The 72089-nt window shown below is 36.4% G+C and overlaps 3 protein-coding genes across 3 annotated transcripts; 2 read left to right on the forward strand and 1 right to left on the reverse strand.

Moving 5' to 3' along the window:
- The first annotated feature begins 15155 nt into the window (after positions 1-15155).
- On the forward strand, positions 15156-27723 carry klhl20 (kelch-like family member 20). Its single transcript, XM_067362113.1, has 12 exons — positions 15156-15293; positions 16506-16872; positions 17020-17226; positions 19805-19963; positions 20738-20832; positions 22204-22319; positions 22437-22620; positions 22754-22897; positions 22989-23122; positions 25992-26200; positions 26275-26381; positions 26559-27723. The coding sequence occupies exons 1-12, from the start codon at positions 15199-15201 to the stop codon at positions 26641-26643; spliced, it is 1902 nt and encodes a 633-aa protein (XP_067218214.1). The 5' UTR covers positions 15156-15198; the 3' UTR covers positions 26644-27723.
- Positions 27724-28717: 994 nt separating this feature from the next.
- On the reverse strand, positions 28718-32768 carry cenpl (centromere protein L). Its single transcript, XM_067363546.1, has 5 exons — positions 32711-32768; positions 32243-32405; positions 31904-32155; positions 29654-30205; positions 28718-29551 (listed from the first exon to the last, which is right to left on the reverse strand). Exons 1-5 carry the CDS (start codon positions 32725-32727, stop codon positions 29477-29479), a joined length of 1059 nt encoding a protein of 352 aa, XP_067219647.1. The 5' UTR covers positions 32728-32768; the 3' UTR covers positions 28718-29476.
- Positions 32769-33007: 239 nt separating this feature from the next.
- dars2 (aspartyl-tRNA synthetase 2, mitochondrial) lies at positions 33008-58452 on the forward strand. The gene is made up of 17 exons (XM_067362635.1): positions 33008-33498; positions 33578-33677; positions 34916-34982; positions 35081-35182; positions 35283-35378; positions 36533-36656; positions 36751-36797; positions 38392-38498; positions 42084-42153; positions 42485-42664; positions 44706-44813; positions 45453-45515; positions 49095-49247; positions 52048-52266; positions 54590-54700; positions 55166-55241; positions 56500-58452. Exons 1-17 carry the CDS (start codon positions 33321-33323, stop codon positions 56691-56693), a joined length of 1995 nt encoding a protein of 664 aa, XP_067218736.1. The 5' UTR covers positions 33008-33320; the 3' UTR covers positions 56694-58452.
- The last annotated feature ends 13637 nt before the right edge of the window (positions 58453-72089 follow it).

Raw genomic sequence — 72089 nt, forward strand, 5'->3', positions numbered from 1 at the left:
GGTAAGCAAGCAAGAACAATAGCGAAAAATGGCAGATGGAGCAATAATAACTGACATGATCCATGATAACATGATATTTTTAGTGATGTTTGTAAATTGTCTTTCTAAATGTTTCGTTAGCATGTTGCTAATGTACTGTTAAATGTGGTTAAAGTTACCATCGCTTATTACTGAATTCACGGAGACAAGAGCCGTCGCTATTTTCATTATTAAACACTTGCAGACTGTATAATTCATAAACACAACTTCATTCTTTATAAATCTCTCCAACAGTGTGTAATGTTAGCTTTAGCCACGGAGCACCTTCAAACTCATTCAGAATCAAATGTAAACATCCAAATAAATACTATACTCACATGATCTGAAGCATGCATGCAGCATGAATAATGAAAACTTTGTAAAGATCCATTTTGAGGGTTATATTAGCTGTGTGAACTTTATTTATGCTGGTTAAGGCAGTCAAGAGCTCGGGGGCGATTTAAAGGGGCAGCGCAGCCTGAATCGGTGCATATATAATTATGGCTCAAAATAGGCTGTTAAAAAAAAAAAAAAAAAAAAAAAATCAATGGGGTATTTTGAGCTGAAACTTCACAGACACATTCAGGGGACACCTTAGACTTTACATCTTGTTAAAACTGGTTCTAGGGCACCTTTAAGGTGAACACGGCATACTTCTCTCTGGTGACATATGCCGGACTTTCTCCAATAATTTAGTCCACATAACCCCGCCCCCGAAAGCTCGCAATCATCTGCCTCTACTTTTGAATTCGATGACCACATCTCACAAGACTATCAACAACCAATGCATACAAAGTCCCCACCCTACACTTTTTCTTTCTTTCTTGATAATCTGTTACATTCATTTGTAGGCTACGTCACAATACAGAAGAAAAAATACTTCCATTTCATTGCAACTTTAAGACCCCCATCTTATTGTCAATTACCGGTCATTTACATTTATATTTTTCAGACTTTTGGTTACACTTTAGATTAGGGTCCAATTCTAACTATTAAAGGGATAGTTCACCCAAAATGAAAATGATTCCATGATTTACTCACCCTCAAGCCATACTAGGTGTATATGACTTTCTTCTTTCAGACGAACACAATCACTTGCTCCTCTTAAGCTTTATAACGCTTGTAAAGGGGTTGCCACATTTTGAAGCAAAGAAAAAAAAATTCATCCATCCATCAGAAAAGTAATCCTGGCTCCAGGGGGTTGATAAAGGCCTTCTGAAGCGAAGCGATGGGTTTTTCTAAGAAAAATATCCATATTTAAAACCAGGGGTTAAATTGGGATTTGTTATGTGGGGGGCTCTGTGGTTTTAGGCTTTCGAGGAGTGCACATGTGTATGCAAAGCCTACAAAATCTTATCAACTGTCAAACTGTAAAAAATAAGTCGACAGAGCCCTCTAAAATGCAGATCAAAATCATTCTAGATGCTGGCAGTGTGCAAAGCTACATCTGATAACAATAAAATCTTTCTGTAGGCCTAAAGGAGAGCATATCAATACAAAATACACTGTTCGACATTAAGCATTGTCATATGCTTGTCCTTTGGACAAGTAAATTGGTCACTTGTCCGAGCAAAAAAGTTGATTATCTGGAATTATTATTATTTTTTTTTTGGTGTAAATATAATTTATTCTCAACAGTGTTCCATCAGCTTTTGCATATTTACATCTGCATATTTGTGATATTTATCCCAAGGGCATTTTTTCCCCTAATCTTATTACATGCTTCATCTTTTATTTCATTTTTTTTTTTTTTTTTTTTTTTTTTTACATTTGATCAATAAATTCAATAAGAAAAAGGAAGCAGGACTGTTACAAATCAAATTAAATAATTTACACTGAAAAATTACCACTGCATTAAATAATGTTATAATATTCTTTAAATATTTTTTAATATACAAATAAGAAATAGAAATAGAAAATTTAAACATGAAACTGAACTGCCAGTAGGTGGCGGCAAGTGACTGTCCTAGTCATTCATCAAACGATTTGTTCAAACGGCTGATTCATTGGGCCATTGAATCTTTGACTAAACCGATTCGTTCAAAACGCTGAATCATTCAGTAATAAAACGCAGCTGAGTGGCGCTGTGAGAGATGTGCTATGGTTCTGCTGTGATCTCTTTTTGGAACTATTTCCGCTGCTGAAATAGAACAAAAACAGTCAGTAATGTGTCTAAAATGTAAGTGACTTTATAAACTTGTATTGAATTTACTTAATTAACTTATTATTGAATGTATAAAAGTAGTGTCATATTTTTAATTGTGATTCCAATAACGCAGAAAACAGCACTCTTGTCGTGTGATGTTACGTAAACTGTAGGCTATCATATGTTATGAATATAAAAAACCTCCACATTTTTAATTTTTACAGCAGCATGTTTTCTTTGTGCTGCACTCATTTGTTTCTATTTCTCCTCGAGAGGCAGCGCGAGCCTCAACAGCGCAACCTTGTTACTGTCAACACATTATATATTATTATTATTATCACCCATAATCATGCTTGCGTTTTGGTGATTCCCCAGCTATTTTTGTTATTGATGTTTTAATCAGGACAAGTAAAACTCTTTCTCTTGCCTCTTCAAAATTAATTAAGCGTTAATGTCGAACCCTGATAAGCCTATGTGCCGGGGCTCAGTTTAACCCCTGTTTAAAACTTGATTAATTATAATAACTAGCTTCCGACAGACGGCCATACGCATCGATTTGCAGTGAAAGAGTAACCCCTGACCCAACGCATGACATAATGATGAATGCTGAAGCGCAGATTATAAGTCTAAAACGATCATTTTTAAAGAGAAATTTCGTTATAAGAAAAGAGGAGCTTGAGTTTGTTGCCCAGCCCTATATGTTTGAACCATGAGAGGCATCTTACAATACTCATACATCCTCCATCATACATTGCGTCACGGTTGTGGCGCAAGTCGACTTGCGTAGTAGGCCTATGCATACGGTTATCCACCGGAAGCTAGTTATTTGAATTTGTAAAGTTTTAAATATGGATATTTTTCTTACAAAAATGCATCGCTTTGCTTCAAAAGGCCTTTATTAACCCACTGGAGCCATATGGATTATTTTTAATAATGGATGGATGATTTTTTTTGTGTTTGTCTGAGAGAAGATAGTCATATAAACCTAGGAGTAAATCATAGGATAATTTTCATTTTTGGGTGAACTATCCCTTTAACTATCTTTTAACAATGACATTTGCCTCAATTAACTCCTAATTACTGCTTATTAATAGTTATTAAGGTAGTTGTTAAGCATAGGCATTGGGTAGGATTAAGGAATATAGAATATGGTCATGCAGAATAAGGTGTTATAAGTAAAGCACAAAATTAATTAATCTTATTTTATAAGAAACATACTTTATAAGCACATACTTTATAATAAACAGCCAAGGTCCTAGTAATATGCATGCTAATAAGCAACTCGTTAATAGTGAAAATTGGACCCTAAACTAAAGTGTTGCCAGACTTTTTTATCCAAAACAAGCTACAGTGCATTCAAAGTTTACATTTTCTCAACTAATGCATTCAATCAAATGATGCATCACCAAGCTCTACTGTTTGAGCTGTAGGAAAAGCTATTTATCTATTCCAAATAACTTTGTATTATTTAATCAAAATGTAACTTGCTCTTCCGTTTTATTAAACTTGCATTCCTCTGAAATGACCTTCCAATGACATTATCCTACACTCAGGGCATGCAGATTATTAGATAATGTTAATGAATAGCCACATGGCTGATGTTTTCCATTAGCATTCAGTTTTAGCTCCATTCTCATAGCTGCCACTTTTCACAATCCAATCAATTCCAATGTCCCAACGAACATTATTTTTCAATCTGTCAAATTAATATTGATAACATATCAGTTATTATTCTTGATAAATCTATTGATTATTTTCTGATTAATCCTTTGGTTAACAATATACCAATAAAGAATCACTGTAACTTTATTTTGGAATAAAGTCTAATTTTCACAGTGTAGACATCTTTGATTATGTTTATCGGCCCTACTTCAAAATGCTTCACATCATGGAAGTAAAATGAGCTGCGAATGGGTCAGTTTTATGCAAAATTCCAAAAGCAATGCAGAACTTAAAAAATTATATTTGAATTCATACTTCAATAAAGAACTCTTTATTATACATATACCTGAGCAAACATTAGATTCAGGGTCTATTTTTATGCGAGTTCTCCTTTAGTGTAAACGCACAGGGTGATGTTTGAAAAGCATCTCAGGATGACGCACATCTTAAAATAATCATACCCAAACTGTAGTAAAGCCACCCAAGCAATGTTTTCATGTTTTCACTGTGGTCGTGCACCTTTGTGTTTATTATTGAGTTCAGGTGCAGTAAGATGTCCCCGGAAGACTTTTTGAGATGGAACCATTTAGGTTTCTGTTGAAATAAATGTTTACAGCATTCCAAACATTTTGTGTGAGACAGTATGTGTGGTCCTGTCGGCACCTAGTGAGAGGTGATGTCTTGTAAAGGTGTGTTTCTGTGCGCCTGCTTGTTTTACCTGTGTGTGGTTACGCATATGTATTCGGGTGAGAGAGAGAGAGAGAGAGAGAGAGAGAGAGAGAGAACTATGTCTGAGTCTATGTGTGTGGGAGGATGTCTGCACATGTGAGTCTCATAACTATTTAACCAAAGTTTACACACACACACACACACACACACACACACACACACACACACACACACACACACACACACACACACACACACACGCACACACACATGCAATTAAAAAATGGGGGGACAAAACATCTGTTTTAGCACTTACTGTACAATTGTGCACTTTAGATATTTTAAATACTCTGTTTTACAAGAAAGAAAGAAAAAAAAGACTGCTTTTCACTGAGAACCTTGTTATGTTCATTTTAGGAAGAATATATTTTCAATGTCTATTCATTCATACAAACAGATAGCACATGTGCTTGCATGTATGGAAAAGTAAGAAGGTTCCATTGAGACTGTAAAAGCAACACCATAAAATGTGTGGAAGCAATTGTGTGAATTAGGAGACTTTTATTATATAAAAAAGAGGAGAAATTGCCAATTTCCAATGATGCATCTTGTACAACTTTGCTTCTGTAGCAATTTTCTTTTTGCACAGCGCCACTTTGTGGTCAGTTCGCATATTGCGTTAGAAGCAGACAGGTTGTGATTTCCACCAGGCTGTGTCCAGGTTCAAGGGTCTGCTTGCACAGGGTCCGAGGGGCCTTGGGACTGAGGAGGGCCCAAAGAAGGGGGTCCGGGGATGAGAATTCCTGCCTGCTATGGCTGGTAGCAGCTTCCGCTCATTCTGGGAAATCGGTTGAACTGGAGCCATCCTGTGAGTCCCCACGCGGAAATAAATCATTCTTAACTAGCCCCCTCACACACCATACTGCGGCACAGAATCAGGCATGTGTTTCAGCCCTGTTGGTGTGTGTGAATGTGCACATATGTTCTGGGTCTACATGTGTAGCAGTGTCTGTGAGTGTAGGTGTGTGTACGCAGCTGGATCTGTCTTTTATTCCACTCCCTGGAATAATGGTCCTCTCCTACGCATGGGGTGCTTTATGCTGTGTCTGAATGAAGAGTCTGTACAAACGATAGCCTACTGTATGTCTGACAACTTCTACCCCATATAGTCTTTTTCCATCTGTCTTGGGCTTAAAAGAAGGTAGTGCAATACACTTATAAATAACACATGCATGACAGTGGTGAGGACACTTTTAGTAGCTTTCATAAGCATGCAGTCATTTGGAAAGTTCCTCCTTCTCTCAGTCAATGGGAAGCACACATATATGGAAACCTGTAGGGTCTTACATGACTGTTAGATTGTAAGATTTTAGAGTAAATGTACTTGACTGATTTTGACATAATAATAGTAGCATTCTGATTTAGCTTAAAGGGATTGTTCACCCAAAAATGAAAACTATTTACTTTGTTTATTTACTTGCTCTCATCTCTTTCCAAACCAAGATATTTTGAAAGAAGGCAGGAACCAAATATTTTTGGTTACCATTGACTTTCATTGTATGCACAAAACAGTTTGACTTTTTTTAAAGTGTTAGTTCACCCAAAAATGAAAATTTTGTCATTAATTACTCACCCTCATGTCGTTCCACACCCGTAAGACCTTCGTTCATCTTCAGAACACAAATTAAGATATTTTTGATAAAATCCGATGGCTCAGTGAGGCCTGCATTGACAACAAGACAATTAACACTTTCAGATGCCCAGAAAAGACATATTTACAGTTCATGTGACTACAGTGGTTCAACCTTAATGTTATGAAGCGGTGAGAATACTTTTTGTGTGCCAAAAAAACAAAATAATGACTTTATTCAACAAAATGAAGATGGGCGATTTCAAAACACTGCTTCATGAAGCTTTACGAATCTTTCGTTTCGAATCAGTGGTTCGGAGCGTGAATCAAACTGCCAAAGTCACGTGAACCATTGAAATTTCGAAACGTTTTGAAACACTTATGTCGTAACGAAGCCTCGTTTACTGAAATCATGTGACTTTGGCAGTTTGATACGCTCTCCGAACCACTGATTCGAAACAAAAGATTCGTAAAGCTTCATGAAGCAGTGTTTTGAAATCGCCCATCACTAGATATTGTTGAATAAAGTTGTTTTTGCCGCACAAAAAGTATTCTTGTCGCTTGTAAAACACTTCAGCTGGTTAAACTCAAAAATCAAAAATAGACAAGACAACGCATTACTTTAAGTTAAAATTTAAACTTAAAGTAATGCATTGTCTTGACTATTTGTGAGTTGAAACAAAGATTATCTTCAAGTTGAGTTAACTCACATTTTTAAGGCAGCAGGTGAACTTACATTTCTAAGTTTAACCTGCTGAAAATGTTGAACCACTGTAGTCACATGAACTGTTTTAAATATGTCTTTAGTAGCTTTCTGGACATCTGAAAGTGTTAATTATCTTGCTGTCAATGCAGGCCTCTCTGAGCCATCGGATTTTATCAAAAATATCTTAATTTGTGTTCCGAAGATTAATGAAGGTCTTACGGGTGTGGAATGACATGAGGGTGAGTAATTAATGACAGAATTTTCACTTTTGGGTGAACTAACCCTTTAAAACATCTGTTCCACAGAAGATTTGGTTTGGATCGTCATAAGGTTGATAAGGAATGATGACAGAATTTTAATTTTTGAATTTTAACTTTTTACCTCAATATGATCTTATTACCTGATTAAACAAAAACATCATGTCATAATCAAACATTTTTGATAAAATGTGTAATTTTTGTGTTTATAGTGTCACCACTAAATTGAAATATTTTCAAAAAGGTTTCCTTAGTTGTCTCTGCTTGGATCTGTGAAATCTCTGTCTGGACTGTCTGTCCATCTCGGCCTCGCTCTGTTTGTCTCAGTTTCTCTCGCTCTCTTTCTTGAATGGACGCATGGGAATGAGACAAGAGCAGGGTGCAGTGGGTTTGCTTGGCAGCTGGCATGCCAACAGCACTCCCATCACCTCGTTGACTTAATGCCAGTGGGAGTGACACAAAGACCACCCTAATTCAGTGCACCATCCCCTGTGCTCATCAACCCAGTGGATTACAGTAGCAAACGAATGAAACTGAAACAATGATTGACTCTCTCTCTCTCTCTCTCTCTCTCTCTCTCTATATATATATATATATATATATATATATATGGAAAACAGTTCAATTGTAATAATATACTGTTTTTACCATATTTTTTAATTTAATAAATGCAGCTTTGGTATAAAGCACTTCTTTCAAACACATTAAAAAATCTCAACAACTCCAAACTTTTAAACAGTTGTGTATAAACACGCATATAATATAATTTAAAGACTTGTATTATTTTACTAACCCCAAGACTTTTATTTTAATATTTGCTTAGCTGAGAAATGCCAAGTTTTAGGCAATATAAACACCAGAGTGAGTCTGTAAAATATATTATTTGCTTTAACTGACCACATTTACAATTCACAAATCGTCCCCAAGAGAACGATATGAGGTATCATACAGTATATATGCATGTTATTGTCCACCTAGGACTGCGTTTATATTTTTGGACAAGTTAAATATACTTTTTGTGGGTTACTAAATGGTTCCTGAAAATTCAACGAATCATGTCCAGTTTCCTTTTTCAAACTGGAGCAACAGATAGAGCTTTCTGATTATGCTCAGACTCAGGGCTGTCATTAGTGGAAATGGTCAACCAATCAATGGCTCAGATGCGGTCAGTTCAAGAAGGTGGATTTGCTCGGATTGAGTGAAGCGGTCGGGACTTTCCAGACCTGACTGTGCTTCACTGACGCTGTTCTCTCTGCCTGACCATATCTTTGGCTTATTAAAAGTAAATGTATTCAGAATTAAAGGCAAGTTATTCAGCATGGTTGTTGACATAAGGCCATAGTAAACTGTGTGTTATAAAATATGTTAACAGTTATTGTTTATTTATATAAATATACACTACCATTCTACTAAGTCTGGGGTCAGTACAATTTTTTTTTTGAAAGAAGACTGTCAAAAGTGACAGTCAAAAATCAACACAACTGCTACATAAAGACATTTAAAAAGTTACAAAAGAGTTCACTTTCAAAGAATTCTGAAAACAAAACACACTTTCCATAAAAATATTAAACAGCACAACTGTTTTCAACACTGATAATAATAAGAAATGTTTATTTAGCACCCAATCAGCATATTAAAATGATTTCTGAAGGATTGTGTGGCACTGAAGACTGGAGTAATGATGCTGAAAATTTAGCTTTGCATCACAGGAATACACATACATACATACATACATGGATATACTCTCATATATCTCTCTTTGTCTCCATATATATATAATATACATTATTTATATGGAGACAAAGAGAGAGAGCTTTAAAGCTTGAAGATCCTCTGGCATTCAGCATAATTACCCTGGTCACATCAGTTCACATCATTACTCCATTCAGCGCTGTGACTCCTGATTAATGATTGCCCTCTGGTGGGAGACTCAGGAGATGCCTCCAGAAGCTCCACTCATATGGTGCCTTGACAAGAAATAATAATCCCTTCTCTCTGTTATTATGATCTACAGTAAATCCATGGGTTTTCAACCAGGATCCAGGGAAATGCACAGAGGCATACTAAAGAAATATTAATATAAAACACATTTTATGGCATTTTAACTATTTGAATGAACATTATCTATTGATATAGTAGTCGTAATGTAATATAATGTAATTATTTATTGATTTAATTGTTTTCTTTTTATTGATATACTTCATATTTATTGAAACTATTTATTCATTTAACATTCATTGTTTTTTACATCTCCTCTGTCTCTGAAGCCAGCAGGAGTGAAGTGCTCACTTCAGCCTTTTTTGATTGACTCCACCAAAATATTAAACTTTTAAGTAAATAATGGATAAATAATTCATACAGGCCTGTACACACACTTTCATTTGTAAGTTTGGGGTCTGTACATTTTTTTTTAAATGTTATTGTATTTTTTTTATCAAATAAACGCACCAGGGCTGTGATTATTTTATCAAAAATACAGTAATACAGTAATATTATAAATTACAATTTATAATAACTTTTTCCCCCCTATTTTAATATATTTTAAAATGTAATTTAATCCTGTGATCAAAGCTGAATTTTCAGCATCATGACTCCAGTCTTCAGTGTCACATGATCCTTCAGAAATCATTCTAATATGATGATTTGCTGCTCAAGAAACATTTCTTATTATCAGTGTTCACTGTAAAAAGTAATACTCTCTATCTACTCAACAGATTACAAGCAATATTATTAATTAAATTCAACATATAAGAATGGAATCAAAATAATTCATTATAAGTCAACCATTTAAAAAGTGTAAAATTAGCAAACAACATTACAAAAACCCCAAACTGACATAAAAGCAAAGAGTCAAACTGCCCAACTAAATGAAACACTGATCACCATAATGGCGACCAAACATTTTCAATAAAATCAACATCAACATCCTAACTTCTGTTTATTCGTGTGTTTCTCTTTTCTTCAGTGATTCTGCTTCTTATCATCAGGTGTCTTCAATGTTGGCAATAAAAAAAGCGTTCTTAATTCGTCTTTGACGTCTATCTGTTATTCAGGTATTTTTGTTTAAATGTTACTCCTTTTTAACGGTTGACATTTAAGGAATTAATTTGATTAATTTTAACTCAATTCCATTTGTTGAATTTAATTAATAATATTGCTTGTAATCTGTTGCCAATCTTTTATGGAGTAGATAGAGCGTATTACTTTTTACAATGTTGAAAACAGTTTGTGCTGTTTAATATTTTGTGGAAATATTTTCAGGATTCTTCAAAAGGACAGCATTTATTTGAAGTAGACATCTTTTGTAACATTATAAATGTCTTTATCATCACTTTTGATAAATGTAATGCTTCCTTCATAAATAAAAGAAAAAAAGAAGATATTTTCTTTGATATCTTGAATGTGCCACTTATTGTAACATAGTTAGGGCCATAGTATATAGTGGAACAACCTGGTAAGACCAAGTCCTTTGCCTAATTATAACTTAGCTCTTACGTCCCCTCCAGTCCTCTCCTCAAGAGTGGGCCCTCCAGGTCCAGTGGCCCCTCCCCCCCACCCAAACCTCCGCTGCCCCACCTCCTCCTCGCTCACCCTCATGCTCTTTTCTCCTGGTTGCCTGGGCAATGCCTAACAAAGCCATCATTTCACCAATTTCCACAGAAACAGGTGCTGGCACAATGGCCGCTTCCTTCTGCACTGAAAGAGAAGGTTAGTGAGGTTCATGGGAACTCGGGCGGACAATCTCAGGGCTGTCCAAGTGTCGTCCTTAGGCTCTGACATAAAAGAAGGCTAATTTGTTGTCGCTGTTTTCCCAGGAGGGGGGGAAAGGAGGGTGGGGGGGGACACATTTTTGGAGAAACAGACCTTGTGATATCAATCTCGGAGTAGCCGAGAGCTCTTTTTCTGATGTGCCTGACGTCCAGTGTTTTGCCTATGTAGAGTGACACATGTTTTATGTGTGTGGTTGTAAGACAAAAAAAGCCAGGACAAAAGCAGAAGCGATGTCATTGCAATGGGATGTTTCACTGGCTATTTGATGCTGGTTTTCACCTATGCCTGGTCCCTTCTGCCTTCCTCACTCCTCAGAACTGAAATCTAGGGGTTGGGTGCTGGCAGCACTACAAAGTAAGTCTGGATATTTAGGGAAGGGGAGGTTCCCTTTTGCATGGTCCTAAATGATGTTTGTAGTGACTATTTCACAACTATATGAGACAATGTTTGAAATGCTTCTCTTTGTATTTTTTTTTAGCAGTTCCTTCAGGTAAAAATTAGAATGTTAAACCTCTTTTGCAATATGAATATTCAAATAAATCATATAATTTATTATATTATAAAAATTATATTATAATAATGTGTGTATTATAAAACTCTCTTATGACTATAATAATGGCCTATGAAATTCAGACATAACTTAGTAACTTCTCTTCTGTTCATTTATGGTATTTGCGGAGTTCAGGCTGATTAATCAGTGTCTATTGAGAAGGTCTTGTTTACCTCTATTAGTGGTGTTGTTTCCCCCCACATCAGGCTCCAAAGCACTGCCTCCTATGGTTCAACTTGGGGGCCACCAATGCACAAAGTAAAACACTCTACAAAAGAGTATAATAAAACATGCCACTGAACAGAAACAGGGGAGAGAAAGAGAGAGACGGCAGGAGAGAGAAGTGAAGGGAGGGGAGAGGGGAGAGGGGAGAGGGGAGAAGCCGAACGAGGCGAGTGAAAAAGAGAGAGAGACACTTGTAAACCTGTCTGAAAGCATTCCAACAAACAGTGGAAGAATGTAAGCTTATTTGAGTCTCGCCTAGAATGTCTGTCAGTAAACTACACACCTTAAAGACAGGCAAACATACAAAACTGTAAAACATTTTCAGCTGGTTAAACTTAGAAATGAAAGTTCACCTCAACGAAACATAAGTTAACTCAACTTGAAGATAATCTTTGTTTCAACTCACAAATAGTCAGGACAATGCATTAGTTTAAGTTTAATTTTTAACTTAAAATAATGCATTGCCTTGACCATTTGTGAGTTAAAAACAAAGGTTATTTTCAAGTTGAATTAACTCACATTTTTAAGGCAGCAGGCAGCATTTCTAAGGTTAACCAGCTGAAAATGTTTTACTTTGCGCAAAGAGATATCATGCAAGTTGAAAAATAATCTTGTAATAATGCCATAACACAGCTTAAAAATGTTTCAGAATTAAATATTACAGTTATCATTTAATATATATATATGAATGTCCATTGATTTTGCAATTTTGTATTGACGTTAAAGGTGCCATCGAATGTTTTTTTACAAGATGTAATATAAGTCCTAGGTGTCCCCTGAATGTGTCTGTGAAGTTTCAGCTCAAAATACCCCAAAGATTTTTTTAAATAATTTTTTTTAACTGCCTATTTTGGGGCATAGTTAGAAATGCGCGATTCAGGTTGCGGTCCCTTTAAATCACGCACTCTCCGCCCCCGGAGCTCGCGCTTGCCTTAAACAGTGCATAAACAAAGTTTACACAGCTAATATAACCCTCAAAATGGATCTTTACAAAGTGTTCATCATTCATACTGCATGCATGCGTTGGATTATGTGAGTATTGTATTTATTTGGATGTTTACATTTGATTCTGAATGAATTTGAGGCTGTGATCCGTGGCTAACGGCTAATGCTACGCTGTTGGAGAGATTTATAAAGAATGAAGTTGTGCTTATGAATCATACAGACTGCAAGTGTTTAATAATGTAAATAACAATGGCTCTTGTCTCCGTGAATACAGTAATAAACGATGGTAACTTTAACCACATTTAACAGTACAATAGCAACATGCTAACAAAACATTTAGAAAGACAATTTACAAATATCACTAAAAATATCATGTAATCATGGATAATGTCAGTTATTATTGCTCCATCTGCCATTTTTCACTGTTTTCCTTGCTTGCTTACCTAGTCTGATGATTCAGCTGTGGACACCCAGACATTAATACTGGCTGCCCTTGTGTAATACCTCGATCATGGGCTGGCATATGCAAATATTGGGGGTGTACACCCTGACTGTTACGTAACAGTCAATGTTATATTGAGATTCGCCTGTTCTTCGGAGGTCTTTTAAAAAAATGAGATTTATATAAGAAAGAGGAAACAATGGAGTTTGAGACTCACTGTATGTCATTTCCATGTACTGAACTCTTGTTATATAACTATGCCAAGGTAAATTCAATTTTTAATTCTAGGGCACCTTTAATATAATTTGTGTGACTAGGTGTAAAATTATTTAGCTTATTCAAATAGATAACATATTTTTAAATTAACTAGATTACAGTGACTCTTAGGGCAGGAAGATTAACCGAAAAGTAATCGAAACCGAAATTCATTCACGTGACTCCCCCCTGTCCAGTCAGCGGCATGGAAGCAACACTGCGGCGAACTCAAATGGAAAAAAAAGTAGCATATTCTTAAAAGGCAAACAGACATCAAGTGCAAGTTGAAAAATAATCATTTAATTTATGTATAAATGTCCATTAACACTATGGAATTTCAGCAACGATAATAGCTGATTAACAGAAAAATAATCCAAACTGAAATTCAGTCACGTGACTCCGCCCCGTCCAGTAATTGGCATGGAAGCAACACTGAGGCGAACTCAAACGCAGAGTCAACACACACAGACAGCGCGCAAGCCCTGAAGTAAGATCACTTTCACTTGAGTCCTCACAAAATTTTCTCAATTGTATGTGTTTAAAGGCTTGCCAGTTTGAACGTTCAAGTGATTTTACACCATTCAAGAACAACAACATAGAAAATGCCTCACTTCAGTGCTCGCGGACTGTTTTCTGTGACAGAGAGAGCTGAGCCACGTCATGTCTCTGAAGCCAGATCACTTTCACTTTACGTCTTCACTAAACATTGTCAGTTGTATGTGTTTTAAGGCCTGCCAGTTTGGACATTTAAGCGATTTTAGACCATCGGATGTGTATTATTATATTGAGCTACTGCGCTGATGCATTGTGGAACACGAACACTCATATAGACAGTAGCTGCACATCACATGAAGATCATTAATATATTTACATAAATGTACTGGTACTGTGCTAATTTAACTGTATCTGATATTTTTCTGATATGATATTTACAACGAGCATAAATCTATAAGAAATGTTACGAATCATAGATAAAATAACTACTGAAAGTGAGCTGTTGTCAGAGCACTCTTTCAATAGGAAAAAAATATTAATAGTCAAGAATATTTACAGTACAAACCTTGTCAGTGAACTATGAGGGCAAAACAACAACAACAACAACAACAACAACAAATCATTCATTAATCGTAATCAAGGTAAAATGTTCAATTAATGGAGATTTTGATTTTAGGTCATATCGTCCAGCCCTAGTGACTCTACTTGAAACCCAAAAGGCCTCTTATATACACAAAAAGAGAAAAAGTATGAATTTACTGTCTTTACAAACACTTGAATGTGCAACTAATATGAAGTATTATGAATATGAATATAGAATATGTTTTTTGCTGGACTAAAGCTCGGAAAACACTAAATTTGAAGCAGTGTTATTTTAGTATTATAATAGTATAATAGTATTTATAAATAGTTTGAATAAACTTATTCTATTTAAGTTAGTTCCCAATGTAACTTTTGTTTTTTAATCTAATATTTATATTTTATTTCACCTTTATTTCAATTAACAAAAACAGTGTTTAATAGTTTTAATTTTAGTTAACAAAAAACATTGACATGATGAACATTCCCAAACAATTCCCAAAACCTCAAACCCAGTTTACATCAAAATCTAGCATGATATATTATAAGCATTATTTACAGCTATTTCTTCATTTGCTGTTTTGATTATAGCTAGGTAACAGGAGTTTCTGATTTATTTAAAGTAAATTATCCAGATGAAGTATTTGTAAATATATTATATATAGGTGAAAACTGCCCTTATAATGGTAAAATAAATATATAAATGGTCTCTTGATTATAAAATAATTTCTGGCACTTCTGGTACAGTAGTCGTAGTAGTGCACGAACAGATACAGGACTTGTATTTTAGAAAGCCTATTTCCGGTCCCTGTCAGGAAACTCATCAGGAAAATAAAAAATAAAAGTGGATGGTGTCCCGTAAACCGAGCGGTTGTCTTGATATTATCTGGCTAAATCTCGACGACTTAAAATTCAATCTGGACCGATTTAATGGACAAATAAGGTGAGGGAATAACGTCTATTTTCATACAATGAGTATCGCCACCTTTGAAAACAGCTAAAACAGTACAAACCCAGCACTTCGATAAAGCTAAGCTAGAGCTAACTGACACTCACTTAGCCAGTGTGTAAACACTGAGTCTCGCTCACAGATGTACTCAAAACTTTGACGTTATGTGTATTAGCTCTACAGTTATTGTCTTAGTTCTGACTAAAGGAGACTGCATCTGCTAGTGCGCAAGGTTTGCATTAGGAATACTCTGGGCCCTGTCAAATTGGTCAACATTCACAAGAACAATATTCCATACTTTTAGAATGTCATTCCAACGTCCATAACATCGAGTTAGTGTATATATTTGCCTAATTTAAGTCACATTTCTATTTTGCTGCATTGTCTTAATTCAGCGTTTTATTCTCCAGAGCAACTCATATGAGTAGAGGTTATATTATGATTGAAAGCACTACAGTTAAATGTCAATAAATAATACGTCTACATGTATTTTATTGTTAAAGAATGTTCATAACATTCAGCGAATTCATTTGTGATGTTTACTGTGGGCGTGTGTTGCTGTCAAAATTGCTAGCCACGCTGTTTTCAAACTTGTTTGCATAGAGTTCAAACTGCTTGATCTCTAGATAATAATTTTTAAGGTAACTCGACATTTTTGGCTCAACATTCAGATGGCTCATGCATGCACAGGCACTTGCAATCATGTTGTTATGCTTTAAAAGTATTTTAAGTATGACTTTTAATCTTTTAATGACTTATCTGTATAAGGGAAGTATTTAAAGTCACCATGAAATCAAAATTGACACTTATTTTTTATGGAATGTTGCAGTATATATTAAATCCATGCACAACCATATATATATTTAATTAAAGTGCCCTCTTAATCTTTTATCAAAACTTCCCCTCCCTCTTGCAATGACCTTTCTTCTCTGATAATGTGTTTGCTGGCGTGAGGGTGGGACAAACTGTCACTCACATGAGATCACTGCAATTGCAAACCACAACTATCCAACAATCCAGTCAATTCCCGATGGACAAAATCAAGTCCCGCCTTACATTTTTTGTTTGAGAAACCTTTTCATTTGGATATTCATCACAATAGTTTGTTTTCCTGTAGCAGATACTTCAGTTTAACTTCTTGACTTCTCACAGCCTATGAGAATCAAACTAGCATAAACTAAAACATTTTTTTTGTTTGTTCCTCAGGGGTACCAGTGCACGCACAGATACCACAGGAATGGATATCACAAGTCGTTGCACCCTGGGAGACCCCAACAAGCTCCCAGAGGGAGTGCCTCAGCCTGCCAGGATGCCCTACATCTCGGACAAGCACCCTCGGCAGACCCTGGAGGTCATCAACCTGCTCCGCAAGCATCGAGAGCTTTGCGACGTGGTTTTGGTGGTGGGAGCCAAGAAGATTTATGCACACCGTGTGATCCTGTCTGCCTGCAGCCCCTATTTCAGAGCCATGTTCACCGGGGAACTGGCCGAGAGCCGACAGACAGAAGTCGTCATCCGGGATATTGATGAACGAGCCATGGAGCTGCTAATCGACTTTGCCTATACCTCGCAGGTATGCATTTCTATTGCTGTGTGTTCAATATTAGAGCTGGATTAATTTATCAACTACTGTCATTTTTGATATAAAGCTCCAATGCTTGTATTGAAGTTTAATATTAAACTTTAAACAAGCTGACGTATGTTGTGTGGTGGCCTGCAGGTGACTGTGGAGGAGGGAAATGTGCAGACTTTGCTGCCCGCTGCCTGCTTGTTACAGCTGGCAGAGATTCAGGAAGCCTGCTGTGAATTCCTCAAGCGTCAACTGGACCCCTCCAACTGCCTGGGCATCAGGGCCTTCGCCGACACTCACTCCTGCAGAGAGCTGCTGCGTATTGCTGATAAGTTCACCCAGCATAACTTTCAGGAGGTAATGGCTGCCCTCCACACACCCTCTATTGTGTTGACACTGACTGTACCATGACTTTGAACTTAAACTGTTTTGTTTTCTTTTCTCATTTGTTTTTGCTGTCTTTGGTTGTGCAGCACAGGTCTAAATGTCCTCTTTCTATTAATCATAAATGAAATTACAATGTACTAGGTTACACTTTACAGTAAAGTTCAATGAGTTAATTTTAGTTAATACATTAAGTATCTGAACAACAATTGTATCATTTAATCAAGCATTTATTACTTTTATTATGGATGGATGCTGTTTTTTTTTTTTTTTTTGCTTCAAAATGTGTTAATTTATAAATCTACTGTTTACTACTAATTCTTTTTGTTCATTATACGTTAATGTTAATTTATACAATATAAAACATTACTGATCATAAAATTTTTTAAAAGAAATGTATACTTTTATTCAGCAAGGATGCATTAACCTGATAAAAATTGACAGTTAAAGGTGCTAAAGAGGATCTTTTCGTCGACTGAGAAACCAAAGACTGTTAGTGAGTTTTTGAAATGAGCGCATGCGTAAGAACAACCCCCCTCCTTCACAGCTCATTTCGAGGGAACGCCTCCCAAAACTTGTGCACGAGTATTGGAACACGAGTGTCGCTGTGTCGTGTTAGTGGATTCATTGTGTCGAACTCACCACAGGTAACTCATAATCTGCAGTTGTCACTCCTGTCTCCTGACAAAAACATTGCATGCGGCGCCTGTGGAGTTTGGAAAGTTACTGGAGTGCGCAGCCGCGCTCGTCTCTTACAAGGAACGTCACGGCAGTGATTGACAAGCCGGAGGGCCATCGCGATCATCGTGTAAACGATTGGCTGATGTTTTTAAGGCCCTATCTCGTGCACAGATGATGTATATTAATATTATTCCTTTCAGTGCACCTAATAAATAGTCTTTTATCAGTTAGTAAAGACAGTTTCAAGTAATATTGCAAAAATGTATAAAACAAAACATCCTCTTTAGCACCTTTAAAGACATTTATAATATTACAAAAAAAAATATTTCAAATAAATGCTGGTCATTTGCACTTTCTTTTTATCAAAGAATCTTGAAAAAAAGAAAAGAAAATGAACTTAAATTACATTTTAACATATTAAAGGCAGAATATGTAAATTTTTTGGATAAAAATATCCAAAAACCACTAGAACAATGTTATATTTTGTTGACATTATCCCCAAAGTTTCCAAGAATGTTTAAATCCAGAGAAATAAGCAATTGTAACCAGGACGCGGACCTTGTTCGTGTGTCACCAATAAATGACATCATGCACGCTCAATTTCTTTATTTATACCATGGAAACACTAAAGACGCTTTAATATGTGTGTAATATGTTTTATTAGGCAGGTGAGCAACTGTTTGGATACATTCATTGACAGAAAACTAATCGTGTTATATAGCTCAACACATTAAGACTTATTGTTTAAATCTCATTGTCTTGATTTACAGTGAGTACCATGTTTTACCATACATAAATCTAGCTTACTGCAGTGTACAGCAAGTGTCTCATAGCAGCCGCTGAGCGAACGCAGAGTAGCATTATAACAACTTTCAACACTCAAATGTATCTAATATGATAAAACTGAGCTGCTTTAGCCCACATATGAATGACCGGAGAAGTGTCAACTGCAGCATAGGAAGCGCCAGACTGCGTCGACTGCGGCATAAATAAAAGTTTGCTGCTCTCGAGCCGTTTGTCGCGTTCGCCTCTCATTAGCAATCCCTTCAGTGGCCTCTTTCTGCTCTCACAGCACTATGATTTCTGCCCGAGTACTGTCCTAATTCTTTTCCACCGGCTGTAGATGTGAAGACAAAACGTCCCATGATTCCGCAAATTTAAGGTGTCAAGCTATACCTTTGTTTTAGGGTTAGGGTTACCCTAAACCTTAACATTAACATTGATTTATGAATGTTGTGTAACCATTATTGTACATTGATCTTGTGTGGTTTTGTTTAAAAAAAGCTAGATTCGATTAGTAGTTCTGGTCGTAATTATCATAAGCTGGATTGTTACATTCCTGGAAAACCTGTACATTTCAGACAATTTAAAAAAAAGTTGATTTCAAGGCTTGGATAAGGCATTGAAATGTCTATTGTCAATATGAAAGTTTCTAATGATGCTAAATAAAATATTTCTTCAGTTAGATATTACACTGGTCAGAAAGTGTGGGAACCCTGTATGAGACTTTAGTGTGACTTCCCTGTTACTAATTTTAGCCGTGGACTCAGCTTTCCATCAACTAGTTTAGGGTTTCCCTGATGGCCGTATACCCCTGTTATTTTTGACTCATGGGAAGAACCCCCATTGCTGGTATCAAATGAACACCGTCCTTGTTTCTTTATTTAGTTTAAAAGAGTCATATGCACTGCAAAAGTCATAGGTTAGATTCCTAGGGAATGTATAAACTATTTATGTGTGAAAGTGTTTTTACAAATAATTGTGATCTGGTTTTTGAAAGAAATTGATACCTGTCAAATGGCCCATTCATGTTTTTAATTTTTAATTTTTTTATTTATTTATTTTTATTATTATAATTTCTGCCTTTTAGGTGATGGAAAGTGAAGAGTTCATGCTGCTGCCAGCCAACCAGCTGATAGACATCATCTCCAGTGATGAGCTCAATGTTCGGAGTGAGGAGCAGGTGTTTAATGCTGTAATGGCCTGGGTTAAATACAGCATTCAGGAGCGCAGGCCTCAGCTGCCACAGGTCAGATATAAGCACATGAATCACTGTAGACATACTGCTTCTGGTAGATGCTCATAATGTGGAAGAAAAATAAACTCAAGTAGTTTTGTATATGTAGTGTATATCAACTTTTGTCGTTCTATTGGTTAAAAAACAAAACTGCATGCATTTTTTTGGAAGAACATTGTTTTGGTTGTGCTTCGGCTCTGCATGACTGTGCGGATGAGTGGTTCTTTCTCATAATGACAACAAAAAAAAAATCACTATTAGGCTGAAGAGATATAACCAGTTTACATGGAAAAGATCTCAAACTGACTAGCTGAAGATGTTGCTATAGCTCATTACTCACTACTCCTTTCTGTGTAGATGGTATTAATAGACACGGTACTTTGTTGAGAATAAATTCCGGCACAGCGCTACAACAACCATAAGTAAATGACCCTTCATAATAGATAATTCTGTACAGTGAATTCTGTTAGAGAGCTCCATATTTATCTGTTCAATACAATACCTTACTCACCTGTTGAGTAATAAAAACATCATCTGTGTTGCTTTTGCAACTTTTTGAATCCCTCAGTCTTGCCATCTCCAAAAAGCCAATGTTGTTTCATGTTTTATTACGAGCTCTTTTTACCAGGAGAATCTCCTCTGTTCAGCGTTTTTATATATATATAAAATATATAAAATATATAATATATATTTTGGAAAAAAAAAAAATTATTTACACTTGCATAAAAGAGATGAATGAGATGAATAATTCATGAGACATGTCATCTGGTTTTGTCATGGCAACAGGTTCTCCAACACGTGCGTCTTCCCCTCTTGAGCCCGAAGTTTCTGGTTGGGACGGTGGGTTCAGATCCTCTGATCAAGAGTGATGAGGAGTGTAGGTATGTGTGAACAACAGTGCTATAAATTACTTAATATTGTAGTATTAACTGTATTTCACTTTTGCCAATAAATGTCCAATATTTAATAAAAGCATATTTGAATGAACTGTGATGGTTTTAAAGCAAAAAAAAAAAAAAACATCCATCCATAATAAAATTAATCCATACGGCTCCTAAAGGCCTTTTGAAGTGAAGCAATGTGTTTTTGTAAGAAACACATCCATATTTAACTTCAAATAACTAGCTTCCGGCGGACAACCATACGCATACTGTGCAAGTCGACTATAGGCTCCGGTATACTTCAAGCAAACTTCTTTTTTGTTCTTCGTTTAGGGGTAAAACGAAGTTCGAAATGTGTGACCAGCGATATACTGTAAACGAACATCTGACGCCACCCACACTGCTAAGAACGGCGTTTAGATGAATATGTAAATATGTACCGTGCATTTTCTTCTCAGTAACAAAATAAACACAACAAAAATGAGAAAACAGCAAGCATTTATTATATAAAGCATAAGAAAAGCATCTGATCATAACAGCATGGGTATGTTAGCACGAGCTCTGCAAAGTAGCACTTCAGTCACGTCACGTCTTCATATAGCACTTTATTCAATAGATTGCTTAAAATCAAGCAGCTTTACAGTATCAAACATGAAAAACAGTGTTAGTGCTTCATTTTTTTACAAGCACAACTTCATTTTGTACTATAAAGCTGCTATCCAGTGTGTTCATGTTTTTACCCACAAAGCTCTTACCTCAATGACTCGGATCAAATGAGTCAGAGACGCGGTCCACGCGAATGAAGGTGGAGCCTCAGCGCACACCTCCTATTACGTTATCGTCACTGACCAATGGTAGTACGAAGGTGTTTTGCAGCTGGAACGAAAATTCGCTTTGGCAAGCCGTTTCGAACTTCCAAAAAGAACACAAAACGAACTTCGTTTTGGCCTGATTTTGTTCGAAATGACATCACATCAGTTCGTTCTTCGATTTCGTTTGAAGTATACCGGAGCCTTTACGCCAAATCAGTACCCCCTTTTACTTGTCTCTTGCTATGAATATAGCCATAATAGCTGGCATGGTGCTCAATTATAAACAAACAAACAAACAAGCAATACTATATTTTGAGGAATTTGTACTTTAATCACATACTATTCAAACTGAATATTGTATTCAATCAATATTATATTAAACCTTTTCAGGCCTTTGCAAAGATCATATTTTATAGGTCATCTTGACGTAAATCTTTTAAGAAAAAAAAAATGTGTCTGTCGAATTAAAAATTCTCTATTAAAATTTAAATGTAAAATTTCCATTCCAGGTTCTAAATTGTTAGAGCACAGATTAAACAACACTTTTTTGTCCCTATAGGGACTTGGTCGATGAAGCCAAGAACTACCTCCTGCTACCTCAAGAGCGCCCCCTAATGCAGGGACCTAGAACCCGGCCCAGAAAGCCTATTCGTTGTGGAGAAGTACTGTTTGCTGGTGAGTGTTTTAGCAAACAGATCTTTGTTCTTATTCCACTGATTTTCCTCTTCCACATCTGATTTCAGCAGTCGTTCTTGTGAGTTTTGTTTGTGTGACTGTTGTCCTGTCTGTCAGTGGGAGGTTGGTGCAGTGGTGACGCTATTTCAAGCGTTGAGCGCTACGACCCCCAGACTAACGAGTGGAGGATGGTGGCATCCATGAGCAAACGGCGCTGTGGAGTTGGTGTCAGTGTTCTGGATGATCTGTTGTATGCTGTTGGCGGACATGACGGCTCGTCTTATCTCAACAGTGTGGAGAGGTGCTGCTTGAAAAATACAAATTCATCCATATTTATCACACTTCTAGAGTCTAATGAATAAATTATTCAATTAAATTATTATGGATAAAAAAAAACGTAACTGTACATTTACGCCCTCTGCTGGCTCTGTCAGGTATGACCCTAAGACTAACCAGTGGAGCAGTGACGTCGCCCCTACTAGCACCTGCAGGACCAGTGTGGGTGTTGCTGTATTAGGGGGGTACCTGTATGCTGTGGGAGGTCAGGATGGCGTTTCCTGTCTCAACATTGTAGAAAGGTTAGTAGTAAAATAATTAGATGATTATCATTGAAATATCTCCATTGGCATGACATATACATATGTACCTTTTTTTTTCTTTTCTTTTCAGGTATGATCCGAAAGAGAATAAGTGGACTCGTGTTGCCTCAATGAGTACCAGGCGGTTGGGTGTGGCTGTAGCCGTGTTGGGAGGTTTTCTTTACGCAGTAGGCGGCTCAGATGGCACATCCCCACTAAATACAGGTAAATACAGGAAGATGTAGAGGCAAAACTCAGTCAGACCAAAGTGATCAGATACTGCTATGCTTGCAATTAATACTTGATGTGTCTTCTGTACTTCTATGAATAAATGCAGCTGAGGAGATTTTGACAGTTTCATGTTGGCAGTATCAGATGTTATCCAATAAAAGACAATTACTAAGTTTGAACTTATCAGTTCAGGTAAATTGTTCAAAGTATCAGTAGTTGTCTAGATGGTACTAGTATCAAATTGAATAAAAGTTGCAACTTTTTGTGAAATTTCTCATTACCACAGAATATGAATATAAATATTTATTAAATTAAAACAAAGGCATATATTGTTTTCAAGAATTAACAAGAAGTAAACATTGCTTCAAGATTTTTCAAATAATTAAACCGTTATTAATAAAATCAAATTAACGAATTGAGACGTGAGTAGTTTTCTCTTTTTTTGTCAATATTGCTAGATTAATATTAACATTTATAATGGACAGATTAATTACATTTAAAGGATAGTTTACCCAAAAATGAAAATTCTGTCATCATTTACTCAACCTCAAGTTGTTCCAAGCCTTTATGTGTTTCTTTTTTCTGCCGAACACAAAAGAAGATATTTTGAAGAATATGGGTAGCCAAACAGTTGATGGACCCCATTGACTTCCATAGTATGGAAAAAAATACTATGGAAGTCTATGGAGCCTAGGGTTGCAAAGGGCCGGTAAATTTCTGGAAACTTTCCACAGGAACTTAACCTGGGGAATTTTGGAAAATTCCAATTTGGAAACTTAACAGGAATTTATGTGAATTTACGGAATTTATGGGAATTAATTGGAAATTTTGGGAAATTTATATAAATGTATAATATTTACATAAAAAGTATCATATAAAAGCAAATAAAACATTTTCTTTGGTCATACCATTAAATAAGTTATTTATTTTTCGCATTCAGTTCTAATTTAGTAAATATGTCAAATAAAATAAATTTATTTTTATTGCAACAATCGTTGTGTTATTTATTTCAGTGTCACATGATCCTTCAGAAATCATTCTAATATGCTGATTTAATACTCAGTTATTATCATTGTTGGAAACAGTTGTGCTGCTGAATATTTTTTGGAACCTTTAATACTATTTTCAGGATTCCCTTACTTACAAATTTTGAACAGTAGTGTATATTGTTACAAAAGATTTTAAATAAAGATTTTAAATAAATGCTGTTCTTTAAATTTTTATGCACAACTGTTTCCAACATTGATAACGGAGTATCAAATTAGCATATTAGAATGATTTCTGAAGGATCATGTGACACTGAAGACTGGAGAAATGATGCTGAAAATTCAGCCTTGCATCACAGAAATAAATTATATTTTCATGTATATCAAAATAGAAAGCCATTATTTTAAAAATTGTAGTTATGTTTCACAATATTACTGCTTTATTTCTGTATTTTTGATCAAATGTGCATGTTATGGACTGGGAGAATGCACAGTGCATGCAGGGGGTGTTTCCTCAATAGCCCTGCAGTAAGTAGTGTGCTGTGTGAATGTCAGGGTAAAAATTCAACTAAAATTGCATTTAATATGGTTGTTTTAACCAAAATTATGCTGCAAGATGTTCTTTTCAACTACATTTAAGTACCCTTTCATAGGCTAACCTGTAATTTTGCAAATTCCCTGTTTATTCCTGTTAATTCCCATATATTCCCGTTAATTCCCATATATTCCCGTTAATTCCCATGGAAAGTTTCCAGCTTTGAAAATTCCTGGAATTTTGCAACCCTAATGGAGCCCATCAACTGTTTGGTTACCGACATTCTTCAAAAGATCTTCTTTTGTGTTTTCTTCCTTTCAAAAACATTAAAGGCACAATATGTAAGATTTTTGGATTAAAATATCCAAAAATCACTAGAACAGTGTTGTATATTTTGTTGACTTGTGTAGTTGCATTATCCCAGATGTTTCAAAAACTGTTTAAATCCAGAAAAATAAGCAATTTTAACTAGTGGCCTGTCCCTTGTCATTGCTTCGCCTATCGGTGACATCATACCTGCGTTACCCTTGACGTCCGGTTTTATTTTGTAGAAACAATGGAAACCCCAAAGATGGACAAGGGAATTTTATTGGACAAGGGAATAACTAATTGGATACATTCATAGACAGACGAATAATCATTGTTATATAGCTCAACACGTTTAGTCTTATTGTTTAAATCTTGTTTTCTTAATTTTCTGAGAGTACCAAGCTTTTACTATGCCTCGGAGACAAAGCTAACATAGCATAATCAGATGCAGCAGTAATACAGCATTTTTTCCATCATACAATGTTTTAAAATGAATTGCATGCCATTTATCAACACAAGCCAACCAACATTTCTATCTTACTGCAGTGTGTCTCAAACAAGTGTCTCACAGCAGCCGCCGAGCGATCGCACAGAGTAACGTTATAACATCATTTTCAACACACTCAAATGGATCTAATATAATAAACAGCGCTGCGTTACCCCACATACACTAGATCGGAAGAAGCAGAAGCGATCGTCTGCGGCATAATAAAAGTTCTGCTGCTCTCGAGGCACATGTCACACTCGTCTCTCATTAGCAATCGCTCCAGCGGCCTCGTTTCTACTCGCACAGCACTTGGCCCTGCTCTGCTTCATACTACAGTAATGTTAATATGTCCCATGATTCCACTCTCAATCTCTGCGTCATCAAGCTACGACTTTTGAATAGGTGACCTCTAGTGGCGAAAAATGACATATTGTGCCTTTAAAAAAATCTTAATCACCCCAATCATTTGAACAGTAGTGCCGTTTACTGAATTTCAGGTATTTAAAGGAAATGCAGGATGTTTATTAACAGTTATTTTGTTGACAGTGGAGAGGTATAACCCGCAAGAGAACCGCTGGCATACGGTGGCACCCATGGGAACCCGTCGGAAACACCTAGGCTGTGCCGTGTACCAAGACATGATCTACTCTGTGGGCGGCAGAGACGATACCACAGAACTGAGCAGCGCTGAGCGATACAATCCCAGAACCAATCAGTGGTCCCCTGTGGTTGCCATGACGTCCAGAAGGAGCGGGGTATGAGATTCTTAGATCTTGTGTCAGCCTCTTATAAAAGAATTGGCCAACAAACACACTCTCTCTTGTTCTAGGTTGGTTTAGCAGTAGTAAATGGCCAGTTGATGGCAGTTGGAGGATTTGACGGTACCACGTACCTGAAAACTATAGAAGTCTATGACCCCGATGCCAACACATGGAGGTAAATATGCACACTGCCTTCTGTTCTTAATGTATTTTTGATGAAATGTATGCAGCCTTGGTGAGCAGAAGAGACTTCTTTCAAAAACATTAAAAAGAACCCAAAACGTTTAAACCTGAATCACATTATATGTCATTTGCCAGTCACTAATTGTTTTTTTTCCCCCCCTCCCTCAAGGCTCTATGGTGGAATGAACTACAGGAGGTTGGGAGGTGGTGTTGGTGTAATAAAAATGACTCACTGTGAATCACATATATGGTAACACCTACAGCATCCATCTCACAGATGCCTCACCATAGCTCGTGCCTCATAGAGACATTGTGCATCATGCAAGTGGTTATAAACTGAGTATTGTCTCCAGTTACTGAGATGGCAAAGGTATACTATCTCTGGAAGCTGCTCGAAGGAGACTCATCTGTACGGCCATAGAGCATGACTCCATTTTGTTTTTACATTTGGTTTCTCTTTCATACTTGAGCATAGCCAAAGGCAGCGATTTGAAGAGAGAAACAGCAGCCGGAAAAGCATCGGCCAGAGCATTTGTTTTTCTGGAAGGAACTATCTGTTTGACTGCATTGAAGAATTACAGTAACCTGAAACACATCACTGGGGATTGGTGTGAATGACGTTCATGTTTCCCTGATTGATGTTCTGGTCTGAATTGGATGCACTGTGATTTCTTTACCATTTCTTTAACTTTAGTTTTTTTCCCTTTTTTTTTTTATGAGTTGTACACTGAGCATGATCTGTTCCTCTGCATTCTTACCAGATGTAAGCAGATTAGTTGAGTTTCTATCTTTGGTGTACTGAAAATGCAGTTCCTCCGTGAAACTTTTGCAATCTAATGAAGGCTGTTGCAGAAGAAAATAAGTTATTTTTGAAGCAGTCATAAACAGGTTTTACGTATTATCAATTTGTTTACTTTTATACAACCGAATGCATCAATGAGTCAGTCCATGCACTTTAATCCACTAAGATTTTTTTCTATTAAAGTCTGTATTGTTTTTTTTTTTTCTTTAAAATATTGTTGGATGTATAGTTTTATGCAAGTTTGAGGACTAAGGTAAAGTTTTTTTTCTGAAATTTCAGAACAGGATTGTAGTGGTAGCAGCCTGCACGTATGGTTGGAAATGTAATGTTAAGCTTGTTACTGAATATGAGATGAAACTGCCCATTTTTTTTTTTTTAAATGAACACTTATTTTCCCACAGGACAGTAATGTGTTCTAATCTTGGTGTTGAAAAACGGTTACATAAAGTATATCTTCCATGATCTTACCTTTATTTAATTTTAAAGCTGTTCAACTGTCTAAACATTTCAAAACTTTGAAAGTTGAAATAAAACAGAAAAAAAAAAAAAAATCCAAATGCTTTGTCAATTCTGAAATTGTATTGATAAGTGATCAACCTTTAAATGAGGTTTAAATCAGTGGTTCTCAACCTTATTGACTCGGAAAGATAATATTTGGAGACACCCCCCCTCCCCCCTACATAATATTCTCTGGTACTTTTGCTGTAATGATGTTTGTCATGTTTTAAAACATATTAATATAATAATAGCCAATATGACATGACTTATAGTGGTTTTTAGCATTAAACTTCTTAAGTCAACTTTTAGGTTGATAGCCACTGGTTCAGATCTCTCAAATCTAGAAACATGTTCAACTAAAGGGATAGTTCACCCAAAAATGAAAATTCTATCATTTACTCACCCTCAAGTTGTTCCAAATCTGTATAATTTTCTTTGTTCTGTTGAACACAAAGGAAAATATTTTTAAGAATGTGTTGAACTGAACAGTTTTGGGGCACCATTGACTACTACGGAAGTCGATGGTGCCCCAAAGTGGCCTGGTTACAAACTTTCTTCCTTTGTAAATATCTTCCTTTGTGTTCAACAGAGCAAAGAAATTTATACAGATTTGGGACAACTTGAGGGTGAGTAAATGATAGAATTTATTTTTGGGTGAACTATCCCTTTAAAGCAGCAACTTTTGACACTAGTGGTTAATAAACAGAATTGCATGTGTCTTGTGGAAGAACATTGTAGCTGGAACTGTTTCTCTGTTTATGTCTATGACGAGTCACGCGGGTACTATGCTACTCCGCAGCACTGACGAACCGCCCGGTCTAAAATAGTCCCAATATAAACCCTTATTAGGTGTACCGTAGTGATTCAGGATAAGACAAAACACAGTTTGGAAAATTAATTCATGATGTACTCATTATATACATTTTGAACACAAAAGTTACGGACTGCAGATTTAACCAAAAATGGCTGTTTCTCCTCATATGAATTGGGGATATAAATAAAAGAAATCAACTTAGATTTGTGCTTTATTGAGAGACGAAAGGTTGCTCAATTCAAAAACATTTTATCCACATTGTAGGTCCTTTACTTATCTAAATGATTAAATGAAGGATGTGTCTTGAGTGCAGATGAATCAAAGTAATATCAACACAAAAAGGTCCACCAAAAATCTTTTAAAATCCAAAATAACTATCCTTCCAACAAAAAAGTTCCACCTACATGCTTAATAAAACATTATACATTTCAACTGTTAGATGCTGACATTAACACTGCAAGCAAAACTTAATATGATAATTTCAGAGACCCTGAACACTGTCAAAACAAACATCCAAAATCAAGCCAGCCGCCATTCATTATGCAAAGAGGACAGCTGTCCCTAAGTGATACATACTTTCAAGGGTACAAAATGTTTGTATAAAATATCAACATATCTTACAATATACTAATTACAGATATTAACATATTTGTGTGAACTATTTATAAGCACCTATACATATAGTAGTGATAAATTTACATAGTTAACAAATTTATTTGTGATTATTAAGTATCACAATAATATAAGCCTTATGGACTGATGTTATTTGTCTTGATAAGAAAAGAAAACGGATCAAAAAGCAGAATAAAAACAAGCTCAATTTTAAAACTGGAAAACAGACATAGACATTTTACAGCACAAAAAATAAATATGAGACAATAAGCCTTAAAAGAATTAAAAGTTTAGATGTCATAGAAAAAAAATAAACAGCAACAAAAAAATATATTTACAAATCTAAAATAGAAAGCAGATTTTAAGTTAGCATTTTCAGAAGGGCACATTCTGTCAGCATGGTAAGTAAGGTGGTGATGTAGTCACTGTTTCCGATCTGAAAAAGAGAGAAATAGTTTAAAAAAAAAAATAAAAAAAATCATAACACCGTAAAGATGCAACATTCTAAATATGCAACGAATAGACCCATAGCAATTACCTTGATTTTCCCATCAAGCTGTGCTGATCCCAGAGCGGTAGATACTTTCACGAGCATACCAGCAGACAGGTAGATCTTAAAGTGTCTGAAAAAATGAGTCTCCAGCCCGTTCATGAAAGATTGGACCTCTTTAATATCGATCCGGCCATCTGTACTCTCCACTGGGTGAATACTGTTCCACAGCTCCCACGCATCCTGTGGGTTCACGGTGTACGAGACATCCAGAGGTGGTTGTGACGGAAGGCTCCAGGCTAGCTTCAGATACCTGATATTGCAGGTGGGATGGCAGCCAGTCCACAAAGCAGCCAGCCAATTGAGAGTGGTGGAGTTCAAAGCCAAAGAACCAAAGTTGCAATCAAAAGCCCTCTCGAACCAGGATTTAACAAGTGTCGTAAGAGACTCTGGTCCACTCGTGCAAAACAAAGGCAAGCTGACAAAATCAGGAGGCAGCGCTCTCAGGTACTCTAGATCACCGTTGACGCATGTGAGCCAACCGCGCCAGACAACTTTCGGTGCATCTGCTGCTGCGGCAAACACCGGTTTGGATTGGATCTGAGGGAATAAAAGAAGGAAAAACAACAGCATGAATGCAGGACAGTTATACACCAATGTTCAAGAGTTTGTGGTTGGTTTTTGAAAGACGTCTCTTATATTAATCTAGGATGCATTCATTTGATCAAAAATACAGTAAACTGTAATGTGAAATATTATTACACTTTAAAATAATTTCCTAAAATGTCATTTATTTCTGTGATGATAAAGGTGAATTTTCAGCAACCATTATATGCCAATTTGGTGCTTAAAGGTTTAGTTCACCCAAATAAAGTCGTAGTTTTTGTTATTTTTGGACCAAAATGTATTTTCGATGCTTAAAAACTTCTAACTGATCCACTGATGTCACATGGACTACTTTGATGATGTTTTTATTACCTTTCTGGACATGGACAGTATACCGTACATACATTTTGAATGGAGGGACAGAAAGCTCTCGGACTAAATCTAAAATATCTTAAACTGTGTTCCGAAGATGAACGGAGGTCTTACGAGTTTGGAACGACATGAGGGTGAGTCATTAATGACATAATTTTCAATTTTGGGTGAATTAACCCTTTAAGAAACATTTTTTATTTTATTATTATATTTATTATTAATGTTGGAATTATTTTTGTGGAAATCAATGCATTTTTTCAGGATTCTTTGATTAAAAGAATGGCATTTATTTGAAATGTAACTCTATAACAGATAAAAATGTCTGTATTGTCAGTTTAAAGAGATAGTTCACCCAAAAATTAATTAATGCTGATTTGGTGCTCAATAAACTTTTTTTTTCCTATTATTATTAATGTTGAAAATGGTTTGCTGCTTAATATCTTTTGTGGAAATCATAATGCATTTTTATTTTTTTTTTAGGATTCTTTGATAAATAGAAAGTTCAGAAGAATGGCATTTATTTGACACGGAACTCTTATGTATAAATGTCTTTACAGTCAATTTAAAGGGTTAGTTCACCCAAAAATTAAAATTCTGCCATTAATTACTCACCCTCATGTCGTTCCACACCCATAAGACTTTCGTTCATCTTCGGAACACAAATTAAGACCTTTTTTAATGAAATCTGAGTGATTTCTGTCCCTCTATAGACAGCTATGCAACTGACACGTTGATGCTTCAAAAAGTTCATAAAGAGATCGTAAAACTAATCAATATGAATTGAGCGGTTTAGTCCAAATGTTCTGAAGAGACTCGATCATTTTATATGATGAACAGATTTAATTTAGGCTTCTATTAACATAAACATTCATCAAGTCACACATCAGTTGTGGTAAACTGAAGCTCAAGCATGTTTGCTTGACGTGCAAGAACCAATGAGGTTCATTCTCATGCGTTACATCACGTTTGAGCTTCTGTTTATGTTCACTGTTCAGTGTTTGTATGTGAATAAAAGCCTAAATTAAATCTGTTCATCCTGTTCATTTGGACTAAACCGCTCGATTCATGCGGATTAGTTTTACGATCTCTTTATGAACTTTTTGAAGCGTCAAAGTGTCAGCTGCATAGCTGTCTACAGAGGGACAGAAATCTCTCAGGTTTCATCAAAAATATCTTAATTTGTGTTCCGAAGATGAATGAATGTCTTACGGGTTTGGAACGACATGAGGGTGAGTAATTAATGACAGAATGTTCATTTTTAGGTGAACTAACCCTTTAAGTATTAATTTCTTAAAAAAAGAAAAAAAAATTCAGACTTACCTGAATGAAAACAGTCTCAGCATCCTCACTGGTCTCAGCTAGTCCAAGAACTGAGGTAAACGTGACCTTGAATCCTGCCTCTAACCCGACTTCAACTGCAACTCCTTGCTGTCTCTCTGCTATGATGAAGGCTGAGAGATGCTTGGAATATGATTTCAGCTCTGTATGTCTGAAGCGATACAAAGGAGTGACGTAGGACAGCTTCCACTCATTTTTCACCAGAAGAGCAATATGCTCAGGGTCAACCTTATTCTATAGAAAGAAAAAAAAAAGATATTTGTCACTCATAGCTACTCTATGTCAGAAACAGCATTTAGAGTCCTTTTCATGGTCTCTTACAGTGATGATTTGTGATTTGGCAGCCTCTCTACTGGTTGGGATCTTCAAGACTGTTAAATGTCCTGGTGTTTGCCAGAAATATGAGGGTGCTTCCACACAGCTCCGGCCATAGCTTTTGCTTCTACGAGTTACAGGTCTGCTGGTGGCAGGAGTATTGACGGCACTGCATGGGTAAAAGAAAAAGTTCAATACATTCAGTCAGTGTGTTATTTAATAAAATGTTACATGTTGTAACTATACTTTTAAAATATACTTGAACTGTTATTTTGAGGTTTAAAGCACTTAATCAAACACAACTTGATCAGAAAACAAAAACAGCAGTTCAGACAACCGCTACTATTAGCACTTCGCTAATCCACTGCATGATCATCGTACTAACGTTAAGTAAAATGCTAATACGTGTTGTGTTTTAAATAACTCATTCAAAATTTATTTTTAAGAAAAGCTAAAAACATATATCAGCCGTACCTGCCTCTCCCCTCCATGATGAACAAAAACACACCGAGCCCAAAAAAATCAGGAAGAGGATTTGAACATCCCGCTTTCCCATCGTGCAACGGGGCGGAGCAGGTATAATAATCGATTGCTGATACCAAAATAGAAATATATATTTCTACATTTAGATTACTCTAGATCATATTTACCAAAATGAATAAATGACGGCGACCACTATACAATAATGGCACATAAATGTAATTAAGTAATTAATTACCATGTTTCAATCGATTATATCTAGTTTGATTAGTCGTGTCAAAAGCTGTATGTTTCACTTCTCAACTGTCACGATACAGAATGTCATTGAAGGTTCAACTGGATTAAGATTTATTTTGATTCATTTATTGTTATACGCAATATAAGCCTATGTTTTTGTATTTTGTAGATTGACGTATGTACAAGAAAAACGAAATAATGTTTCCGTCAGTGTTACATTAACTGCAATGATGTAACGTAACTGGACTTATAGAAAGAACTGCGTACACAAAAAAGACATGGACACAGCTGAAAAGTATATGTTCATTTCTTAAAGAGAACAAAGGTTAAATGAAGCCAGAGACACCAAGACCTCGCATAGCGGACAATGGCAGACAAATCCAGATTATTTTTTCTCAGATCAGCCCAGCAGGTGTTGAGATGTGTGTACAGCAGGAGATCAGTAGCTTCTGTCAATCAAATTTACTCCACAAAACCTCCTCTACCTCCAAACTCGTTAGCATGGGCTTATAAGATCTCCAGAACCTGCTCTACTTACACTTCAGGTAATGTGACCTTGAACAAGACTGTGTATTTGCAAATGTCTTTTTTTTTTTTTAAATCTCCTTTTCTTCTTTCTTGTAGGTCAAAGCAGTTTTTCACAGAGAAGCCACACATGTGGAGAACTGTGCTCCATTCATGTAGACAAAGAAGTTACTTTATGTGGCTGGATTCAGTACTTGAGGTTTGTATGGCAGCTTGTTTCCACCACAGAATAAAAAAACAAAGGTAATTTGCGACTTTTGATCTCACAATTCTTAATCTCAACACTTTATTGCGAGTTTATGACATTTTTTTCCTCATAATTCTTAGAGAAATGTCAGAATTGTGAGATGTTAAAGGATTAGTTCACTTTCAAATAAAATTTTACTGATAATTTACTCACCCCCTTGTCATCCAAGCTGTTCATGTTTTTCTTTCTTTCAGTCGAAAAGATATGAAGGTTTTGATGAAAACATTCCAGGATTATTCTCCTTATAGTGGACTTCAATGGCTTCCAAACTGTTGAAGATCAAAATTACAGTTTCAGTGCAGCTTCAAAGGGCTTTAAACGATACCAGACGAGGAATAAGGGTCTTATCTAGCAAAACGATTGGTCATTTTAAAAAAAAATGTAAAAACTGTATATGCTTTATATAAACAGATGATTGCCTTGCCTGGCTTCCGCTTTCCGTATTCTTCAAAAAGCTTATGCTGTATGTCCTATGCCTTCCCTATTCTACTTACAGAAAAAAAAAAGAAACTAGTGCTGCGTTCGTTCTGTAAGTTGAATAGGGAAGGTGTAGGACATAGAGTGTAAGCTTTTTGAAGAATATGAAAGTGCTGTTTTGGCGGAAGCATGTTCAAGGCGATATTTTGTGTTTATAAAGCATATACATTTGTATTTTTTTCGAAAATGACAGATTGTTTCGCTAGATAAGACCCTTATTCCTCGTCTGGTATCATTTAAAGCCCTTTGAAGCGGCACTGAAACTGTAATTTTGACCTTCAACCGATTGGAGTCCATTGAAGTCCACTATAAGGAGAAAAATCCTGGAATGTTTTCATCAAAAACCTTAATTTCTTTTCGGTTGAAGAAAGAAAGACATGAACATCTTGGATGACATGGGGGTGAGTAAATTATCAGGAAGATTTTATTTGAAAGTGAACTAATCCTTTAACTTGAAATTCTGAGAAGAGAAGTGAGAATTGTGAGATAAATATTCACAGTTACTTTTTTTAACGGATACAAAAAAGCTAAATTGTGAGATGTAAACTCATAATTCTGAGGAAGAAAGTCAGAATTATGAGATGTAAACTCGCAATTGCGAATTTAGAGTTCTGAGGAAAAATATCAATAGTAAGATGTAAACTCACAAAGCTTATTTGTGAATATCACTGAGCCTTATTGCTATTACACATTCTCTGTTCTTGACACATTAGGCAAGATCTTTTTGTGATCTTGAGAGACTTCAGTGGATTGGTGCAAATTCTTATCCCACAGGATGAGGTAGAAACACAGCTCCCTTTCTTGTATTGTTTGATAAATTAAAATGTGATAAAAAAAATTCTGGTGCAACAATTTTCTTTGACACTTCAATCCATTAGTCCAAATCTGAACTCAAGAATGCTTTTCTTGGCCTCACGGTGGAGTCGGTCATCATGGTAAAAGGACGGGTCAGGCGTAGACCAGAGGGACAGGAGAATAAGGTTGTTATGCCTGTTCATATATGCACATAAAGAGAAAAGTCTGACACTGTACTGTTCAATATGAAATGTATGTAAAACTGTCATTTTTATTCAATATTAGAAAATGTCCACAGGAGAAATTGAGGTCTGTGCTGAGAGCATGAAAGTGCTGAATACCTGCCGAAAGCTGCCGTTTGAGATTAAAGAATTTGTCAAAGTAAGAAAATATATATATATTTTTTTTAAAGTGTTGCATGCATTACTTTTTTAAATTAATTTTGAAGTATTTCTAATTTTGTCTGCAGTAGTTCTAGGGTGAATCTCACAAAGAATATCTGAAGGAAAAAAAACAAACATGTGCATCATCGTTTAAAACTTTTGCTTCTTTATTATTTATTATTTTAATGATTTTGAAAGAAGTCTCTTATGCTCACCAATGCTGCATTTATTTGGTCAAATATACAGAAAAAAACAAACAGTAATATTTAAAATAATGGTTTTCTATTTTAATGTATCTTAAAATGTAATTTAAATGAAAAATTAAATTAATTTAAATTAAATTTAAAATGAATTTTCAGCATCATTACTCCAGTCTTCAGTGTCACATGATCCTTCAGAAATCATTATAAAATGCTGATTTGCTGTCAAGAAACATTTCTTTTTTCTATTATCAATGGTGAAAAGAGTTATGCTGCTTTATATTTTTGTAGAAACCATGATAGATTATGATGAATAAAAAAGTAAAAAAAAAAAAAAAAAAAATAAAAAATTATCTTAAATAGTTTTTATAGCAATATATAATAATCTACTGACACTTTATGTCAATTTAATGCATCCTTGCTAAATAAAAGTATTAATTTCTTTTAGAAATCTTACTGACCCCAAATGTAGTGTATATTTTGCAGAAAACAAATGTGAATCCTATTTTTAGACATTTGTCATTTTTATGACCATTAAACACATGTATGTTGTATTACAGTAATTGTGTCTTTTCTGGAGACAGTGTTTTTATTGCAATTATTATTATTATCAACGTTAATTAAAGGCAGATTATTATATATATTTTGTAATTTATCATGAAAAATTGTCAATGAGAACCAAATTAATTTTTGTTGAATTGAAAAAATTGAATTAAATATGACCCTATAGTGTTGACAGTGTTTGTGATATTCACTTTCTCTCATTTGCTGTGGAATATACAATGAATTTCATTACAGATGTTATTTAAATGATTTAAATAAGGTTCACTGGCTAATCAGTGTTTGTGACCCAGACAAAAAAATGTTATCCAAGTAGCATAAAAAAAAATCCCTGATATGTTTCATCTTAATCTTTTTGTTTCATCTTAATCATCTTATGTTTGCCTTGAAGAAATCAGAATCCCTCCGGATGCAGTATCGTTATCTTGATCTTCGGTCACCCGGGATGCAGTACAATTTACGACTGAGATCACAAATGGTGATGAAAATGAGGGAGTACCTTTGCAGTTTGCATGGTGAGGATTAACAGTGGAATTTTCAAACTTGTGCATATATGTGCTTAGTCAATGTACCCCAATACTCACTAAGCATTACCTGTCTTTCCCCAAGGATTTGTGGATGTGGAAACACCAACGTTGTTTAAAAGAACACCTGGGGTAGGTATTTTTACTGTATAAATCATTCTTATAACCAAAACCAAAGGCTTTAGATATGCAAAGACTGCATTTATATCACTTGTATGATAACAGGAGAAAGTGCAGTGTGCAATATGATGGAATAAGTCCCACCCTCTTAATTAAGACATGTACTACGAACTGCACATGCACATTGGCTGGTCTAGTGTAAAAAAATAGCTGTTTGAGCAACATTTATGTTACATAGTTCATGTCAGATTTTGTTTCTGAATTGAAATATGTCTAATATATAAATATATCTAATTGTGAGTCCAGGAAGCGTTTTTTTGAAATTTCAGGATTCCCCCAAGTAGATAAGACTTCTTCTTGGATGCCTGAAATACCTGCCCGGAGGAATTACAAATATGGCTGCTAAGTGAACAGACGTTTCTTGAAAGGGACTTTATGCCAAAACATAAGACCAGTTGCTAACTCAGAAAAACACTATTTTGTGTTTCATAGGACGTGGCCATGACGACCAAGAATCTATGGGTGTTTAATTATTTGTTAACTTCCAACAATGTAAATTGCACTCATAATCAAACAAAAGAATACAAATATAATACTTACTGAGGCAAATCCAAAAAAATGAAAGATAGAGTATAATGCAAAATGTAGCTCGACATACTAAGCATAAAAAAATTTTTGTATTTGCAGAATCGTTGCATTCATGAGAACTTATTTTTCATTGCCTCTCTGGTGACTCATGCTTCTGTTTCTTGTTTCCTGCAAGACACCCCTGTAAGGCTTGCCCAAACAACAAACTACAGCTGGTGCGAAATATTGCCAGATCATTATCCGAAACTTTGTGAGCAATCACATCACTCTGACTTCCTCCCTCTGGCTTTGTTGTGCTAGGAACTTTTACATCTGTATTAAATTTGTATTACTTTTAAAGCTTTGACACGCATGTATTATTGTCTGAATACTACCCACTTAATCAAGGTAACCCCGCTGTTACTGGACACTGCGGAATAAATGAATCATGGCTGAGTGAGAATAGTAAATTATTCAATGGCATTTTTGCATTTTTTTTTACATTCACACATAATGTGTAACATGATCAACAAACTTAAAAACGATTGCGTATTCCAACATTGAGACATGCATAACTACAGAGTTTTTTCTATAGTGTTGTCACTTTTATTTTGGTGCATCACAAGAAACAGCCTTCGGTTGAGGTAAAGTCTTATTCGCGACCTGACACAACAAGGCCTGGTAGTTGCACCAAGGTGGTCTGTAGGGGGCAGATGATCATCTACAATGTTAGAATGTCTGCTAAATGAAATATGAATACAGTTTTAGGTGGTGAAAAACCATCTATCTTACCTGTAGGAGGACTCTGTGTACACAGAGCCATCCATTTTTGAACATAAATAGATAGATACTGATAGATAGATAGTGAAGTTTTTTTTTTTGTTTGTTTGTTTTTTTATGCTAAATTATTTTTGCTTCTCTTTTTATATTTCATAATGTGATTTTCATTTATCAGATTGGCTTGAGATATGCTGGCTGATTTAGTTCTCAGTCAGAGGCAGGAATACAGAGTTTATTCAAGTGTAACTGTGTTTTTCAGGGTGCCAAAGAATTTGTGGTGCCATCTGGAGACCCTGGGAAGTTCTATTCTCTTCCACAGAGCCCACAGCAGTTCAAACAGCTTCTTATGGTGGCTGGCATAGACCGGTAAAAAAATCATATTTCATATCATATTTTCTTCATATTCATAGATTGTGGTCAGATGCTTGGCACATTCACTAAACTCTGCTTTCACTGACTGAAAACAAAGCTTCATCCTGTTGGCCAACATACTCTTGAAATCAGACAGTATTATTATTAGCTTTTAAATTTGTAGAACTGCATTTGTTCCAATGCTGTGTGAAATGCCAAAACAGTGACATGTATGCAGAATATACAGTGTGATATGCTTTAGAATGCTGCTTTGGATTGTAGCTGTTTTTTTTTTTGAAGATTTTTTTCTAATTTGGAATTAAAGGCAAGAATTGTGAGGTTGTATTAGCACATCAGTCACTGAGTGGGTTGCTGCTGACATGTTTAGCATGGTTCTGTATTAAAGGTGCCCTAGATTCAAGAATTGAATTTACCTCGGCATAGTTAAATAACAAGAATTCAGTACATGGAAATGACATACAGTGAGTTTCAAACTCCATTGTTTCCTCCTTCTTATATAAATCTCATTTGTTTAAAAGACCTCCAAAAAACAGGCGAATCTCAACATAACACCGACTGTTACGTAGTCGGGATGTACGCCCCCAATATTTGCATAAGCCAGCCCATGATTGAGGCATTACACAAGGGCAGCCAGTATTAACATCTGGATGAAAGGCATTAGACAAGGGCAGAACGTCTGGATCTGTGCACAGCTGAATCAACAGACTAGGTAAGCAAGCAAGGACAATAGCGAAAAATGGCAGATGGAGCAATAATAACTGACATGATTCATAATAACATGATATTTTTAGTGATATTTGTAAATTGTCTTTCTAAATGTTTCGTTAGCATGTTGCTAATGTAGTGTTAATTGTGGTTAGAGTTACCATCGTTTCTTACTGTATTCACGGAGACAAGAGAGCCGTCGCTATTTTCATTTTTAAACACTTGCAGTCTGTATAATTCATAAACACAACTTCATTCTTTATAAATCTCTCCAACAGTGTAGCATTAGCCGTTAGCCACGGAGCACAGCCTCAAACTCATTCAGAATCAAATGTAAACATCAAAATAAACACTGTACTTATGCATGACGAACACTTTGTAAAGATCCATTTTGAGGGTTATATTAGCTGTTTGAACTTTTTTTATGTTGTTTAAGGCAAGCGCGAGCTCTTGGGGCGTGGAGCACCAGAATTAAAGGGCCACACACCCTGAATCGGCTCATTTCTAATTATGCCCAAAATAGGCAGTTAAAAAATTTAATAAAAAAAAAAAATCTATGGGGTATTTTGAGCTGAAACGTCACAGACACATTCAGGGGACACCTTAGACTTATATTAAATTTTTTTTAAAAAAGTTCTAGGGCACCTTTAAAGGGGTCTAGGTCCCATGCGAGTAGTTGACAAGGACACATTCATTCAAATGATGAAGAGGACTTTTCTTCGCAGTCCAGTCAGTGACACTCTAAATAAGATTTTGGAGCCCAGCAAAAAAATTTTTAAAATGTTGTAATGAGCATAAGAGGAATGTTTGAACATCTAAAAAATAAACAGCATTTTTAAAGATGCAGTGATTATTAAAATTCTGCCTGATACTATACTTTTTCTAAATAAATTAAAAGATAAAACACTGAAAATTAATGTAGTGCTGTAATGTATTACTAGAGATATGCTAAAGAGTATTTATATATAAAGAAACTATTGTAGTTTTTTATATAAATTTATATTTTTTATAAATTTTCAATGTAAGTGGCTGTGAGGTGATGGCAAATGCAAAATGAATGTAAATTTATGTGTTCACCTTTTATGATATCCCTTTTTATTTATTATTTTTACTATAAATAATTAACACTACTATTCAAAAGTTTAAATTGATCACATGAGACAGTGAACAGTGTTACGTAAAGTTACTTTTAAAAGTAATACATTACAATACTGCGTTACTCCCTAAAAAAAGTAACTAATTTCGTTACTTAGGCCCTGTTTCCGCCTAGTATTAAGATGTGTTTTGGTCGATTGAAACAAGTGAACAACACTAAATACAGGTGTAAACTGGGTGTAAAACATTTTGAGCTTGTCCACCTTCGACCACATCCAGAGGTAGTCTAAAACACATTAGACCGGATTGCTTTCATAGTGTAAACGCTCATGTGGTGGAATGTGTTCGAACAGCCAATAAAGATGTCTACTCTCCACCTACTGACTTACGTAAACATTATGGGAAGCGTGCTAGCCAGATGGGATTTAAACTTTGTCGGTTGATAAATAACATTAAGAGACCTTGACAGACCACTTTCTGAAGACACATGGAACTGTATTCTCAAACAGGTCCACTCATCGTCAATGTGTGCTCGCCATTCACTTATACAGTTCAAAGTAGTACACGGAGCTCATATGTCCAAAGTTAAACTAGCTAAAATGTTTCCTGGTACTAGCCCCATATGCAATAGATGTAAATGTGATGAGGGATCATTAATTCACATGTTCTGGACATGCCCCAAATTAGAGAGTTTCTGGCGATCAATATTTCACACCCGTTCTTAATCACGGTTTTGAGCCAGAACCTCTGGTGGCATTATCTGGAGTAGCTCCAGAGGAGTCGTGGCTGTCAGCATCTATGTGTAAAGTCCTAGCTTTCTCTTCCTTGTTCCCTGTTTCGAACTCCCGAAACAAACTCAAAACGAACTTCGCTTTGGTCTGATTTTGTTCGAAATGACGTCACATCAGTTCGTTCTTTGATTTCGCTTGAAGTATATATGCAAATTCATGCCTGTACAGTAGAGGGCGCATCTCAAACAAACTGGACCGCAGGAGAAGCTCTTACTTTAGCAATACAAACAAAAAATAAATCAAAAATGGATCACGGTTTACAAAAGTTTCTAACATTGATAATTATAAATGTCAAATCAGCATATTCAAATTATTTCTGAAGGATCATGTGACACTGAAGACTAGAGAAATGGCTGCTGAAAATTCAGCTTTCCATTACAGGAATTAATTACATTTTGCAATAGAAAAACAGTTACAAATAGAAAACAATTATTTTAAATTGTAATAATATTTCACAGTATTACTGTTTTTACTGTATTTTTGATCAAATAAATTAGCCGTGGATACTTCTTCTTTCAAAATTCTCTCTGACCCCAAACGTTTGAATGGTAGTGTATATTATTTATGTATTTATTATAAATATTATATTATTTTCTTTAGTGCAACTTTAAATACTTTAAAAGTTTTTTTGTGAAATAAAGTTGGGGTGAAACCAGAACCAAAGTGTGAGAGAGGGTGGCAACCGCCCAGAACACACTAGCATTGTGTTGACATTTTTACACAGGCAACCTTTGTCATTGTCAATTCAGAAAATGCAAACGTCTAGTTTCTATTAGATTTTGAAAAATGATAATGACCACAATACTCTCATTTTCATTTCAATTTTGGCAGCACGTCTCTTTGAATTAATAGTTGTGCTACGCCAGGACTGCAGGCTAGTTCTATGAAAAGTCTGTCAAAGGAAAATGATACGCTATGCATGATTTAAAAATGTCAGTCAATATTGGCCCACAGTCACTTACTTGCTGGTTATCTCCTGCAATCTCAGGTACTTTCAGCTCGCTCGCTGCTACAGAGATGAGGGCTCCAAGCCTGACAGACAGCCTGAATTCACACAGGTAATGATGTGCTAAAGGTTGGGAGGAAACATGCAGCAGCACGTTTGACATATCTGTGAGGCTGGGGCTCGCTTCTGATGCAGATGAATATTGAGTGTTTAATGATGTGGCTTGCTCTAACTCCCATTCACAAGGTTGAGAGCTGCTAATAGGCTTTGCAGGATTCTCACTTCAGACTAAACACCATGATCTGAATTGCAAAAAACGCATACATATCTTAAACTGCATTCAAAAGCAAAAATCAGGCTTTAGACACTGTCTGAAAAACCAATCTGATTCATGTGCAGTGTGAACAAAGCTCATTTCTCTCTTCTGTGTTGACATCTCCTAGGTGGATATTGAGATATCCTTTGTAGACCAGGCTGGAGTCATGAGTTTGATTGAAGGCTTGGTTCAGTACTCCTGGCCAGAGGACAAAGGACAGATTAATGTTCCCTTTCCCTCCATGACTTATGAGGAAGCCATGAGAGACTACGGAGTTGACAAACCAGACACTAGATTTGGGATGAAGGTGACCGCACGTTCTTTCTTTGTACACATCATCCTAGATTGGACGTAAGACATCAGTGAGGTTGTTTGCATGCTGGCCGTCCTTGGCATCACGCTGTGCTGGCATCCTGTTTCCCCGCACATCACAGATTTTCATGCGGTGCTCAACAATTAAAAGTGAATCTCTCATGATACGTTCCCTTGCACCGTTGTGCGTCCTGAATGCGTTCAGTTCTGCTCGTATATTTAGAGACCTTTGCTGAATCTGTGATGATTTCGAGAAATAGGAAATGAAAGTCCCCCTGTGGTGAAAATCAAGTTTTTAATGTAGTTTATATGTCTATGTGGTGTTTTTAATATACTTTAAAACAAACCATGTGCAAATTCATAAATCAACACCATTGTTGATTATTTTCTCTTTAAAACTGTAGTGATCTAAACTTGGTTTGAAATTGCTGGTGTTTCTGACATCACAAACTACCTTGTAACCAATCGCATCAATGTGAACACACATCACATCCCCTCTAAAGCAGGGGAGTCAAGAGAAGTCAGGTTATCCCGGTATATTTTTCTGTTGATATGAAAAATTGGGTAGATTTAGCAATATAGTGGGTTTATGATGTATATTATGATGTTATGATGAACTATATGCCTTTCTCCACTGACGTTCTGAGTTGCTCAAAGCATTTCTAAGGATACTGATTGTTAGAAGGCAGCTGTCTGACTCTGACATGGTGAACGGGTACATGGTTTGTGTAACATTAGCAACACATTTTTAGCTGTTTGATAATGCAGTCAAGCAAAAGGCTAATCATATCAATTACCGTTATGTGTCCGACATTGTAAAGAGCAATACCATTGTGCAGTATTTACCTCAGTAAAGTTGACCGAGTGGATCTCTGAGCTTTTGCGTGTGAGTGGAGGCGGGGCTAATTAGCATATTCATAGATCAGTGTATACTAAATGAGGTAAGGGTGTAGAGTTACATTCAAGCTATTTTAAGGCATGAAGAATTTTTTCACAGGAAAAAACATTTAAATATGTCATTTTGGTGATCAAAGATGAGTTCTTTTTTGGGAGGGGGCTTTAAATACATTACTGTTCAAAAGTTTAGGGTCAGTAAGGGTTTTTTTAATGAAAGAAATTATACTTTTATTCAGCAAGGATGCATTAAATTTATTATAATTGAGCGATTATTTATATTATGTTACATTTTTTTTTTTTTTTTCAATTTAAAATCAATGCTGTTTTTTTTTTTTTTTTTACTTTCTATTAATCAAAGAATCCTGAAAAAAAAAAATATGGTTTTCGCATAGATTTTAAACAGCTCAACAGTTTTCAACATTAAGTCAAGTCAAGTCACCTTTATTTATATAGCACTTTTTACAATGCAGATTGTGTCAAAGCAGCTTTAAATTGATAGCTGGTACATAATTTGGATGCACAGCAGCTCTTTAATAATAGTGTCAATACAGGCAGATCAGAAGCACTGTTGAATAAATGTCAAGAATACTATTGAATATCAAATGTCTAGTGTCCCCAACTAAGCAAGCCAAAGGCGACAGCCTTACTTACTTAATAATAAATTAAGTAAGAAATATTTTAGATCACCAAATGAGCATATTATAATGATTTCTAAAAGATCACGTGACACTGAAAACCGGAGTAATGGCTGCTGAAAATTCAGCTTTGCTATTACAGAAATAAATTGCATTTTAAAATATATTAATATAGAAATTAGTTATTTTAAATAGTAATAACATTATACAATATTACTGTTTTAATTGTATTTTTGGTCTTGGTAAGATACTTCTTTCACTCCAAACTTTTGAATGGTAGTGTATGTATTTATTTTAATTAAATTTTCTTTTACATTTTGCTTTTCTATTTAAGTTATATTATTTTTAATTTTTTAAATATATTTGTTTATTTCATAAGATATTAATAAGTACATTTATGCAAATTATCTGGTTAATAAGTTTACATTCTCTTTGTGTATTGCCTTCTTTAGGCTGATGTAATAGTTAACTCAATTTAATTCTGATGTTTTTTCTTGTATTCAGCTTGTGGATGTCACCGCGGCATTCCAGGGAACTCAAATTGAGTTCATCAAAGATGTACTTCTTGAACCAAGTGGCTGCATTCAGGCTATCTGTGTCCCAGAAGGAATGGTAATCTGAAGATTCTGTTTCTGATGCTCCAACACTGAATCTACAGCACAGTGTAGACTGATTTCCAAACTAATCTTTTGAGTCGGTTAATTTTAGTGATTCAAAACTGACAGCGCAATTAGTGTAGCCTGGTTTATGAACAAATAATTATTATGAGCTGATATAAAGTTACCACATTAGTAAATTCAACATGAAATGCATTTTATTTCTACCTCAACTAAAAGAATTGTTAAAGGTACACTATTAAACAAAACTACATGCGTCTTGCGAAAGCAAAGCTACTTCTCTCTGTATATGTATATTATGAGCCACGCAGGTACTGGGATACTCCACAGCGGTTGTCGTCCCGCCAGGTCTAAAATATTCTGAATATAAACACTTATTATAGGCATACCAAGATGATTCAGGATAAGACAAAACACGGTTTGGAAGATGAACAGTTTTGAATTAAATTTTAATATTAATTCCTTATAATTCTCATTCCTGTTCATCGGGAATGTGCCAAACCAGAAATTCAAAACATTCTTTAAAAAGTTACTCAGTTTCTGCCATTCATATTTCAATGGGTGGTCTATCTCTTTCACCTTATACTGTCTCTGAAGTAGTTTAAGCTAACTCTGTGTGGCATTTCTTCCACAGAAACACCTGAAGGGCAAAGACTTAGAGTTCCTGAAACAAGCAGCCAAGACACAGTATGGTCAGGTGAGTTTTGTGTCTTTCTCCCTCTGTTTGCTGATGGAACATCACCAGCATTCAGTCTATGCACATCATGGGAAGTCTCCTGAAATATTTATCTGAAAGTAATCAATAAGTCAGGATGATTTGGTAGTAAAACAGTCAAATGTAACACACAGCATATTTACCCCGAGGCAAGGATTCACCTCACTAGAGGAACACAGTTCTGTATATCTGTTTTAAGCCGTCCATGGAGTCTCATAAAGGGAATGTTAAATGTATTTTTCCCCTTGTCCCCATACGTAGTACATTCATATTTTATAGCTTATAATATATAATATAAAATGGTTTGATCAATTTTTCATGTTAATTAATGTGTTAGTGATTTGTAAGATAAAAATTAATACTAATTAGCATTTTGTCTCAGTCTGCTCTTGTTAGTGATGCTTAAGGCAAGAATCTATATTACTATTGCTCATGATGATAATTATTTTCACCCAAAAATTAAAATTATTATGATTTTCTTTGGGCTACCGAACACAAAAGAAGGTGTTTTGATAATTTGTTTGTGTTTTTTTTTCCATACAAGGAAAGTCAGTGTGGTCCAAAACAACATTGGACCCCTTTGACTTTCATTGTATATACAAAAACAGTTTTTCAGAATACCTTTTTTTTGTTTTTTTGTTTCACAAGTCGTAAAGGTTTAGAATGACATAAAGGTGAGAAAATTATGACGGAATTTTAATTTTGGGGTGATCTGTCCCTTGAAGGTTAGGAATTTCAACAAATCACACAACTGGTTCTATAAAAAATTTAATACTGGAACCAAATTATGTTGGGTGCAGTTATTGCACATGCATTCTTACAATAATGGAACTCCTTATTGCATTACAAAACAATAAATTCCCAAAACAAATGGCTCTTATGAGCCATTTCAAGTGGATAAAAAACATATTCCACAACCTGTCTAACCAATTCCCAAATGATTGACTATTATCATTTGTTTCTTTTTAATGAATCAAATTTATGGTTTTGATTGAATCAAAACCATAAAGCATGATCATCGTAGTTTAAATGAAACCCAGACGAATGACTCTCATGAGCCATTTTTTGTGTGTAGTGGATAAAATCATATAACACAACCAGTGAAGTCCGATTAAGACCAAATGACTGACTCTTATTAGTCAGAATCAAAACCATATAGAAAAACCAGTGTAGTTGACTGATTCCTGGATGAATGACTCTTATGAGCTGATACTTTTTAGTATATCAATGTAGTTTTGCCATTAGTATTTTACAAAATATGAATTGATAAAATATGTTACCATATTTTTTGTTTGTTTAGTATTATTTAACATAACCTACCTCCAACTGTAAAGTGTATAGTAATATAATATATTTAATTTTAAGGGATAGTTCACCCAAAAATGAAAAATTGTCATAACTTACCTCATGTCATTTCAAAACTGTAAGACTTTTGTTCATCTTCGAAACGCTATTGAAGATATTTTGAATTAAATCTTAGAGATTTTTGTTCCTGCATTGACAGTCTATGCAACTACCACTTTGTCACTTCAAAACATTCATAAATAAATTGTAAAACTAATCCATATGAATCGAGTAGTTCATTCCAAATTTTCTGAAGAGACTCGATTGCTTTAAATGATGAACAGATGCAATTTAGGCTTTTATTCACATAGAAACATTGATCAGCAAACATAAACAGAAACACCATACTTCCTTGATGTGTGAGAACAAACCTCTTTGGTTCTTTGGAAAGCTCAAATGTGCTGCGTAACACATGAGAATGAACCTCATTGGTTCTCGAACGTCAAGCAAACATGTTTGAGCTTCTGTTTTCTGTGTCTGATGTGTGCGTTGATTAATGTATATTTGTGAATAAAAGCCTAAATTCGTCTTTTTTCATCATATAAAGCGATCAGGTCTCTTCAGAACATTTGGACTAAACCACTCAATTAATATGGATTAGTTTTACAATCTTTTTATAAACTTTTTGAAGCATCATAGTGTCAGTTGCACAGCTATGGAGGGACAGAAAGCTCTCAGATTTCATTAAAAAATATCTTCATTTGTGTTCTGAACATGAACAAAAGCGACATCAGGGTGCGTAATTGATGACAGAAAAAAAAAAAAAAAAAAATCAAATCTAATTCCTGTCAAAAGGGGAATGTTGTGTTAATAATAGTCTGTTATAAATGTCAATCATGTGAGTAATGATGAGGGACATAACTTGTTAATGTTCTTAAATATTTCTGTCAGAGCCAGAATCCATGTGAGCACTGCTTCGGGTGACTCAAGTTTGATTTCTGGTCCGTTTTACTTTACGATGCCGTACTTCTCTCTCTCCCGCTTCCTGTCAAGTCTCTACTATCCAATAAAATAAAGGCATCTTACCAAAAATAAATACAGTAAATAAAAACAAGAAAAATGTTCTTTAATACTTAAGATAGCTGACTGTTCTGCTTAGTTTTTCCCACTGCAAACACTCTATACATGTTTTTTCTGTCTGTATGTATAAATGGAAAGTGAACTTTGAGCAAGTGTTCTTGGCTTGAACTAAATGGCGTCGTCAAAGGTGATTCTCCATTGCTATCCATTTTAGTCCAGGTCTTGGCTTCGTTTGTGTCTGGGAAACCAGCCCGCAGTGTTCCTTTTACGACTATCCTGAAGTTTCTGTTTCTAACCCTGAAACATTCATGATCTTTTATGTATGTTTAAGGGATAGATCAAAAAAAAAAAGAAAATCCTTTCATTATTTCCTCAACATCATGTTGCTCTAAACCTGTATGACTTTCTTCTGTAAACACAAAAAGAGGATAGTATGAAGAATGTTTCTCTGTTTTTGTCCATAAAATGAAGGTCAGTGGGGTCCAAAATGACACTGAACCCCTTTGACTTTCATTGTATGTACAAAAAAAAAAAAACAGTGTTTTTATAAACTAAAACTTACAAATTTCAGATGCTGAAATAAAATTTAAGTATTAGATGAAAAACCTAAACTTAGAAAACTTAAATGAAAATTAGACATGTTCTCAAAATCTGTTGAGTTGAAGTAATAAACTGATTAAATTACTAAAATTTAAAAATCCATGTGAGCACTGCTTCGGGTGACTCAAGTTTGATTTCTGGTCCGTTTTACTTTACGATGCCGTACTTCTCTCTCTCCCACTTTGCTTCCTGTCAAGTCTCTACTATCCAATAAAATAAAGGCAACTTACCAAAAATAAATACAGTAAATAAAAACAAGAAAAATGTTCTTTAATACTTATGATAGCTGACTGTTCTGCTTAGTTTTCCCACTGCAAACACTCTATATATGTTTTTCTGTCTGTATGTATAAATGGAAAGTGAACTTTGAGCAAGTGTTCTTGGCTTGAACTAAATGGCGTCGTCAAAGGTGATTCTCCATTGCTATCCGTTTTAGTCCAGGTCTTGGCTACGTTTGTGTCTGGGAAACCAGCCCGCAGTGTTCTCGAGACTGATGATTGCTCAAGAGTTTGCGCCCTATGCTGTCAATGGAAATTGAATATGGGCCGGTGGAGGAAATGGATGATCATTGCTGTGCTTGCACCGTGTGTCATACAGGAGGTGAGCGTGGCTCCAGTAAGGGCAGATGGTTCACTGAAATCCCCTCTCAGCCGACTGCTCTCGGACACGGCCAAACAGCAGCTGCTCCAGATGGCCCAGGCCAATGCTGGAGACCTGATCTTCATCACGGCCGGACCCCAGGAGAAAGTGGTGCGTATCCGCCTCCAATTTGTTCCCTGCTTTCACAGATTCATGTAACCATGCTGATTGAGTTTCATAAACACATCATGAGAGCGAATATTCAAGCAAAACTACAGTTAAACATTTTGTGTTGGAGTAAATAATTCAATGACCAGTATCCCTATTTATGGTCCTCAAGTACCATTCCATCAATATGTGTGCCCTAAAGTGATTGATGACTAAGGGTTTTCAGAAAATATGGCTTCAGAGGAATGCTGACATGATCTAATCACTTTTAAAGGAATATTCATCTTTTCCGTGCCTCAGCTCTCGCTCGGGGCCGGTGCAGATGGTGAGCTTGGCATAAAGTGAGACGGCTGTTTAGTCACAAAGCAGAGATGTGGGAGATGGCAAGGGATAACTGGCGAGCTTTGTGTGCTGAGGTTGTGGGATGAATGGAGATGCTAGTGCAGAAAGCAAGAGAAATGAGAGCTGAGGGAGATCTGGCTCCTCAAATATATTTTTAGAGATCTTGGCATCTATTAACATGTACCTGCCCCCAAATGCATGAATTGTAAAAGCCTCTTGTAGTTTCATTTTTAGCTGTTTCATGAATGATCAAAAAACGTTTTTAATTTTTAAAATGACAAATCCATGGTTAGAAGTCACTCTCATATTATCTGTAGCACCTCAGTTTGTGTCCTTTTAAGGCTATCCTGAAGTTTCTGTTTCTTACCCTGAAGCATTCATGATCTTTTATGTATGTTTAAGGGATCAAACAAAAAATTATTTCCTCAACATCATGTTGCTCTAAACCTGTATGACTTTCTTCTGTAAACACAAAAGAGGATAGTATGAAGAATGTTTCTCTGTTTTTGTCCATAAAATGAAGGTCAGTGGGGTCCAAAGTGACACTGAACCCCTTTGACTTTCATTGTATGTACAAAACCCCCCCCCAAAAAAACAGTGTTGTTATAAACTAAAACTTACAAATTTCAGATGCTGAAATAAAATATAAGAATTACATGAAAAATCTAAACTTAGAAAACTTAAATGAAAATTAGACATGTTCTCAAAATCTGTTGAGTTGAATAAAATGATTAAATTACTAAAATTAAGCTATAAAGAAATACCCCCCCCCCCCCAAAAAAAAATAAAAAAATAAAATAAAAATAAAAATGACAAGCATATAAAATTACTAAAACTTAGATTTAAAGGTGCAATGTGTAAAATTTGTGAGGATCTATTGACCGAAATGCAATATAATATACATACAGTGGCATAAAAAAGTATGTGAACCACTTGCAGAATCTGTGAAAATGTGAATCATTTTAATAAAATAAGTGAAATCATACAAAAATGCATGTTATTTTTTATTTAGTACTGTCCTGAGTAAGATATTTTACATAAAAGATGTTTACATTTAGTTCACAAGACAAAACAATAGCTGAATTTATTAAAAATAACCCCATTAAAAAGTTTGTGAACCACTGATTCTCAAAACTGTGTGTGGTTACCTGATGATCCACGACTGTTTTTATGTTTTGTGATGGTTGTTCATGAGTCTCTTGTTTGTTCTGAGCAGTTAAACTGAGCTCTGTTCTTCAGAAAAATCCTCCAGCTCCTGCAGATTCATCAGTTTTCAAGCATTTTTGCATATTTGAACCCTTTACAGCAGCGACTGAATGATTTTGAGATCCGTCTTTTCACACTGAGGACAACTGAGGGACTCAAACTCAACTATTAAAAAAAGGTTCAAACATTCACTGATGCTCCAGAAGGAAACACGATGCATTTAGAGCCGGGGGGTGAAAACTTTTGAACAGGATGAAGATGTCACAATTTTTCTTATTATATTTAAATATCATTGTTTTTCATTTAGTACTGCCCTTCGGAAGCAATAGAAGATACTTGCATGTTTCGGAAGAAACATTAAGTACAATTTACCTTGATATATATAATGCATCGTGTTTCCTTCTGGAGCATCTGTGAATGTTTGAACCTTTTTTAATAGTTGTGTTTGAGTCCCTCAGTTGTCCTCAGTGTGAAAAGATGAATCTCAAAATCATACAGTACTAAATAAAAAATAACATGCATTTTGTATGATCTCACTTATTTTATTAAAATTATTCACATTTTCACAGATTCTGCAAGTGGTTCACATACTTTTTCATGCCACTGTAACTATGTTTTCAGTGGTACATAAAGACCTTACATCATGAACCTTTATGTTTTTGTTACCTTAGAATAAGCCATTTCTATCTACATACACTGCGGGTCCCCCTCCATGTCAAGTCACAATTATGTGCCGGCATGTTTCTACAGCAGCCCTAAATGGACAAACACTCTACAGAGCACGTTTCGTCACACTTCTTCTAAATCGTTTGTGTTTTTAGAGGCTTGCATCGTCACTACATTGAATACGAACAAAGTAGTAGTAGTAATAATCTGGTCTGTTAGAAGCAGATACCGCTCTTTGTTAGAAGTAAGAAGAAACCTCATTGCTTCACACAGGCTACTCTCTGCTCTCTCAGACAATGACATGTCGGCCAGACGGCCACCGTAGCTTCTCTAAGAGGGAGGGGTGCATTGCATTTCGCAACCTCACCGCTAGATGCCTCTAAAATTTACACACTGCACCTTTATAATTAAAAATAAAATTGAAAATATTAAAACAAAAGCTAATTCATGTGGGTGATGCAGGTTTGAGTCCAGCCTGCAACATGTCCCGAACCTATTACCTCTTTCCAATAATTTCTTGTCACTGTTGATATCTGTTTACTATTTATCTATAAGTAAAAAAAAAAGACATTTCTTTTGTCATGTTTAGCGCCCTCTGCTGGGGAAGCTGAGACTGCAGTGTGCTGAGCTGCTTGAGCGTTACGGCGTGCCTGTTCGTGACCCCTCTATCTTTCACTTCTTGTGGGTACTGGACTTTCCCCTTTTCTTACCCAAAGAGGACGATCCAGAGATGCTTGAGTCTGCCCACCATCCCTTCACGGCTCCAGTCCCCGAGGACGCCCATCTGCTGTACACCCAACCCAACAAGGTATGTACCGTCCCATCACAGATTGTCTTTTTAACCTTACAGAATTATAGCTTTGCATTTTGATGGAAACAGGACAGGAAACCTTGACGGTTATGAAGATTAAAATAGTGAATATACACAATTGTATATGGTGTATGTGGGAGTGCACTATTTTTCAATCTATTTTATTTTTCTGTATCTTACTAACAGGCTAGGGTACATTTTCAGATAATGCAAGACCTGTTTCCTGTCTTGCTGTCAGAGGTGTAGACACTCCCCAGTAACTGGGAACAAGAACTGTCTGCTTGCATAACACCCACATGCTATATAAATATCGACTTTCTCGGCTTCTTCTTCCTCTCTGCTGATTGATAATAAAGAGCATTGATATTCTCCATGTCAGGCATATTTTGATATGTAGAGAGATACACTACGCATACATACACTACATATACAGTATAAACTATCGTATATGTCAATGTACAGAGTGTAACGGTTTTCTATTTTAATATTTTTAAAATGTAATTTATTTTTCTGATGGCAAAGCTGAATTTTCAGCATCATTACTCTAGTCTTCAGTGTCACATGATCCTTCAGAAATTATTCGAATATGCTGATTTGAAACATTTATTATTATTATCATCACTCTTGAAAATAGCTGCTATATATTTTTGTGGAAACAGTCATACATTTTTTTCAGTATTCATTGATGAATAGAAATTTCAAGAAGAACAACATTTATTTTAAAGTCCACATGAAATCAAAGTCTTTTGGCTTTTAGTATGAATATGTTGTTAGACTTACTGTTATCTATAAGCTAGTGTGCTTCAAAACAATGACAAAACCCGTATTTAGAATATATAAGCATTCAAAACATACAGTCTCTCACTTCTGCCAAAATATGGATACCACCGCTACGTTTACCACTGTCGTTTTGCTTTGTATTTAAATAAAAAACATTTAATTCAGTTGGATAACGGTCGCCGCTGCTCCATATTTACAGAGTACGCGTGAAAGTGAAAGTAAACGCGAGTGCGCATTCAAACGCGATTTCAATACCCCGCATTTTGAAAGCGGCTCCCTGATGAATGCAAATATCTCTCAATATGAAAGCTATTTTAGTCTGGGCAGTGTAGTTGTAACCATCTCTCAGCTCTGTATCAAAGAAAAATTTGGTCTTATTTGCACTTTGAATATCGAGAGAGTGCGATTATGGTTGCACTTATTGTAAAGTGTTACCATAAAAATGAATAACATTGAATAACATGCACTGTGAACTATCATCAACTAACAATGAATGACTATTTTTATTAACTAACATAAACAAAGATTAATAAATACTGTAGCAAATATATTGCTCATTGTTAGTTGATGTTGGTTAATACATTAATGTTAATAAATGAGACCTTATTGTAAAGTGTTACCCTTTTTATTCATACTGTTTTTATTTCTATGATCAGTGTGGGGAAAGGAGTTCAGTTAGGAGGTCAAAGGTTGTAGAAGCTCATAAATCATGTACACTAAGGTCTGAAGAGACTGAAATACAGAAGAGAAGTCAGTCAGTTGAGTTAGTGGCAAAACCTTTTACAGTACTTGAGTATTGTTGTCTTTTACGGCATATGATAATTCAGTCTCAGAAAGTAGAACTGAAATGACATTCATTACAAGATGATTAGTTAAAACATTTTTCAAATACAACTGCAGAATATTTTTTCTAGTCATGTATTTCCCATTGAGGATTTCTTAAAAATAGTGTGTAAAAATCTTGTCTCGTCTCGTGAACTCAATCTCGAGTCTCGTGAGAGACCTGTCTCGTCACACCCCTACTATCTAGTAATCACAATCGACTGGTAATGTAATGGAGAAGTCACAAAAAAGTTGATTTGTTTTGTAACTAACCAGTCAAAAGAACCGACCTCTGGCATCAAATGATCTAAGTCAAGGACAAAAGTGAAGTTTCATGATATCATCATGGTTCATCACAATGTATTGAATCATGACATACAGTAGGGTCCACAAGACATCATTAAAAATGTATTTGTTTTTTATTTAGACCTGAAAATACATGTAGCATTAGATAACATAACAAATTTGTAATGAAAAATTGTGTATTAAAAAAAAAAAAACACAATAGAAGCATTTTCTCTGGTAGTCTCAGGAATTTACACCCCACTATGTTTTTTGATGTGCATTGTACCGTGAGGTAGTTGGTGACACCCAGCACTACTCTGTGGTTTTATCACTTTGTAAGTCTACAGTCATGAGCCTAGTTTATCATAAAGGAAATGTATGATCTCGGTCTGAATTCCACACGCTTCCCCTACTTGTTTATCTGCTTTCCCAGGTGCGTGGCCAGCATTACGACTTGGTGCTGAATGGCTGTGAGATCGGAGGAGGTTCAATTCGAATCCACAATGCCTCTCAGCAGCTGTTTATCCTGGACAAGATTCTCAAGGTAATGGAACAAGAGTGAAAAATTACATAGCAAGCAAAGTGCATCATTTAATGCTACTCTGACAGTGAGTTAAAGCACTTGTAATAGACATGTCCAGATACCTGACTGCACCATTTTCTTATTTGTGACTCTTACTTAACACCCCCGCACCACCGACTACCCTTTTGGTCGCTGTAGCAACCCATTAAGCTATATTTAACTGTCTTTAAACAACACAAGTGCTTTGGATCTTAAGAGCCAGGAAGAAGAAACATCACACATTATGGTGTTTTTACCCATCTTAAGATTTGTGTCTACAAAAGAAATATTTCTGAGGGTCTATTTACTCTCTTGACACTAAACTATAGTTGTATGGATCTGTACGATTTATACATGGTGAGAATATGAACAGTTCAAGCTTTCAAGCTGAAAAGGCTGTCAATTACAAGGTCCACTGTGTCTTTTTTGATGTTGTCTGTGTTAAAGGAAGACCCATCGCTTCTTTCTCATCTGTTGGAGGCTTTGGACTCCGGGGCCCCTCCTCACGGTGGAATCGCATTAGGTGAGTGAGCATTCAGCACATGCTACCTTGGACTTTCGCAAGGTTGTTGGGTACCACTGTGACGAAAGGCCTTGTTGATTACATTCTCCTGTTGGTTAAAGTGGAACGGTCATGCTCAAAAACTGAAATTGCTTGCCCAGCCAAGAATTTTTGGCAGCTTTGTTTCAGTTTGAGACGGTAAACTGAAGCATGAAGTGCCCTTGATCATTCGAGAACTTCTGTTTGGGTTTATTTCTGTGTATGGCAGAACTAGAGTTGTTTTTACAGCTTGCATAACCTGTGATAAACTAAATTAATATGTTCTTGTTTACATTATAAAGATTAAAGAGTATAAAATATGTCTTTAACATTTGAGAGAATATGTGTAATTACTAGGGATACACTGATTTTACAATTCGAATATTTTTTATGTGATAGCCAATAACGGATCAATAGCTGTAAAAGCGTTAAAATTATATACTATTTAAAAACAGTTTTAAATGCTGCAAGTTAATTTAGGCATCACAACATTATAATGTACAGTATGAAAAATGGATATTCATTTTGAGATTTGCTAAAGATTACATTTACAGTGTTAGTACATTTTATGTATTTATATAATTAATTATTATATATTTTTTATATAGTTATAATTGTTTTTAAAGACTTAAAGTGGGCATTTTAATATAAAAAACTCTATCATTCAAAGGTTTTTGGTCCATATAATATTTTTTTAAGAAATTAATATTTTTATTTAAAAAAAATGTATTTTTAATGAATTGTATTCATTAAATTGAATAAAAGTGACAAAAAATATATTTATAATGTTACAAAAAAATCTATTTAAAATACATGCTGATCTTACAAATTTTCCATTCAAAGTATCCTGAAAAAATGTATCACGGTTTCCAAAAAAACGTATTAAACAGAGCACAACTGTTTTCAACATTGATAATAAAAAATGTTTCTTAAGCAGCAAATATTAGAGTGATTTCTGAAGGATCATGTGACACTGAAGACTGGACTAATGATGCTGAAAATTCAGCTAATATTTCACAATGTTACAGTTCTTACTGTATTTTTTATCAAATAAATGCAGCCTTGGTGAACAGAAAAGACTTCTTTCAAAAATATTTTAAATTTTCACCAACCCCAAACTTCTGACTGTTAGTGTATATTAATTATATTAATAAATTACACATAAAATGCATAATCAATATGTAACCAATATGTTGTGCATTCCTAATAATTATAAAATTGCTGTTTTTCTTCTGAACAGGGCTGGATCGACTGCTGTCCATCATTGTAGGAGCTCCCAGTATCAGAGATGTCATAGCTTTTCCAAAATCCTTCAGAGGTCACGACCTCATGAGTCACGCTCCAGACTTCGTCTCTGAAGAAGACCTGAAGCCGTACCATATTTCTGTGGTCTGGCCCACTGCAGATACAGAGAGTCAACAAAACTCAATGTAAGCACTAAGATGGTTAATATGTGTATGTTTCACCATCTGTGCCCACACTGGTGATGGACTTAAGAGCAGGATCACTCCCTTTCCTGAGAGGATTGAGCACCATCTTCAGAGTGAAGGTGACGTCTGTGTCCTTCACATCAGGAAACTCTTCTTGTCTGCTGCTTGAATAGATCAGTCATGTGATTTCTCATCATATACATACTCTGTAATTTGTGCTTTCAACTGTACATTTTTTTTGAATGAAATTTGTTTTAGTGAAATCCATGGCTGAATATTTCAGTAGGGGGCAGTGTTGTTCCATTCCGTCATTTTACATTGCTTCCCCCCCCCTCTCCACATGCCCTGTGGTGAAGTCAGCATGCATCATATCCTACATTTTTCTTCCCACCACCAGACATACCAAATAAAGCTACATTTCAGTTTTTCTCAGCGATGCCTTATCTGCAAAAGCAGATGCTCATTTTTCATGCCCAGGTACAGCTACTCATTACAGCCAGTGTTGTTTTAAAACAGACCTGTGCGCTGGCCACCAAGCTGTGAACAAAGTTCTTTGTGTATGACATGCTGTTTCTGCTGCTCTTCCAATGACTTTTTCTTAAGTACCCACTCATCACCTATTTACATGACCATGTTTACTTGAAGTACCTGCCCATGTTCGGTACATTTCTATTAGTGCTTTAGAGACAATTTCAGCTTGGTTGTTTTAAACAGCTTGGCTTTTTAAAGGCACAATATTTAAGATTTTCAGATTAAAATATCCAAAAACCACTAGAACAATCTTATATATTTTGTTGACTTGTGTACTTATATTATCCCAAATGTTACCCAAAATGTTTAAATCAAGAGAAATAAGCAATTATATAATGTCCGTGCATCACCTATCAATGATCCTCGATTTCTGTGTCTTTGGTGGAAACACCAAAGACACTTTAATATATTGTGTTTTATTAGACAGGTGAGCAGCTGTTTGGATACATTTGTTGACAGAAAATTAATCATGGTGTATAGCTCAATACATTAAGTCTTATTGTTTAAATCTTGTTTTCTTGATTTACCACGAGTACCATGTTTTACCATGTCTAATATCGATCTAGCTTACTGCAGTGTGCAACGAGTGTCTCATAGTAGCTGCTGATCGAATGCACAGAGTAGCACTATAACAACGTTCAACACACAAATGTATGTAATATGACAAAACAGAGCTGCTTTAGCACACATACGAATGACTGGAAGAAGCGGAAGCGGTCGTTTGCAGCATAATAAAAGCTCCACTGCTCTCCAGCCGTGTGTCCAGCGGCCTCGTTCCGCTCCAGTGGTTTTCAGCCACACCCTGCTGCATACAGTAATGTAATAAATCTTTAATACATTAGCTCATCCATGAATATGATTTCTGCCCGAGTCCTGTCAGAAGTCTACACCTCCGATGATTCCACAAAATCAAGGTGTCGTCAAGTTACCTCTTTGTTTTGAATAAGCGACCTCTAGTGGATAAAATTACATATTGTGTCTTTAATATAGAGCTCTTCTTCTAGGACCAGGATCTGATTTAATTCTGGTTTGCCCTTTTATCCTGTAGTTGTCTTCAAAAGGGATAGTTCACACAAAAATGAAAATTGTTATCATTTACTCACATTTTGTATTTCCAAACCTGTTTGATTTTCTTTCTTATGTGGAACACAAATGTTCAAAAATATATATATTTTTTTGTCCATACAGTGTTTTTCAAAATAATCTTCTTTTGTGTTCCCTAGAAAAAAAGAAATGTATACAGTTAGTGATGCACTGAAATTTCAGCAACCGAAAATACAGCACAAAAATTAATTGTCAGTTTCAGTCAAAAAAGATTTGGAGGGCTGAAATCAGCGCTTCTCCTGATGACATATTGTGACTGTCTATTTCATAAGCTGCAACAGGTGAACATGTTCGCAGTGTGTACCCACTTTATTATTCCTAAAAATAACGCTAGAGATGCAATATATGAAATTTGTTCGTCTGAATAATAAGAGTTGCCAAAGATTTTTGCTACGACTGGTTTAATTTAGTATGAGAACACAACACCCTAAACAGCACACAAGAGTTCAGTTACCCAAATTTAAACACTGAATCATTGGATAACTGTAAAACTTTTGGTGTTTTGGTAAAAAAAAAATCTGTGGATTACTAGTACAGGTTTCACAGTAAAATCCCCAGAGTTAAATCAACTCTGCTCAGAGTACATATGATCCCTCTTTAAATAGTGTTAAAGTAACACTGAAGCAGAGTTAACGTTAATGAGATAATTAAGCAATTAATAAGGCTGTGACTGAAGTCAGTTGTAGTTCTTGTGTTTCTCTTTTCTTCAGTGATTCTGCTTGTTAACAGCAGGTGTTCATCACTAATGCACAATCATCACTTAATTAATTCCTTAATTATTTCATTAACTTTAACTCTGCTTTAGTGTTATTTTAACACTATTTAGAGAGGGACCATATGTACTCTGAGCAGAGTTGATTTAACTCTGGAGATTTTGCTGTGTTGGAGCAACATAAAAGTGAGTAAATGAAGATTGTGCATTTTTGGGCGTTTTGGGTGTTCCCGTTAAAGGGTTAGTTCACCCAAAAATGAAAATTCTGTCATTAATGACTCACCCACATGTCATTCCACACCCGTAAAACCTTTGTTCATCTTCAGAACACAAATTAAGATAATTTTGATAAAATCTGATGGCTCAGTGAGGCCTCCATTGACCGCAAGAAAATAAACACTTTCAAATGAAAAGCTACTAAAGACATATTAAACAGTTCACGTGACTACAGTGGTTCAACCTTAATGTTATGAAGCAACGAGAATACTTTTTGTGCGCCAAAATAACGACTTTATTCAACAATATCTAGTGATGGGCGATTTCAAAACACTGCTTCATGAAGCTTCGAAGCTTTACAAATCTTTTTTTTTCGAATCAGTGGTTCAGAGCGTGTATCAAACTGCCAAAGTCATGTGAACTATTGAAATTTTGAAACGTTTCGAAACACTTATGACGTAACAAAGCCTTGTTTACTGAAATCACGTGACTGGCAGTTTGATACAAGCTCCAAACCACTGATTTAACACAAAAGATTCGTAAAGCTTCAAAGCTTCATGAAGCAGTGTTTTGAAATCGCCCATCACCAGATATTGTTGAATAAAGTCGTTATTTTGTGTTTTTGGCGCACAAAAAGTATTTTCGTCGCTTCATAATATTAAGGTTGAACCACTGTAGTCACATGAACTGTTTTAAATATGTATTTAGTAGATTTATGGGCATCTGAAAGTGTTAATTATCTTGCTGTCAATGGAGACCTCACTGAGCCATCGGATTTCATTTAAAAAAAAAAATCTTAATTTGTGTTCTGAAGATAAACAAAGGTCTTACAGGTGTGGAACGACATGAGGGTGAGTAATTAATGACAGTTTGGGTGAACTAACCCTTTAAGGTTCGCTAAGTGTAACACTGATATTGCACAAATAAAACAAGTATGTACACTGTAAAAAAGGCAGTGTCAAATTAACACTTAACGTGTTATTTTTAACACTACTTCGGATCATATATGGTCCCATTCTATGTAGTGTAAAAAGTACACTGTTTGTAGTGTTGAATTTACAGTGTTAAAAAAGCACTATATAGTGCAAAAAAATTACACCATAAGTGTAAAGTCTACACTTTCTATTGTTGTACTAGTTTTACACTATGGTGCTTTTAACACTTTGAGTGTCGTTTTAATTCATTTGGATTACACTGAAAGAACACTTTGTTACTAACACTTTCAGTGTTTTTACACTGTTTTAGAGTGGTATTGTACATGATCAAACAAAATCAAGACTCTTTTAGATATAAAATATTCAAATATTTATTTAACATTGCGAAAAGCAGCTTTAAAACATGGCAGAAGGTCAGTTAATTACATTAATGAGGTGTTGCACATAAATTTAAAACTTAAAACACACAAATTCATCAAATTTTGTCATGAAGATTTAAGAACCAATTTGAACAAGATTGCAGTAAGGTACAACATACCAAAAGAAATTAGCAGACCCATATGACATCTGTAAATCAAAAGGTTTGTAATAAATGAGTTCATTGACATTGAAGACTTTCAGAGAATCACTGGGTCTTGGATCAATTCTGTAGGCATACAGATGTTCGTCAAAATAAACAGTTTTTAGGCATGATGCCACCAGCAACACGCATTCATTTCTAACAACAATGTCTTTGATTTTATAAAACACTGGCAAATCAAGGTTTACTTCACCATAAATAATTAAGGTAGAACGATATTCAGTTCCATTATACTTCACCCATTTCACTGAGAGAACATTGGTTTGTGGAGGAACATTCAACTTGGATGCAATCTGAAGAGTTTCATTTAAGTCACTGAGAGACACTGTTTTTCCTGGTCCAAGCACTATTCTGTCATGGTTGAAGTCTTGCCAGTTATAAGCCATGCAATTTTGATGTTTTTTTGCCAATGTCAGAGTGATGTTCTTGAAACATTTTTGTTGCGTCTTGAAGAAATTGTGCTTGGACTCATATCGCATCGACCACATGTGAACAATAGGCCCGATATTTCGTATACATCGCGGATAGTGAGTCAGTAAATGATGTTTAGGCAGTAAATTCTTTTCTGGAAATAAATACTTGAACAGCCTGTGATGTTCAGCAATTAAGTGTTTTAAATAAACAGTAAGGCCCTCAGTTAAAATAGGAGAAAATACAATGTTTACTAGTAAAAGTAGTAGTAGCTGCCAATATTTATCATCTTGCGGCACAATGTCTCCGAACATTAGTGGCACATTTCGGAGTAGACACCAACACTGGATAGCGTTTATGCCCAAGTCATTGTTCTGATCATCTAGTTTTACAGCATGAGGTCGATTTCTCCTCTCCATGTACCCATAGTTAAATGAATGCAATCTGCCATCTAACTCTTTTGCGGTTAAGAAACTGTCTTGTACATAACGCAAAACAAGTTTTAATTCAAACTGTGCAACACCCTCTAAAATGTCATGTCTACAGAAAAATTGTCTGATACACTGAAGTACTGCAGAGTGTTTAACAAACATGTGCGTTTCACACCACAAACATGGGGCAGTGTTGGTTCTGACTGCATAGCTCTACAGTGCTGCAAGTACGTCTCTTTAGTGCGCAAAGTTACAGTCGGCTCATCTTCACAGAACACAGTTTGATAATCGTCCTTTTCAATCAGGCAAAACCTGCAGCTATTCCGAGCTCTAAAAGATTCAACAAAACCAAGGAGGCAATGCAAACCAAGATTGTCTCCTGTTACTTGGACAATGCTGCCACGCACACAACCACCAAGACCTTTTATTCCCCTGGTCTCAAGGACTTTTATGTCACTGACAATAGGTTCCAATATTGCATCAAATCCATATGTTTTGATGTCCTGGGCATGGAAAAGTGCACATAAATGTATGTTTGCTAAAGATGAATTGAATATTGGTGGGAAATTTCTCAAAGTAAAATAAATACCACCCAATTTGTGAATTCCCTTCTTTGACCCCAATGGGTTGGCAGTCTCAAAATCATCGTAAAACAATTGAATTTGAAGTTCATTTTTTTCAGTGGAAAATAGGGGATGACTCTTAATGTACTGTCCATCTTCAATATCAGAGTAAATGCCATCTTTATTTGGTATGCCCGACTTAAACCTGTATGAGGTGTTTGGATGCATTAAAATGCTCTTTAAGGTTTGTAAAATTGGAACATACGCAAACTTGTCAGTCACTGCAACTTGCTCATATAATCCAGTAGTCCGATTTTTCTTGTTGTCAAATCTGACCCCAAGTACTTTCTCCACAGGCTGGACAATTCCCCATTTTTTGGTAAAATATGAGTTTCGTTTGGATATCGAATTAAGTAAGGTGAAAGGGTTTTCAATTTCCTGAAATGACTGCTCTATTGTACTTTTAATGTCTGGGTCCTGTGAAGATAAGCAATTTAGTGCGGCCTCTTTTACTTGATCCTGGATGTCTTGAACGACTTCTTCCATAGACATAACAAAAGTATTAACAGTAGTCTGACCAACACCTGCAGCTTATATATATATATATATATATATATATATATATATATATATATATATATATATATATATATATATATATATATATATATATATATATATATCCTGCTGCATCCTTTATTGGCTTATGCTAAGTTTGGTTACATGTTTGATAAAAATTGCAGCGCTTACATTATAATCAACCGCCTGTCTACATTTTAGTTGACTGATGGCCTATTTCTATTTTTAAACACACCGCAGCTACTCTAGCCATTTTATTTTGTGGTCCACAATAAAATGATTTACAGTATATAATGTGTGAATTGATTGTTGTGTATTTGAATCTTTATTCATGTTTAAATACCCTCTGACCATTACGTCAAAGCAAGCGTCATGTTTCTGATCTCTTAATGGAGCTGCTACCTGCCTGATCTGCAAGAAGATGGTAGTTTTCAAGGAATGCGATAACAGGCATCATTACTCCACTCAGCATGCAGTGCAGTCTGTTAGGTATGAGGCTGAAATGCTCAACTCCAAAAAGGTCTAACCATGCATCATTAACTGTATATAGTTAAAGTCCATAGTTTTAAAACCCTATATTTGTTGTACATTTTCATCTGTCTACTGATAGAGAACACCACCTGATTAGTGGCCACTAGGTATTTTGAGTCTAGGAAGATGCTGTTTCTGCTATCGTCCAACATTGCCATCAGCATCCTTTTGCGTTCCAGCAGACCTTTACCTCTGCTCTACTGTTCTGGAGGCTGGCTTGAGCAATGCTGCAGGGAATTTAATGTCTAAGAAACCTGCCTGATCACTATCAAGAGAATTGACTGGCTGTCTCCGGTCATCTCCGTTCTCATCTTTCTTTCTGGTGTGCAACGCATCTACTTGTCTGGCTTGTCTCTAATTGGCCTACATAACCAAAAATGGCCTATGGTTTGTGGATGGTATACACAGCAAACAAGTCAAATAAAGGACAAGGAAAATTTCCTCTGGATAAACCTTATTTTGCAGTACATGACTTTAAAATGACAGAAAGGTAATTATAATATATTCCACCATGAGACACTTTTAGGCCTCCCTAATTTGTTTCGTTGTAATTCTTCCTGTTTTGTAATCTCGAGGGAACACGCTCTGTGGAGAATAAACCAAGCGATTTGACGGGAAGACCCTTTAGGTAACTTGCTCAGACGGTGGGGGATAATGAGCTCACTGGCTTTATACCTTTTGTTTCAAATTACTTTTTTTAAAGCACTCCGACTAAGGAAATAATTGGCTTGTTCTTGTTCTGTTCATCAATAAAGAAATATAGGTTGCCTGGCCAGTGAGATTCACATAATTTATTTCTGCAAATGTGTGAGACACAGATCTCCTTGGTGTTTTTTGTTGTTTTTGTTTTTAACCAAACAAACAAATGATTGTTCCTGTTTAAGTCTGCAGTATAAATGCAGTTGCATTGTGTGGAAGTTTAGAACAGTATTGCTATAATATCATAATTCCTTCATGGTTTAAAAGGATACCCATAAAATAGCATGCCGTTTGGAGAAGCATCATGGATGTCATAAAAATGCAAGGTATGTGGGCATAGTTTTTCACTTTTTCCCTGCTGTGCATTTGCGAGAGACCTGGACAGCGTTTAAGCTCAAACCGGTGCGCAACGTTTTGCTACGGTTTCCGGTTGAACAATATGTTTCCTGGAAACGGTGTGCAACAGGGAATGAGATACGTTTTCTCTTGTTTGGTGGGTGTGTCAAAAATGTCAGCGCAATCAGCAGCAACATGTATAGAAACCATGCGGTATTAAAGGTGCAATATGTAAGAATTTTGCAGTAAAATATCCAAAAACCACTAGGCCAGTGTTATATATTTTGTTCATTTGAGTACTTACTATATCCCAAATGTTTCCAACTATTTGTAAATGGTGAGAAAATTGCAATTTTAGCAAAAGCTCCGGGACGTGTGAGGAGTCGCTTGTCAGTTGGGTCATACCCGTGTTACCCTCGGTTTCCGGTTTTATTTTGGAGAAACCATGGAGACACCCAGGACGCTTTAATATATTACGTTTTAATATACAAGGGAACAACTGTTTGGTTACGTTTATAGACAGAAAACTAATTGTTATATAGCTCAACACGTTTAGTCTTATTGTTTAAAGGTGCCCTAGAATCAGAATTTGAATTTACCTCGGCATAGTTAAATAACAAGAGTTCAGTACATGGAAAAGACATACAGTGAGTTTCAAACTCCATTGTTTCCTACTCCTTATATAAATCTTATTTGTTTAAAAGACCTCCGAAGAACAGGCGAATCTCAAGATAACACTGACTGTTACGTAACAGTCAGGATCATTAATATGTATGACCCCAAAATTTGCATAATGCCAGCCCATTCGACGCATTAGACAAGGAAAGGCAGTATTAACGTCTGGATCTGTACACAGACAAGGTAAGATAGCAAGAACAACAGCGAAAAATGGCAGATGGAGCAATAATAACTGACATGATCCATGATAGCATGATATTTTTAGTGATATTTGTAAATTGTCTTTCTAAATGTTTCATTAGCATGTTGCTAATACAGTTAAATGTGGTTAAAGTTACCATCTTTCTTACTGTATTCACGGAGACGAGAGTCATTGCTATTTTCATTTTTAAACACTTGCAGTCTGTATAATTCATAAACACAACTTCATTCTTTATAAATCTCTCCAACAGTGTAGCATTAGCCGTTAGCCACAGAGCACCATCAAACTCATTCAGAATCAAACGAAGCATGCATACAGCATGCATGACGAACATCTTGTAAAGATCCATTTGAGGGTTATATTAGCCGTGTGAACTTTGTAAATGCAATGTATAGTCGAGAGCTCGTGGGGCAGAGGAAACGCATCTCTTAAAGGGGCCGTGCTGAAAAAATCAGTGCATAGTTAATGATGCCCCAAAATAGGCAGTTAAAAAAATTAATAAAAAAAAATCTATGGGGTATTTTGAGCTGAAACTTCACAGACACATTCAGGGGACACCTAGGACTTATATTACATCTAGTAAAAAAACAATCTAGGGCACCTTTAAATCAAATTTTCTTGATTTTTTGTGAGTACCATGCTTTACCATGCCTCAGAGAAAAACACTATTTTGTGAAGTAGCTAACATAGAATAATCAGATGCAGCTTTATTTTTAGTAACAGTAATACAGCATTTGTATTAAAATGTATATGTTTTTCATCATGCTCCAAAAATTTTCCTGTGGAATTGGGCTACTTTAAAGGTGCCCTAGATTCAAAAATTGAATTTACCTCGGCATAGTTGAATAACAAGAGTTCAGTACATGGAAATGACATACAGTGAGTTTCAAACTCCATTGTTTCCTCCTTCTTATATAAATCTCATTTGTTTAAAAGACCTCAGAAGAACAGGCGAATCTCAACATAATACCGACTGTTATGTAACAGTCGGGGTGTACGCCCCCAATATTTGCATATGCCGGTTATATTAGCTGTGTGAACTTTGTTTATGCTGTTCAAGGCAAGCGCGAGCTCCGGGGGTGGGGGAACACGAGAATTAAAGGGGCCACAGCCTGAATCGGTGCATAGTTAATGATGTTAAAAAAAATGTATAAAAAAAACAAAAACTATGGGGTATTTTGAGCTGAAACTTCACAGACACATTCAGGGGACACCTTAGACTTATATTGCATCTTTTAAAAACATGTTCTTTGGCACCTTTAACACTGTTGCCACGGGTGGTTTATCATGTCCACTGGTTGAAGAGACCCCAATTAACATGATATTTAGCCGCTGGAATTTAGCCACCCCCAAAACGCTAGTTTTGAGAAGCAATTTTGTTGTAAAAACCTGGTAACCCTGGACTATACTCAGAGAATCTGCAATTTTTAGGGCTGTGTTTATGCGTTGGCTTCACATGCTAACGGAATTACCATAATTTCGACTTTCCTAGTGAAAAGTTGGTCATGAACGCCCTCTCAAGTAGGAGCCTATTTACAGCTGGGAAACTCTGGGATAATTTTGATACCCAAGTTCCTGAGTTAGGCGGGCCATAAACTGTAAACATTACTGCTGTGCTAGGCTATATTGCCTTTTTGTTAAAGTAGTGCATATTTACTTATATTAATGATTATTTGAAGAAGCATATTGTAAGTTTTATATTCAGCAAAAATAGCCTGTATCTTACTGAAATTCCAGTATCGCCAGTAGCAAGCTGCATATCTAGATTGTGTGGTTAATGTTCATATGATTGTCAAATAATACACTAAGTATAATTTTGGCTTTAATACGATTTTCCCCATAAATAGGCAGTAATTTGAGGGCAGTTGTGGCCTAATGTTTAGAGAGTTCGACTTCTAACCTGATGGTCATGGGTTCTAGTCTCATTACCATCAAGAAATGGTGGGGGGAATGAATTAACAGTGCTCTCTTTCACTCCCATTACCCACAACTGAGGTGCTCTTGAGCAAGACACCTAACCCCCAATCGCTCCCAGACACCGCAGTAAAAAAAAAAAAAAAAAACAACTGCCCACTGCTCTGTGTGTGTTCACTACTGCGAAGGATCCATTCACAGGAAATAGCTTACTTAAGTGTTGGAAATAAGGTAGATACCAGAAGGATATATTATATGTCGATGCCCTTGACTAATAGCCCTAACAGACAATCATGATGCAGGAAATTGAGTCTTCGGTATTTCAAACTTGTTTTATTGTTGTTGTTACTGGTATACTGATTTACTACGTAAACTAGGGAGTGGAATGAAACATTTTTAGCTTGACGTGATCTTGATGCGATCTCACTAATCAACTACTGTTGGAAGACTTGTCGACCGTTGTGACTCCACCTTACTTCAAAGCAGAATCCTTATTTTTATACAGAGCGAGATAGAGCTAAGGAGATGAGATAAATGTATATTTCTTAGATTTAGGATCCAAAGATTGATTCAGAGGTTTTACAGTATAGTGACTTGTAGTTGAAATCACTTTAGTACCCAGAGCAGAAGAAGTGTACTACTGATATATCAGCCCTGCAATCAAGTTCCTGACAATCACAAAAAAAAGAAAAGAAAAAGAAAATCATAGAATTTTAAGCTCTAAAAGCTTAAAAAGCTTTCTAGTCCTATGCTGCATTGTATGCTTCATGATGCATGTGTTATAAATGATCTTGTATCACTCATATCGTTTGGGACAGAATCAGGAAGGTTCAAACAGGCAATAGGAGAGAATTATTTAAAGGTACAGCAGTGTTGAGCCAACCATAAAATTCATTAAGCAAGGCTTGCTGGTAAATTCCTTAAGGCTTGAAGAAGATTGCTTTAATGATGTCTCATGCCTTGTAGTCTGTTCAGTCTCATACAACCAAATTAGCTTTAGTCGACTCCACTGGTATTTGAGGTAGTTCTTAGAAGGTGAACCATACAATTGGTTGATTAAGATGCAAATATTAAAATATACCCCTAGGAATACAGACATGATGTCTGTAGTCATATAATTGTGTTTCCCAAGCAATACTCGACACTGTGACAAGTGTAGCGCCTCTGCTGTTGACGTGGAGTCAGCGATGTCAGCTGTGTTTCTTTCTAGCAAAAGAGATTGAGTATTTGTCCTCTGTCCTTAAATCCATCAAATTGCAATGTGACTTGAATAATAGATTGTCTGTCAGGCCTCCTGATGTCATTTTTTTTTTTTTGTCAATATTGAAGCAGCTTGTGTGTTGTGGTACGCTATGGGAGTTGCTGCTCAGTATATGCCTGTTGAATTATTCCGAGCACAAAGATAAACACATCCAAAATGTCTAATTTGGAGACATGCTGACTGGTTTGGTAAAGAAGCATGAATGTTGATCAATGGGAGCTGTGTTGCTAAAATAGAAAGAGGATCAATAATGCAAGCAATGTTTGCTTACAGAAGCCGCAGTTTTGCGGTATAGTTTGAGTATATCTAGAGACGAATGGAGTGTTTCTTCCATTTCTTGATGATTTTTGTTTGACTGATGTGCATTGTGAAGGTCACAAGACCTTGAATGCTTGTAAACAACAAGTACTCTAGCTGGAGAGTGCTTGTTCTCTTGCCAGACCAGGAACCAGCCACTTTCCATTTGTAAATGTACAACAAAGTGAGACAGAGCTCTGAAAACCTAACCTCACGGGCAACATCCATTTCAAGTGCATGTTAAATGTATTCCCTCCTGCTATGTGAAATTTTGCTTGTAAATTTAAACTGATAACACCTACAGCCGTTTTGCCGTATTTCTAAGTCTCAGTCCCACATGTCTAGTGCTCTGAAACTAGCAAGGAAGAACACTTTTAGAACTCTGTCATAAGCTTACATATACCCTTGTCGAATCTTTAAGATGTTTATTAGTCACATATGGCTAAAGTAGAAAATATTAAAGTGCCCCTATAATGGATTTTTTGAAAATTACCTTTCATGTAGTGTGTAACATAGCTTTAAGTGAATGAAAACATCCTGCAAAGTTTTAAATCTGAATGTGCACCGTATGTAAAGTTATTGTCTCTCAAAAGTAAGAGTCGACTCTGAGTCTATTAAACGAGTCGTTTGTTAAACGAATCCCTAGCTGTTTTGTTGTGACGTCACAACGAAACATTAACATATTACCCGCCCACTTATTGTGCACACAGACGCCAGGGAAAATTCATTTTTTCAACAACACCGCAGCAGTACAATCTTTTGTTGTGTTCCCAGTGACTGCTTCTCAATCCTCGGGGAGTTTAACGCAGGATTCACAAAACTCTTGGTCTTAAAATATGGATCAATGCCCAGTTTATTTGGACCAGCTTGCTCCTCTGAATCTCAACCTGTAAGTATGATTAATAATTGATGTTAATATTTTCTAGCGATCGTTCAACATTTGTAGTTTTGAATGTTATGTTCTGTAACGTACACCCTAGTCTGTATGTCTCCTGCTAACTGGCTAACTCACGTTTCTGTAGTTCTGCTATTCAAGTGCAATGCATTATCACGTTTGTGCTCGGCTAACGTGGGAGTTTACAACATAGCTGTAGGCCCGGTTCACTTACACAACTTTAAAACAAACTGTTTTTTTCCTCTGTGTTTTTATTATTACAGTAGTATGGAGCTCTATCTGTATTGTAACAGGACGTTAAGATGCTAGTTCCCATTCAGTCGGTCACGTTCGACGAACGGTGTTTGTTCCTGTTCTCTGCAAGCGAGTGTCTGCTAGAAGACGAGTCAAGCTTTTTGGTTGAACTTCTCTTTTTTTCAGAGTGCGGGTGAACAGCACAGCAGCGGGGTTGAAGTCCTCTATTTTTCTGTTTTTGTTTCGTTTGCCGTTTTTGAGCAAATAGCTGTTTGACAGCGTCAGAAGGCTGTTCTCACGGCCGGTACGGTGCGCTTTTGAGCGCTGAAAAGCCGTTTTTACGGCTGGTAAGAGTGAGCGCCTTCAAAGAGAGAGAAAGCACACGACAGGCTGCACACAATCCCTGTCTGTGTTGCGGTGGCCGTTCCCCTGCGTGCTTCAGCACTTCTAAAAGAGTAAAGTCCCTGAAAGAGCTTACACAAGTAGATTCGTGTCTTTTTAAAGACGACATCCTACTTGTGTTTCTGGATGCGGTCGTTCCTGTCCTCACTGACGGCCACGATCAACGTTTCACATGTCTGGGCGCGTGATGAAATGATGATCGTGGGTGTTCATGTTATCATATGAGAACATGATCACGTCGACACGCCGGTCGTGACTCTTCTTTCTCCGGGAAGCTTGAGTCCCCTCTGTTGTTGGCCAGCTGCCGCTTGTGTGTAAAAGCACAGCCGCGGGTCTGCCCGACACTCTGGGAGACCGTGGAGATCAACGAGAGCAAACCTCTCGCTCCTCTGCGTGTCATGTGCCGCCGAGCTGCCGGGCTGCAGCGCGGGTTGTCACGGCAACCCAGCGCTCGCTCGGCGCTCTAGATGCGCGGTTCCCTTGCATAATCTCCATTGTAGCGCCCTCTCTGGTGCACCAGAAGAGGTCTACTTTGCTGATATGGCTTGGGTGACATGAGGTTGAGGGGTTCCTTCGGGGAACCAACCCCCTAGGGCCCCTCCCTCTCTAGCGCATTGCAAGCTGTGCAGTTTCTGGATTGAATTGCTGGACCCTTTCATAGGGGAACCTAGCATTTCATTCAGAGCTCCAGCTGAGGGACAGACGTCGATTGCAGCATCGGAGAGAGTGCTGTTATGCTCTGGAAATGAGGGTGACGCTGCCCACTGTAATGGTGTGTGCTTATGCTGACTCAGATTCGGAGTTTACAGCCATGCTTTCCTGGGTCTTCCAGATGTGCATGGAAAACTTGGCAGTATGGGGGTATTTTGGTGCCATAAATATGGAAGGCCAAAGGTGCCAGAATCTGTATAAGTTTTTCCTCTCTCACTACCCTCTTGGATGGGGTGGCTGTACACAGACCACACCCACCCTGCATGTGAGGCCAAGGCACTCTTTTTGCATGAGGGTAGTTCTGTGCTGGGGTTGAGCTGCGCTTGTTGACTAACCGTGATCAAAGTCACGGCGCAGGCCCTCAGCCAGACGATGTCCACCTCAGTGGTCCAGAAGTGCCCCCTGGCTTACCTTGTGAGGTGTGAGAGGTTGTCAAGCTAAATGCTTTCTCAATGCTCCCATCTTATGAGGTGGCCTTTTCGGTGACACTGTCGAGGACTGAGCCCAGCAGTTCTCCTCAGTTAGTAGCGGATCGGGGAGCTTCCCATGACAAACCATTGAGTTCCTCTTGGGCCCCTCAGTCTGCTCGTCGCCAAGGGTGTCGTCCCCTGCAAGAAACTCCGGCCCAGCAGGCTCTGCTGTATCCATTGCGGGGAGATGACGCCTCCCGTCTCTGCAGCTGTTTAACTGGTTGGTGAGAATCACCCCTGAGACGGGCGACCCAGAGATGGGTGGGGCTGCTCTTCCACCCCTGGAGGAGGGCCAGGTGGTAAATCCTTTTATTGGGTTTATTTCTGTTCCGCCACTGACCCAAGAGGCAGCGGTACCCAAATTTTAAAGAGCAGTTCCTCCATTTCCAGGTCTGAAGAGGGTTTGGAGAGCAGTGGGAGGTGAAAAACCTCACCACTGTCATCCCCCTCTTCTGTCGCCAGTAGACAGCAGCGAGCAGCGGGCAGCCAAAGCCTCGACTGCTCCCTCTGTCCATCCGTGGAGCCAGGTAAGTGTTGCCTAGCACACTATGACGCCGCTTCGGGCCGCCTCACAAAGAGAGCCCCCCGAGCTGCGTCCCTGTGTTCCACCTCGCTGCCCTGCTGCGGGTACACCGGTGGTCCCTTTGGTCCTGCTTGTACGGTCTCTGCGAGCCGGGTTAGCGCTCCCCAGTCCGTCTCGCTGGCTCC

This window comes from Chanodichthys erythropterus, chromosome 16 (assembly GCF_024489055.1).
Source record: "Chanodichthys erythropterus isolate Z2021 chromosome 16, ASM2448905v1, whole genome shotgun sequence".
NCBI classification, from domain to species: domain Eukaryota; kingdom Metazoa; phylum Chordata; class Actinopteri; order Cypriniformes; family Xenocyprididae; genus Chanodichthys; species Chanodichthys erythropterus.

What these genes read in the sequence shown, in the direction of transcription:
- klhl20 (XM_067362113.1), top strand. Translation starts at nt 15,199, where the DNA reads ATGGTGTCCCGTAAACCGAGCGGTTGTCTTGATATTATCTGGCTAAAT. An exon ending in AAGAGTGATGAGGAGTGTAG is followed by an intron (nt 20,833 to 22,203) that starts GTATGTGTGAAC and finishes TTGTCCCTATAG; the next exon opens with GGACTTGGTCGATGAAGCCA. An exon ending in CCCGATGCCAACACATGGAG is followed by an intron (nt 26,382 to 26,558) that starts GTAAATATGCAC and finishes CCCTCCCTCAAG; the next exon opens with GCTCTATGGTGGAATGAACT.
- cenpl (XM_067363546.1), bottom strand. An exon ending in CCAAATCACAAATCATCACT is followed by an intron (nt 32,156 to 32,242) that starts GTAAGAGACCAT and finishes TTCTTTCTATAG; the next exon opens with AATAAGGTTGACCCTGAGCA. An exon ending in CTGAGACTGTTTTCATTCAG is followed by an intron (nt 30,206 to 31,903) that starts GTAAGTCTGAAT and finishes TTATTCCCTCAG; the next exon opens with ATCCAATCCAAACCGGTGTT.
- dars2 (XM_067362635.1), top strand. Translation starts at nt 33,321, where the DNA reads ATGGCAGACAAATCCAGATTATTTTTTCTCAGATCAGCCCAGCAGGTG. An exon ending in GGCTGGATTCAGTACTTGAG is followed by an intron (nt 33,678 to 34,915) that starts GTTTGTATGGCA and finishes TTGACACATTAG; the next exon opens with GCAAGATCTTTTTGTGATCT. An exon ending in TCCTGGACAAGATTCTCAAG is followed by an intron (nt 54,701 to 55,165) that starts GTAATGGAACAA and finishes TCTGTGTTAAAG; the next exon opens with GAAGACCCATCGCTTCTTTC.